A 72089-nucleotide genomic window follows, 5' to 3' on the forward strand; every position below is an offset into this window, starting at 1 on the left:
TCTGCACTCAATGCAACAAATGTGGAATCTGCCTTCTTAACTGTACTAACTGAGATTTTCAATATTGTCAACAAGAAAAACTTGGTTGCAGGAGAAAATCAAGCAAATGGTCATCCTTCGTCGCTTGCAGGAAAGAAGATCGTTATCCCTTGGCCAGCACAAGAAATCCCTGCCAAGGGCAAGATGTGCTGTAGTTCATAATTCGTCTCTATTTTCCTTTTAGGTGGTGTGGTTTCGCTTCAGTTTTGTGGTAAGGATTATTAGAGGATTCCAGTGATCCTTGCGTCTGTTGTAAATCTCTATTTGTTTTACTGTTATGGTCCGTTGAGGCATTTTGTCTGAACCTGAAGGAGAATTTGTTGGTTAAAGAACTCGCTGCCTGACTAGGAAGCCATGTGAAAAGATTTCAAGGTTAATTGGTTTGTTCTGCAAATCGTCTGCGTGGTTATCTATTTGCCATCTCAATTTCGCAGAGATGAGTTAAAGTTTTCCCTCGACGAAAGTGAAAGAACTACTGCAGTTCAAAATGGCCTCATTTCGAACTGTGGAACGGAAAGAAAGAAGGACCAAATAGGTGGTGAAACGTCCATCGTACGGTGAATGAAACGACAGAGGCGGCAACTTATCAGCACATATTTGTGTTAGGAACAACACACAATAAACTCTCCTCTCACACTCTCAAGAGGGGGTTAGAAGCAACAAGGAAGAAGACAACGATTTACGTGGTTCGGAGCAATAATCTCCTACGTCCACGATCGCACAGATCTCTTGTATTCTCTCTCACAGAAGAACACACAGACAGACACTAACAAGCGGCGGCCATCCTCAAAACATAAGGATTAGGGCAAACCCGCATTTGTACAAAATGACATATATGCCCTTACATAAGGAAAAATTTCCAGTATAGATCCGCGGTATTGCAAATGAGTGTCCAGTATGGATCAAGTTCCGTACACCAACAATCTCCCACTTTGAATTTGATCCATCCAAGTGCTTGTACATCATATACTCAACCTGTGCGATGTCTCCTCATCAATCAACCTTGGAGACCAACTGAGGTTAAACATAACCTCAACTTCTCAGCAGTCACTGGCTTTGTCAACATGTCTGCTGGATTCTCTGTTCCACGAATCTTTTCAAGAGATAGTATCTTCTCTTCCAACAAATCTCTAATGAAATGATATTTCAATTCAATATGTTTTGTTCTAGCATGGAACACTGGATTCTTGGCTAAATGAATTGCACTTTGACTGTCACAAGAGAGAACACTCTTATCTTCCTTTACATGCAATTCTTTTAGAATAGTCTTTAGCCAAATCATCTCTTTGCTGGCTTCTGTAACAGCAATATATTCAGCTTCTGTGGTAGACAGCGCAACAACCTTTTGAAGCTATGAAACCCAACCTGTAATTTTAGCAAGTTCAGATACAAACTAAAGAAAGGAATAAATTGATTTCAATCCTAAAGTTCCTCTACAAGGTCACTTGGAGAAATGACGAGGACAAACAACAGTTACTTCTATACATGCAAAAACGAAAAAAAAAATTGATGAAAAGGGAGGAACTTACAAAAGTTTCCAATCCAAGAGATCTTATCTTTAGCTGCTGACCAACACAAAAATTCAACCTGATGACGTCATGAACGGACTTTGATATATAGTATATCCTTTTCACATGGTGGACATCATCATTTCGAGTTACAAGATGTCCATGAAGGGGCAATGATTCATCAATGCCATAAAAGTTTCTTAAATTATTAATTATGTTATCATCCATGAAGAATACAACAGGATCGACTCCTCTCCATTTTTCTTGGATCTGCAACTTTCCTCTCCCAACTCCCTCCCTGTTCAAGTCAGTCATGCCATCCTCACATTCTTCAGCCTTCTCCATCTCATTGCCTTCTGGACAGAGCTCAGAGTGGTCTGCTTCTGAACCAAATTCTAAAGTCTCTTGTTCATCCAAAGAATCTGAGGCCACACTTCCCTCAGCTAAATCACCATTATCATCACTTGGTGCATTAACAATTATGCTTGTATTACCCGTGCATGATGCCTCATTGACCTCCTTTGCTGGCCCTCCAGTCTTGCCACTTTCATCCGTATAACCTACTTGCTTACTTGGCCTGTCTGTAGCAGAAATTAAAGATAAACAGGCATTTAGATTATATCTTCAATTAGTAGCAAGTAAGCACTTAGTGAAGCATTTACTTCTAATGAAGTTGATAAAAAACTAAGGTGTATTACTTGGTAATTTAATGTTGATATTGACATACAGTACAGAAAATCCAACAGGAAAATGCTAAAGTCAGAACAGTATGTTAAAAAAGAAATGAACAAAGATAAATGCTGATGTCAAACAAGAAAGGATCTCATGAAGCAGGATAATTCTTTTTCTAACATATGATGTAGTCTTTTGTTGGGTCCTATTGATCCATGGTCTACAACTTAAGCTAACTCGACAAAACAAGAGGAAGAAGAATGATCAGCAGAAAAGATGAGATTACAATTGAGTTCTCTGGTAATACTGCTGACAGATAACAAGTTCACAGGAATATTGGGAACATGAAGAGCATTATGAAGATGATATTTATTCAACAAGGACAAACTCCCTTTTCCAGCCACAGAAATAAAAGAACCGTCAGCTATAGACACGCGTTGCTGCCCTGAGGACAATTTGTATTCTTGAAACAGCTTAGGATCCCCTGTCATATGATGCGTAGCCCCACTATCAACAATCCAATCACCAAGTGAGAAATTACCTTGATCGCTTGTGGCAACAAGAGCTTGAGCTAACTTAGCTCCCTCGAACGTGGAAGTTCCATCTTGCGTAGTAGATAGCCGGCTGATATAAGCTTGCAATTCCTTGATTTGATCGGAGGAAAGCTTTGATTTTTCAACAGTTGACGAACTACCCTGACTAGAGTCAGGCACAGAAGAACCCTGCCGACTAGAAGGAGGACGACCACGAACAAGTCTCTTCTCAGGATGAATATCCCAACAGAAATCCACAGAATGCCCCAACTTATTACAATGACTACAATGTCGAACAGGACGTTGTCCAGTCCCTGAGGCACGACTAACAAACGCTGAGGGGGAACTCCCATGGCTGGAGTCAATATGCATAACTTGGCGACGTTGTTCCTCAGATTCCACCCGGGCATACACCTCCTCAATCCCAGGGATCTCGTCACAATTGAGAATTTGGCTCCTAATGGATTCAAATTCATCACGTAAGTCTGCAAGGAAAATAAAAGTCCGGTCCATCCATTCTTTTTCCCAGTACAAGGCATGATCAGAACCACAATGTCAGTCATCATTCACTTGGTAGTCTAGTTCCTCCCATTTAGTCTTCAGGGCTGCAAAGAAAGATGCTACAGACAAGTCACCGTGTGTAAGAGAGAAGATGCTACGTTTGATTTGGTACGTACGCAATACTCTCTTCTTACGGCCATACATCCGTGCAAGCACAGTCCACATGTCATATGCAGTCGACTTACGCAAGATCAGAGGCTGAATATCGGCGGACACAGAACTAATGATCCATACTTTAACTTGACTATCTTCCAATGCCCAAGTCGCCCATCGTGGATCTGTTTTAGAAGGCGCAGGTTTCTCCCCAGTAATATAGGACAGGCGACCACGGCTGGTTATCCCGATTTCTAGGGCAGCAGACCAAGAGAGATAGTTGCCTTTGTTCAGCCGGATGGAAATGACTTGAACAGGCAAGTTCTCGCTCTTGGTATTACTGTCTGTGTCAAAGGCAACATCTATCTTGGGAGTCATCTCTTCTGCCATCACAAGCACCAAAGAGACGCAATACCCAGCACAAGGAGACGCGGCACCAGTACCAGAGACGACAGACAAGAGGCGGTGGAGGCAGAAAAATCACTGGCGGCGGCGGGAAAAACTTGACGGCGACGGCGGTGGCAGAGAATCGCTGGCGGCGATGGCGACGGCGACGGTGACGCTGGAACAGACGACGGCGGCGGCGTTGGAACAGGCGACGGCGATGGCGGCGCAAGGAGAAGCAGCGGCGGAAAAACAACGGCGGCTAATAGAAACACCAGCAGCGGCAGAAACACACGATCACAGAGCAAATCCCACACACGCTGGCTCTGATACCATGTAGAAATATGCAACGGAAGAGAAAAACAAAGAAGAAACACACGATGTACGTGGAAAACCTCAAGAAGAGGTGAAAAACCACGAAGAAGCTCTAACCTAGGGGCAAAACCGCAACCCTAGGAGAGAGAAAATTATATCCACTTAATCAACAAATTTACAATAGGTGGAGATTATAAGAGAGAGAGGTAGGGAGCCCGCCTAGGGTACCAAGTCAGCCTCGATATCCATGCCCTTGGGATCGGGTCCATATCCGGACCCGGTTCCCTATTACAAGTTATTCTAACAGGTTTGTTTTGTTCTTTCTTAAAGAAAGTGAAGAGCTTAACCCAAACCATTTGCAAAACTTGCAATCAGTTGAGGACCCGACATTTATGGGAACTTGTCGCCCTTAAACTAACCTTTTTGTGTATAGAAGACACTACTCTTATGGGAGTATTTGTGAAGTTTGTTTTTCTACCCAGTCAACCTATCTTGTTATTCAATTTGCCATCTCTTTAGGGAGTATAGTTCCTTCCTCCTTTTGATATACCATTTGATGTCATGAATTTTTATAAAATAGAAAATTTTAAATTTTGCTTAAAAGCATTTTTAAAATTCTTTTCTCACACAATGGTATATATGTCTTTGGTTATTCTTAGTACCCTCTCAAGTAAAAGGAGAAAATTTTAAGTTTTTGTTGTCAATCAATGGAAGAGTAAAGCTGAAAAATTCTTTTATATGAGCAGTAAGGAAAAATCTTATGAAGTTGAGAAAGTCAAGACTAGAAAATGCTATGGACTTTGATGATCAAGCATCTACTAGGATTCAACAGGAAAATATCTTGAGAGAAAATCCATAATGCTTCGTAAGATCTTGGCAGGTAGCAAAATGATAGTTGAGAGATGGGCTCGGGGCTTGTATCGTCGTTCCTCTAAGTCGTTAATCGAGAGTACCGGGTAGGCATATAGGTGATTTATGTCTGTCCCGCGAAGATGACGACTTATGAACCTTTGGCTCATCGAAGCCCGTAAGCTGAAACGGGTGGGACATGTGACAAAGCTACACATTACCACCAAAGCGGTGGAGCTTCCTAGTAGCCTTTGGGGTGGTGTGGTATACCCTCAAAGGTGAAGGTCATTCTTGAAAAAAAAGAAAAAGAAAAAAAATCAAAAATCCAAAAAGGCAAATGCAAAGGAAAGAAAGAAAGAAAAGAAGAAAAAACATAAAAAAAAAGTGTCTGCCAAGAGATGAAAAGCATGAAGGTTGAACTCGCAGGAATTGAATGTGACAATCTTTCATAGATGTGCGATGCTGGGGTCAATATTTTCTTCTTTTTTTGATTACCTAAGATGCCAAGGATGATTCCTTTATGTTCACATTTTTGAAATTGAATGACATTCCTTCTAGAGATTTGACGACATTGATGCAAAATGAATCTTGATGTTTGTACGGTACTATGGGTAAATGAAGGCCATATTATTTGCACAACACGAGCACTCTTGTTTATGAATTAATTTATCGTTTTTGAACTATTTCAAAGTGAAAACTTGACATCTCTTGTTATATTTGTAGGCTTCCTAGGCATAGGATGAACTAACCAATTCCCGGTGGTCTTGAAAGATATTTGCCATTTTATTACCAAACTGTTTGTGCACTCATGCTGAGTGTGATGAATTTTCCATCATATCCTCTGCGTCAAGAGAGGTAAATCATTAACTGAGTGTATTCAACATAACCCAGATGGTTGAGTCTGTCATGGAAGGCCTCTTATCTCTTTTCAAAAGAATTAGTCGATTTTGAATTTTTACATTTTTGAAAAGTTCCATCCTTCGAAGCAGCATGAGATTTATGTCCCTGGGTCCTTCATGGTTTTAGACCAGGTTTGTACTCAGTTTCTTCGTGTCTTGTTAGTCGAATAGATGCTTTAGTAAGGTACATGTCCACCATAGGTCAAGGTCATTGGTTTGATTTGTTTTCAGGAGGATCACATTCTAGTTTAGATAGAGTATTTTAGTTTTGTTGAGTTGACCCATTGTTGGTTTGATTTTATAGTACTTCAATTTTTTCTTTTTATTGCCTGCTTTATTGGTTTTCCAGCATAGTGCTTGTCATGTTTATTTTTCACTTTCATTGTGAAATGGGTTTGTTTAGGAGCTTTGTTGACTTAGTTATTTGGTACTTTGGTTTTCATTTTTCAATGTATTTACTCGATTCTTTTAATAAATAAAATCTGATCAAGTTCATGAGTATGTTGGTTGTGTCGCATTCTCATATAGTCTTTTGAATTGCATATCATACATTGTTTAAGTTGTAGGTTGCTTGGCTGTATATCTATGATGACAGCTTCATCGCATCTAAGGGGCATGTCAACTGCGAGTTTATGTCATGCTGTTTTGTTTAAAAGTGCATATCTATTTTCAATAGTTTTAGGTTTCTGGAGGTAGGAACTGGAACTACTGATGGTGCACTACATTAAGAGTTGAAGGTGGTGTCTCTCGCTTTCTCAGGTTCTCTCGTACGATACACATTCATGGGTTTAGGATGTGGGGAAACTGTAGAGCCATGTTATATTTTCCCATGCAGGTCAGCTTAACCTACCAAGAAATCTGTTGTTTTCGATTATGGGATCTTTTTTCTTGACATTTTTCACTTTTTCTTACTTTCCAGGTTTTTCTTACAAAGACAAGTCATGAGAAGCCAAAAGTTTGTCTGCTGAATTATGTAATCCAAAATAAAGGGGATCCAGCAAACCAAAGTAGAAAAGGGAGCAGAAGAAGGAGGGAAAAGCCTTTTTATATTGTGTTGTCTAAATAAGGCACTAATAAAGAAAAAAATACACAGGAAACAAACAGAAAATTCACCATTCCAGTCCAGATTATGAAATTTGTGCAACAAAACGTTTGACATTGACCACATTACATTTTCCATAGATGTCATTAACTTTCTTAAGGTCCTTCAAATCAGCTAACCTGCCAAGCAGATTGTTCAAATTCAAATTTGAATTTTATATTCCTAATTAACAAATAATGTATGCATAATGCACATGATTGTATATCGACATCAAAGCCTGAATAATGCCTTAATACATTCAACTGCTATCAGCGCTGTAATATTAGATTCCATTAATGAGTTTGTTGCCGATGATTCACCTACAACGCTTGATTCAATGCTATCTGATCCAATCCCTACCACCTCTCTCTCGCCCTCTCCCTCTTTATGTCTTTTTCTCTCTCAAGAGGAAAGCAAGGAACGAAGGAAAGGGTGAGGTGAAGGAAGTTAAGTCTTACCAACGTTTTTAAAATACTAGTATAAACTTTTACCGATGTTTCAGAAATGCCAGAAAAAGTTTTTACCGACAGTTTTTAGACGTCTTGAAAAGTTTTTTTAGGATGCCAGTGAATTTTTTTCAACATCTTCAGAATGTCTGTAAAAGTATCTTTGTATAGAATTTTGTATAGACTACAGTAAAAACTTACAGTGGTGTCCTTTTTATCAATGTTTTTTCAGCCCACTTGATCGAGCTAGCCTTGACCGATTCCGGTGAGTCATGCGTTCCATTTTATACTTGTTCAACAGATGAAATTGGGAACTTGACCTCTCGAATGTGTACAACAAGACAAATTGGCAATTCGTGTGCAAGGCGCTAAGATAGGTAAGATTTGATCACTGGTGGGTTGAATTGATTTATACTTACATCCCATTGCTTCTCAAGGGGGTCATTGATGGTAGAGAAAGAAAATTCTTCAATTGCCATAGAGGTTTTGGTCATGGTGATGTACTATCACCTTACTTCTTCATAAACAAAGATGTGCTGCATCCCCAATCTATCATAAACAAATCAAAGTAGAAGGTTGGCATCACGATCAACTCAGCAAAGTCCACAATCACAGCATTCAAGCCGTAGGGATGTCCCTCGTGGAGATTCAAACTTGCTTGGGATTGGAACTTGGAAGTGAACACATTCCGTTGGACGCAGGGCTATGCATGCGTCCAGAAGAGAAAGTCAAGTGCAAACTTATCAGTTGGAAGGCTAAATGCCTGTCATATACTGCCGGCCAATAACAACCAAAAATATCGCGTGTATCTTAAAAAATCGGCAAAATAAGCAAGACGCCTCTTGCTATAATCAGCCTATCAGGCCCTGATGAAGAGTACTATTATACAGAAAATAAATTGAAAAAATTATGTTATAGAAGATTGAAGAAAGTGCATGATGCATAGAGCAAATTGAAGGCAGCACAAATGCCATTTGTTTTCCCTCAAAATCGAAACCCTAAACTGTGTTTCTCCTTTCCAAACTAAAAAAAAAAAATGGATGCCTTCTAAATTGTCTCCCTGTCGCCTGCTCGACACAATTATCTTCTCTCTCCGTCCCTCATCTTCTCACTCACTCGCTTCTCGTTCTCTCTCTGTTCTTCATTGGTTTCTTACACACACAAGAAGATAGGAGGTGGCAGTAGGGATGAAAAGCCCTTTTCGACGGGAATAACAAAACCGACCGACCTTAAAATGAATTTTTTTCAAAAACAATGCCTAGTCCACCATTTTTAAAGAGTTTCTCTCTCTTGTCATTAAAATTTTTCTATACACATAGTGCTCCGTTTGAAGGATAGTTTAAATCATCAACGTTTACAAGTCCTATTACTTTAAAGATTTATATCACTGACATTTGTTACGGTTAAAACCCATTAGTTATAATTAATATGAGTATTGGGAAATATTGATATGTTTCTAATAGTTTTATGTTGTTTTGTTATTTATCCTCTATTTTTTTTTTGTTTTAGATAGATATATTGTATACTTTCTATGATTCAATATGTTTTAAATTTTCTAATTTTAACAACTAAGACATATAGTTAAGTTATTAATTTAATAGCAAATAAAAAGTTTTTTTCAATACATAACAATATTTAATACAAATATTGTTTAAAACTTTTTCCTTAAAGTGGTTTACACAAGCCAATATAAGTCGATGCGTATCAGGTGACCGATCCACGCTTCAGGTCCGATATTTATTTTATAAATATTAAAAATATTGATTGGATACTATATGAAAAATAAGGCTGAATATTGTCCTTAATTTACCCCCACCCCCATCAACAGTAAACCAGTCAAAGGTTGCCACCGATATATAACCAAAAGCAAACCGCATGGATCTCACGGTCGTCGCCTCCTGTGCAAATCGATACGGAAATGGGTACCTTGGAAGACGCTTTCTGCTTCGAACGTGACGTCGATCCTTCGGTATCCTTTCCCATCTCTTTGGGGTGAATAAGAGGTATTAATTCTACCACCCGGAAAAGGGTCAAAGGTCCCCCCATTCTCTCTGTATTTGGGATTCTGAGTTGTGTCGGTGTCAGCGATAGCAACGGTGCACCCTTCAACTTGAATGTCACGCCCTACCACTTTATGACACAGAAATATAACGTCCTTCCCACCTCTTACCATGACTTCTTTCCCTTTATCATCCTCCAACTTCCGAGGGATGAAAGCTCCACTACCGGAGATCCGTATAATCTCTTTCGGTTCAGTCATTGCCTCATCACTTTCTGCTCGTTTAAAGATTATCCAAGAATTATCATGCCCCTCGGCCTTAACCTGGGTTACTCTATAAGACCGTGGCACGCGGCCCTCAACACTAACAGTAGTGTAAGTGTTGCCTCGGCGAGGCACATTGGGGAGAGAAAAAGATACCGTCACCGACCATGTCCATACCGACCATGACCATGTCCATACCAACCATGTCCATGTCCATAGTCTGTGTGGAGATTTGGAGTGGAAAGAATCAATCGGATGTCCAGGAATGATGAGATATTCACAATGTTCGAATTTGGCCTCCTGGTACGTGCACATTTAAAATAAGATTAGATGTAGACTATATACATGCACATTTAATATGATATATATATTTGATATGAGCACATATAAACGACAATCAGCCATGGTACATGTACACATTCGAAGCGAACCTACCTACAAAGCAGTTTAAGCGGTTGGGCCTAAAGATGAAAACTTTTGTGCAGGACACTTACTAAACATAGCGGCCGAGCTATTACCTGGCTTAGGGCCACTCAAGCTGATAAGATGGTTGCCAATCTTGGCCCAACTAACAGGTATGTAAAGGCAAAATAGGGTAAGGTTGGACAACGGATAAGATGGTCGCCAATCGTGGCCTAACTGACAGGTATGTAAAGGCAAAATAGGGTAAGGTTAGACAACGGATAAGATGGTCGCCAATCTTGGCCTAATTAACAGGTATGTAAAGGCAAAATAGGGTAAGGTTGGACAACGGATAAGATGGTCGCCAATCTTGGCCTAACTGACAGGTATGTAAAGGCAAAATAGGGTAAGGTTAGACAACGATAAGATGGTCGTCAATCTTGGCCTAACTAACAGGTATGTAAAGGCAAAATAGGGTAAGGTTGGACAACAGGCCCGGGCTACCACTGGGTACCCAGTACCCAGCCTGATTCAAACTCAGCCCAAGCAGAAAAAAGAGCACCAGGCCAGCCCGATGCCCAGGCTTATTGAACACCCTACTCTTGTTAAGAAGCTGGCAGGTCACACCCTTGATTATGGGCCACACGGCCCCAATAATTTCGGGGTTCTGTTTACACGGATTGAGTTAGATTCAACTTATTTAGAAAAAAAAAAGGAACTTTAGTCCAGAAACCAACTCCATGCTCAGCGCTTCTACGCCATCAAAAGAGGCACGCAAGCGATAGCATATGAAAGGTCACCTAAACAACGCACCCGAGTGAACATATTGCTCCTCTTTGTAAGGTATTAATAAGACGACGAAGAGAAAAAGATTTTTGCTTTTTACTCTATTGTATTGTGATCGATAAAACAGAATGCAGGCCAACAAGAAGTTTATGAAAACGATATTGATATATAAATTTGTAAAGAAATTACCTTCATCATGTCATTCATGTTCCTTAGTGCTTTACAGTAGTGGAGTGCCAGGGACTCTAGGCATCTCAGTTTGCTAAGGACAGGAACATCTATAAGATGGCTGCATCCGCTCAGACATAAATGTCGCAGGTCTTGCAAATCTGAAATGTCTGGGATGGTCTTCAAATCCGCGCAATTGCTGATTTCCAGCTCTTGCAGTTTTGTCAACAGGCCAACAGACTCCGGAAGTCTTTGCATATACCCTTGGCTTAATTGGAGCACCTTTAAAGACGTCAACCTGCCAATCTCTTCTGGGAGTTCCCCTAGCGACCAACACGAGCGAAGCACGAGCTTATCCAAACAACTTAGGCAACAGATGCTATCAGGTATGTTCTTTAGAGAACCACAGTCTCCCAAGTTCAAGCACACCAACTTGTCGAGATCGCCAATCGATTCGTGGACTCGACCCAGCTTGGCGCACCCTTCAAATACCAATTTGGTTGCGTTTGGAATCAGCCTAAAGGTCCGCGAGTGCTCTTGAGGTTCTTGCAATTCTTGAGGATAAGGACTTTCAATTGGCTGAAGGTCCGTGAGTAGTTCGCCTCCTGGGGGTGGAAGTAAGAAAAAGGCCACATGCTAGTCACACTTGGACCTAGAAACTCCTCTATGATGCTCTCTGTCAGGTCGAGCACTACAATGTTCACAACATCAAAGTCGATGATCGGCAATGATTTCAATGGACATTGCCACCACCTCAGGAACTGCAACGATTTGGGTAGATCCTGATACAAGCCCTCCATCCTGACCAAGCTTGTATCAAGTATTCTCAGGTTCTCCATGTTTCTAAAAGACGTCGTTTTTAAAGGTGGAATGTGCTGCCGGCCGTGACGGTGGAAAATAATGGCTTCAACCTTCTTTGTTCCCTAGGATAGGAAAGATCACGAGAAAGAAAGAAAAAAAATGAGCTCCTTGATAAAATGAAAACGTCGAAGCACTGCAAGTGATGTCGTATGATTTCTGCTAAAGCTTTCTGCCAAAAGAAGACAGAATTTAGATTTAGAGCTTTATGCAAACTATCAGCAGGAATAGGAGATCAGCTATCGAAGTCTACAATTTGTCAGCTCAAGAAAAAGTAAAATTAGAAGTTGGAGGTTTGAGCCTTCCAGTATCAAGTTTTGACAGGATAATTTTCAGAAAGCTATGACGACATAATTATAAGGTTGAGGAGGATTCTAGAGAAGCACCCCCACACCCCTTTTTTCCTACCCTCCAAGGGTTGCTTCAATGTTTGAATTGTGGAGATGTGGAATAGCAACTACACAAACAATGAACTAATCAGTTAGAAACTCGATCAGCCATACTATACTATAAACCTAAAAGCAGAATAACAAAATTTTGGCCAGATGCCAAATAAAGCAACAATCGATAGTAGGCACTGCTGATCAACTAAGTTCCATTTGTCCACCATACATGCGACTTCCAAGCACGAGTATTCACCATAAATAAAGAGAAAGAAGAGAAAATGAAGAACGTGTAGAAAGCTCATACTTACGTTTCCTGGTTGTAGCATTTGTAATGTTTTGTTATTTTCCCAAAAACTGCTTGCATGCTTCTTCTTTTGGACAATGTTTCTCCTCATGTCTCGTATTTGATCATGCATTTCAAATGTGCCATGCTTATTTATTCTGATTAGAAATTTATGCTGCAACTCTGCAATTGCATTAGTTGGGTAAAGTTCGGAACCTTCCGACATGTTCATTGCGTATTGTTTCTTCTTTTTCCTTTCTTCACATCTCTCGAACTCCCCTGGGTAAGCATCCTCCCAACAATCATAAAACATGTTATGTCCAAGAATATGCGTCGTCTTTTCTTATCAAGGCTTTTATAGCTTATCTCTCTAACCTCTTATGGACGTCTTTATGTTGATCTTGTTTTAATTGCTCCAGATTTGGCTCCCATTCTTTGATGGATTTAAAGTCAGAGAAAAGGCTCCCAAATACTTGGAGGCACAGAGGTATCCCACCAGCAACTCCACCAACAACTGACACAACTTCCTTCGACAATTCACCTCTCCAATCTGATTTTGGCTCGGGTTGCTCAAACGCATGCTGACTGAAAAGTTTAAGCGATTGGGCATGATCCAATTTCGGAGAGGTTAAGATGCATGATGGCTTGTACTACTTTCATCATCCAACCTCTCATGCTATGCTTAACGCCACATGACCACTCGCTTTGGCATAATCGTCTTGGATACCTTTCTAATGAAAAACTTTCTCAATGATCTAAAGACCGTAGTTTCATATTTTATAATACCAATTATGTTTGTGATGCATGTTATCGCGCCAAAATGACTTGTTTGGCCTTTTCGGACAATTATGTTAAGAGTTTATTTCCTTCTGAACTTATTCATTCATCACTCTTTCTTCACATGAGTTATCAAAGTGGTTTGTCACACCACATTTCTTGTAGTATTTCATTGCTATTTCATACTTAATGGAGAGCTGAAGAACCCAATTTTCTCCAAGTTCTAGTTTGATATTTGGAATTGTGGAACCTTAGGAGGATTTCTATTTTAGTCCATGCAAACCCATGTCTAGTGGTTGGCCTAGTGAAGGAATCCACATCAATGAATGCTGCACCGATGGAATCTATAAAGTCAAAGACACGGTTCACCACAGTCAAATACAACATATAATTTCTATATGTTGTATTATTTGACCCATATGCACACACAGTTGGAGCTTCTAATATTTAGTGGCATTCATTGTGTCCAGTGGTTTGCTATCAATAGATGGCTGCCCACAAACCACCTGCCAGGTGACGTGATGAGACAAATGCTTTCCTCAAGTGAAGCCCTGACAATGAACAGCCTCTTGGCCATTGACGTGAACTTGATGTCTGCTAACCTTGTAAGAGTCATCGCAAGAAGGATAACACGAAGCCGTAAACCAGTCTTCCCTTTCCCATTCCTCCAGTCAAAGTAGCAAAAGCAAAGTAATGAAAGAGGCAAGTGATCTTGCAGTAGGAATCTTTTGAAATAAGCAAATGAGGCTTACCATTGATATCTTGCCGCTCCAAGGGTAGTATATCTTCATCCGCCATGATATTTTCCTCCACCATTACCTAAGATCGTCTGACATTTCTTCGCTCAACTATGGCCATTTCCCTCACATCGGTTCTACAGCCGTCCATCACAAACGGGATCGTTTGGTCATGTAAAGCAATCTCCATATTGTGCTTCCCCAACATCATGCTAGGAGGTTCTTCCATTTTCTCCTTACCAGAAGCCACTATAGTTGGTGCTTGGATGAGGCTTAGTCAAGAAACCCTTGGAGAGAGATTTTCTCTCTCCATGATTTTTTTTTTAAAATTTAGGTCCCGTCAAGCAGAAGGCTAGGTTTTCAATTGCTGAGTGCACTATATTTTCTCTGAGCCACATAAATTGATTCCTCAAATAGGGCTGCATAGTGAGTCGATCTAGTTTGGTTTCCACTCAAACTCGCTCGCACAAACTTGGCTGGAGCTCAGCTCATTTCTTGAACGAGTCGAGCTTGAGCTTGATTCTAAGTCTGAGTTTGTAGATGAGTGGAGCTTGAGAGGAATTTGCTCCAACAGCCATAAGGTGTCTACACTCGTTCTTAAATTATTAAAAGTTTAACCATTTTAATTTCTAAAAGATAATTACTAGAAAACTGTATCTGACTTCATTAGCAAATTAATTTTTTCCCTAGAGAATTTTTATGACATTGATAATGATAGAAAAACTTTAAGATTTAGTTGGTATATTGGTAGTGACGTAGTTGACTGTGCTGAGTCATTCATCAATGCCAGGTCAGCCAACCTAATTGGGCTTAAACAAATTAAAGTCATTAACTTGACGTGACTTAGCTGACCATTAACTTCAGCCCACTTGATCGAGCGAGCCTTGACTGATTCATGTGAGTCATGAGTTCAATTTTCTATATATGGAAGGGATGAAATTAAGTGGTGAGTGGCTATAATCAGCTGCCAAAGAGCCAAGATCTTTTTTTCCAGCAAATGATGATTGCAAGTCGGTTGCATTCAGTGATGTGAATTGGGGTGCATGTAGAGATACAAATACGCTCGATCACTGGCTACTGTATTTACTTAGGAGGAGCCTTGGTTTCATTGAAAACAAAGAAATAGAACATTGTGTCAAGATCTTTTGCCGAAGCAGAATATAAGGCCTTGGCAAGCAATTAAACCGATAGTTTTCATATTTGACATTAAATAATACAACAAGTTATATTTTAAATAAAACAAAATGGCAAAAATGACTGCTCATCATAGGAAACTTTTTATAGATTGCGTAATGCATCATAATATATTCAGAAGTCCATTCAAAGTATGGATGGATAGCACCTCTTGTTGCTGACCAATTCCCAGATCCAAAGAAGAGACTCCCTTGTTTTGGTCCATGCTTCTAATCAAGTGCTTAAATTATTTCACAACAGTAGCAATAAATGTGTTTCTCCTTGTCGAACTCAACAGAGGCGTTAAGCCCCTTGCTTCTCTGTTTTCCCCTGCTTCGTGATTATTAACATTGATTTATACTTACATCTCCATTGCTTCTCAAGGGGGTCATTGATGGTAGAGAAAGCAAATTCTTCAATTGCCAAAGAGGTCTTTATCATGGTGATCTACTATCACCTTACTTGTTCATAGTGGTTATTAAGAATGCTAACAAAAAAGTTGAAGCAAGAAAGGGTCAGTGGAGGCTCCATGGAAGAGGTGAGCGAACGGTCGTGGGAGGGGGTCGCGGTTGTAGGAGGAGGCTCCGTGGGGGTCCTTCCCGCTGACCCCCAGCGGTGGAGGCAGCCAGGCAGAGGAGGGGACAAAGGAGGGGACAAGGCGAGCAGCTGCGTGAGGAGGAGGAGGAGCGAGGAGGCAGGGAAGACTCCGTGGGGGTCTTCCAGCTAACCTCCAGCGATGAGCTTCCAGAGATGGAGAAGGAGCAGGAGGTGGCGCCTGCGCTGATAGGCGTTGCACGTATGAAGGAGGAGACTCTGCCGATTGAGGACACCAGATGCATTCGAGGTAAGTCTCCTCTCCCTTCCCCTTTACTGGTTAATGAAATGGATGTTTTTGTGCCTCCGCTTCTGCCCTCCTCTCGTAATGGAGAATCTGAAGGGCAGATGATTGGAGGAGAAACAATCTCTGCTATTGGGGATAAAAAATCTCCTATAGGGAATGGGGAATCTGAGGGGCAGATGATTGGAGGAGGATCAATCTCTGCCACTGGAGATAAAAAATCTCTTGTAGGGAATGCTTGCTGTGAAGAGGCGAAGAGTAGCCAGGGTGTGGCAGTGGGTGTTCAAGTGTCGTTTGGCAGTGTGGGTAGAAGAGGGCTTCCTCAGCCTCCATCTTGGGCAGACCGTGTTGCAGGGCATGGTTATGCTCGTCAAGAGGATCTGCCTCCCTTAAAAGTTATTCTCGGTAAGGGACGGCCAAGAATAGTAGTGACTGAAGAAGACCTCTTAAGCATGACAAAACCCTTCCAATGGTCCGCAGTTTGTTGTTTTATGGGTTCAACCTCTAAAGTCAGCGGGAACATCTCTAAGCTCATCTCTGGCCTGCTCACTCAATGGATGGGGAGAATATCTCCTCAAATCTCCCTTCTCAATAAAGGGGATTTTTTTATTCGAGTGACTAGTGAAGAAGAACTTAACTTAGTATTGAAAAAATGAGTTTGGAAAGTGGGTGGTAGGGTTCTGGTCGCTGCCAGATGGAGCCCTGGTAAGCCACTTGAGATTAATCCTAGTACTACCGCTCCTTTGTGGGTGAGGCTGCCAGGTCTCCCACCATATTTATGGAATGGTCGAATCTTCAATGCAGTGGCAATGGGATTACAAGGTGATTTCCTAGAGGCAGACACTCCTACAGTTCAAATGTCCCGCACTAACTTTCCTCGCATTCTATTGGATCTTCCCATCCAATCTGAACTCCTGCCAGAGGTGGAGATTGACTTGGGAGGTGGCCATATCCTCGCGCAAGCAACCGTTTATGAAGGTCGCCTTCGTTTCTGTCGGATGTGTGGTGTGAACTCTCATCCTCCGGAGAAATGCCCTAAAATTCTTAACTCAAAAGTGAAAGACGACTCTAGAACTTCGGAGGCTGGCCACATGGTCACTGGAATTTCTCTCAACAGAGGAAATGGGCCATCTAGCGGGTCACGATTGGAGCACATTTCTGTAGCCAACAGGTTTGAAGTGTTAGAGAAAGCTGAGGAGGATCATGGCCCTCATGACAAAATCAAGGAGTGGTCAGAAAAGCTGCCTCATAAGTCAGAGCAGGAAGGTTCTGCCCCTCTTCGTGCACCCAGAGGAAAAAAGGGCAAAAAGAAATCGCCTAATTCTATGAAAGTTCAAAACAACAGTCACATACCCATTGAGCGCCTTCTCAATCCTTTCGTCTCAAAGCCGCCTGATGTGCAGGACTTCCCTTATGATGTCCCTCCAGGGTTTTCCTTTTCTTCTCCTAGTCAGCCGGGGCAAGATGGAGTTGTCAGTTCTTCGAGAAAACTTGGCGCAACAGAGGGATCTGTGTCACAGACATTTACATTAAGTCGTGATGCTAAACACATAAGTTGGGGGAGGGGAAGTAGGAGGAGCTAAGGTCAGAACATTGTAAAGTACACATCCATCTTTAATCTTCTCCTGCATGAAGACCTTGAAGGAGCGGGCAACAAACGCAAAAGAACTTGCTATGAAAACTTTTCACCTGATTTTGCCCTAAACCCCCAGGTTCAGCCCCTAGATAGCCCTATGAGGGATACCAAGGAGGGTGAGATGTCCTTATCAGAGTTTCTTCTATGAACTTCATGTCATGGAATGTAAGAGGGTTGGTTAGACAGGAGGCTAACCTAGAACTCTCCTCTCTCCTTCATGATTTCTCCCCTGGTTGGTTTTGCTTAATTGACACAATGCTCTCTACTAACAAGTTCCAACAATGGCAGCTTATTATGAAGAATTACGGTATGGTTTCCAATTCTCATTTGTCCTCTGGGGTTGCTCGTATTCTCTGTGCATGGGATCCAACAAGATTAAAAGCTCAAGTTGTGGTCATAGATCATTGTTGGATTTTCTTAAAATGTTCTAAGAGAGGCTCCCAGGAGATTTTCTATGTGGGAGGTATTTATCTTCCCACAAACCCTTATGCTAGGCAGGTGGAATTTCAGAAACTTCGCTCTCTCCTTCAACATCTTCAAGAACCTACTTTGTTGATGGGAGATTTTAATTGTATGCTGAGCCCACAAGATAAAACTGATAATAGTCCCTCACTCTTTTCCTGTAATAATTTTGCCTCTTTCTTGGCGAGCAATAGCTTTAATCCACTGGTAGATCCTAAAAGGACCTTCACTTGGACTAATAACCGAAAAAACGGAGAAACCATCTTCTGCAGGTTGGATTGGTGTCTATTGAACTCTGCATGGCGTCAGCAATGGTCAGGGAGAAACCAACTTAAAGTGGTGATTCGATCTTCTTCTGATCATTTGCCTCTTGTCTTCTCGTCTTCCTTCTCTGATATCGGCCACACTCGCCCTAGACTTTTCAGGTTTTTCAGTAGCTGGCTCGGCTACCTGAGAGCCAAAGGATAGTGGCTGAAGCTTGGTCACGTCGTGATCTGGGCTGCCCCCTAATTAGGGTTATCTCAAAGCTTGAAAGAGTGAGGAAAGATTTATCTAGATGGTACAAACACCAGGTTGGGGACGTGGCTCTTCGCATCAACGGCCTAAAGCAGTCGCTTGACGACACCCAAATCAGATGTGAAGCAGGGGATAATTCTGCGGCTCCGGTGGAAATGTTGCTTAGGCAAGAGTTGTCGACTGCACTCTCGGAAGAAGAAAGTCAATGGAGACAGAAGGCTAGGATTAAATGGCTCCGAGAGGGGGACGGTAATACGGTTTTTTTCCAAAGAGTGGTGAAGGGGTGTCGTGTCAAAAACCAAATCCTCACTATGGAAGAAGGTGGGTTGGAGTATGAGGACCAAGATAGGATTCAACAAATATGTTTCAACTATTTTTCTAGCCTCCTTGGCACTACGGATGGCTCGGGTGAGATTTTTCTGGGTTTATGGGATGGAGAAGTCATGTCAGAGTCAGAAAACCAAAGTTTGTTTAAACCTGTCACTAGAGAGGAAGTGAAACAGGTGGTTTTCGAGTCTGACCCAGACAGCGCTCCGGGGCCAGATGGTTTCCCTGCCTCTTTCTTTAGATCTTATTGGAATATAGTGTCAAATGATATTTTTGAGGTTATGCGTAGCTTTATGAATTCTGGGAGGCTTGTCAAGAAGATTAACAGGTCTATGATAGCTCTTATTCCAAAGCATGAGAACGCCAGAAGGGTCACCGAGTTTCGCCCGAATGCACTTTGCAATTCATTGTATAAATTCATGTCCAAATTGATGGCCAATAGGATGAAAAACATTCTCACAAGGATTATTGGCAAGGAGCAGTGTGTGTTTATCCCGGATAGATCTATTTATGAAAATGTTATTTTAGCCCATGAAGTTGTTCACTCGTTGCAACCCTCCAAGAGGCCTTCTTGCTACTTAAAACTTGACTTGTCCAAAGCATATGATTTGGTTAATTGGAAATTCCTTGAAAATGCTCTCCTCAAGGTGGGATTTTCAGAAGAGTGGGTTGCGCGCATCATGTCTTGTGTCACCTCTGCCTCTGCTTCAGTCTTGGTTAATGCGGTTCAAGGGGAGAATCTGCCTCTGCTTCGGTCTTGGTTAATGGGGTTCAAGGGGAGTATTTTTATCTTGCTCGTGGGCTTCGCCAGGGAGATCCACAATCTCCTTATCTCTTCATTGTCATTATGGAAATTTTCAGTAGGGCTATCTTTGGGAGAATGGCAGACCGCTTGTTTAGGCCCCCCCTCATACCTCGTGTGGGTCGTGCTCCCCTGTTTCTTGCCTTTGCGGATGATGTTCTCCTCTTTAGCAACATTTCTCATGTTTCGATAGAGCAAGTGCAAGAAACTTTGCGGCTCCTAGCGACTAATGCTGGTCTGAAGGTTAACTCCCATAAATCTAATATTTATTTTTCTGATGCAGTGTCAGATGAGGTGAAAGATAGGATTTGTGCCACTCTTGGGTGGCCTTGTGATGCCCTCCCTACGTCTTACCTTGGGCTGCCTTTGTTCACTGGTAAACTAAAGGATGAATGGTGTCAACCTCTCATCAACAAGGTCGAAAAACAGCTTTCTTTGTGGAAGTCCGCCACCCTCTCCTATGCTAGCCGACTATGCCTCCTCAAACACGTCCTTAGCAGCGTTATTGGCTTCTGGACGTCAGTCTTTGCTCTTCCTAAGAAGGTGTCTGGGCTACTTGCTGCATCTATGGCCAACTTTCTATGGGGAGGAGATGGGAACTCTAGAGCTAGGCACCTTATTGCTTGGGACCAAGTTTGTAAACCTTACTCGGAGGGAGGTGTGGGATTACTTCGTCTCGAAGAATGGTCCAAGGCGTGTCAGGTAAAATGGTAGAGTGAATTCAAGAATGCATTGATCCTATATGATTAGAAGAGAATAAAACATTCCTACCACAACATTCATTTAAAGACATTCATACCACAACATAGATCTAAGATTTTTGTTTTGATAACTATCATATATAAGAAGGAAAAGTTTTTAAAAATGGATTGGGGTTGTAGACCATCAAGCATGAATCCAACATTGGGTCATTACTTGATTTTTGGTCTTAGTGAAGTCGGCAAATGAAAAATTAAAATCTTAAATGATAAGAGAAAATATTGAAAGAATGGAAAAGATGAAAGACTTGATCCCATGAGAGATATAGAGAAAGAGAGAGAGAAAGAGATTTTGAAAATCATAAAATCAAAGATTTAAAAGGAAGAGAGATATGTATTCATATACATATTTATATATACATATGTATATATATACATATAGATACGTATATGAAACCTTGTGAAAATGAGGTTTAAATCAAATAGAGAAGAGAAGATCATTTTAGAAAGAGATAAAGATTTAAAATGGAATACACGTATATATATTTATATATACGTACATGAGAGTTTATAAAAGGATATGTTAAGTCATAAAGAGAGAATGACAAAGAAAGATATTCATGTGCACACATACGTATATAACATATATATACGCATATGTCTTCATGAGTATTAAAATCAAGAAATGAATTAAAAATAGCTGACTTCAATTTTTGATGTAGGCCGGAGGGGAACTTGGGCTCATGCAAGAACCTAAGTTAAGTCTCCAAGACCGCATTAGAGAGAGTATTTGGTTTTCAAAATCTTTTAGAAAATATGATTCTAAATATTTTTATGTGTGAAGAAAACACAACTATTACAAGAAAATTGATTTCTCCCGCCATTGGGTATGGAAGAAAATCAAAAATACATGAAATGAGGAATGACGAAGTACTCATTTGGGTGCCTAATCGGGTGATTAAGAAATAAACTAAGCGTGAAAATGACATGAAGTGGCACTTTAACATGTACAAATTCGTGAAGAGCTTTCCCAGATTGGATAAGTCTCAACCTCAAAAATCAACACAACAATAAAGAAATCTCAACCCCAAACACTCATTTTCACCATGCATTTTCTCATTGATTAAGGAAAGATTAAAATACTATGTATGATCATCATCTCAAGCATATATGAGGAATGATGACAATATAGCAAGCATATTTTTGGAGATAAATGAAGAAATGAGATTTATTCCGCCTTGCTCATACTCCCAGTGCACTCAAGATATAGCTCTTTTTTATGGATAAGAAATCATTTGAGATTTCTTGCATGGTCATGGAGAGGTGGCAAGAGGAAAAGAAGAAATAGATGAAAATGAGAGAAAAAATACATACCTCGAATATGAATGATATTGGAAATGAGCCTTCTCTTTTGAATGATCTCGGAGTTGCCTAAGATGAAGCTCCAAGATGATGAACCACCAAGACATCACTTTGTGCTCCTTTGAAGAAATGGAACTTGATGAAGCTTGCTCCCAAAGTTGGAGAAGAATAGAAAAATGAAAAGAGACAGATAAGGAAAATCAAAAATTTGAAGTGAGGAAGCATGACATGGTTGGCTCCTTCGAAGAGTTGTAGTTTGATGACTTGCTCCTAGTTGGAAATGAATAAGAAGAATGAGATGGAAAGTAGAAGAAGGAAATGGAGGAAGAGAGCTAAAAACTTTAAGTCCTCAAGTGAGAATGCACTAGAGCTTCTCCAAGGGTTAGCTCATTGCCCAAGATGAAGGTAAATGGAGGCTTTTATAGAGAGTTTTGGAGCCAAAACTCAAAATTTGAGTCCTTTGAATTTCAAATAATTTTGAATTATTTTTAAAAAGAAATGGGTTTGAAATGAGTATTGATTGGCCATTAAGCCTACAAATCCATTTTTGAGGTTTAGACATGGCTAATGCCCACTTAAAATGCTCAAAATCGCCCTTAACGGTCGATTTTTGAAGAAAAATGGGGTTCATCTGTCGGCACCGGCACAAAAACGTGTGCACACGGCCACAGCCGCGCATGCGATCGCATGTTGCGCGTCACGCATGCGCGACGCGCACGCCGCTGTCGCATGACATGCTAGCACGGTCGTGTGGCCGTGCGACTGGCGCGCGCGTGGCTCGCAAAACCCCTTCATTCTCTTTTTTTTTTGTTTTTTTAAATTTATTTAAAAATGTATAAAATTGGTTTTTTGTTTCAAAAGGGTGGTCGACTCCGTTTCGAGTGACTCCAGACTCGCTTTAAATTTGGACGGGGTTCAATTGCTCACCGACAAGTTCTAGCGCACGATAATGGTTTAAAAACATATTTTGGCGTGAGAATGAGACCTTAAAAAAATGGAAGGTCCGCGCACGCGCGACGCTCAAAATTTGTCGTTTTGAACTTGATTCGAATTTTGGTTTTGGAATGCTTGATTTGGATCTAAACTTGGGTTTAAAAATTCATTTTAAATCGAATAGTTTGCAAATTTGTTTTGGGTCTAAGATTAAATCCGAATACAGTATTTTTGGAAAAATTTAGGGTGACAACAAGTAACCTCAAGTGGCATCCGGGTACCCCGCTTGAGGCGGGGTTGCCCAACTCCACCCAATAACTTATTTTATTTTTAAATATATATTTTTATTATAATTAATTACATATATTATATTATTATGTATTTTTTATTATAATTGAACTGGACCTGCCAGAGCTCAAGGTCAAATTGTAGGCTTTTAGACAGGCCCAAGCTGTGGGCACAACTTGCGGTCCAGTTTGAATCTGACTTATTATCAAGCTAGGCCAGCCGACCCAATGCTCAACCCTACCTCCAGCTCATTCAAAGTGTTCAGTCTTGGGTCTGACATTTTACCTATGTAACTCTCACTTAACTTGCCAGGTTTGGGATGGAAGTTTTTACTTGTGTTTGATTGTGCAAGGTAAATCTGTATCTTTTACCTTGTTTATAATATTATTTCAGTGCACAATCAAACACACTATTATAAAGAGTGTAGTTCGACAGAAAGTAACCAGTTTGCGCGGCCTAACAAGAGAGCAGAATCCCCACCCTTTAGTTTACCAATTCCCTTACCAGATCTGCTTTAAGTGTCTCGGAGTGTCACCCCTACTATGCTCTAATTTGCGTGTCAACAGGAAGTTGACACCCTATGAGCTCCAAATAATGACTGTTCAATTACCAGCCGTTGCTGTTTTGTGGTGTCAACCCCTTTGGGATGGACAGTAACTTGCTTATTGGTGGTTTCAATTACAACAAGAAAAGGGTAGGAGACAAGTGTCAAAGGTAATCCTGAAATTTTATGCAGAAAATCTTCAACATAAAAGTATGCACAGGGCAAATGTTAGTTTCAATCGATCAAGCCATGACCGTTTCACTCATCCACATACACATATTTTGTTTCACAAATCCAACCATACAGATACCTGTAGAATGTTTACAAAATAATATTTAAATTTTATGAAAATTAGACCTTTTTTACTCAAGGACACTAATACATAGTAAACCTTAGACCCTTCAAAAAATAGTGGACCTTTAACTATATATGTAATAAAATAATATGAAGCACTAATGTATAATAAATCAAATCATGTCAGTCTGTGTGGGAAACTGTCACTTTATTTTGAGCTTTTATCAAGGTTTGATGCGTGAGAGAGAGGAAGAGGCTTGGCGGGACTCCAGTAATGTCACACCACTGAACCTCCCATTAGGCAGCGGTGGAAAGCCAACGGGTCCGATCGACTGGGTCAATTATTATCCGCATAATCCGATGCACCTCATATGGATCCCGAATTATCAGGACCAAGCTTTGGATTTGGAGTTACATTGAATCATTTGGATCCAATATGGATTACTGGACCGGTGGAACTGGATATGGGTCATCAGACGTTGATTGCGACCCGCTCCTACTGACAGATCCAAATGGAGGATAGGTTGGTTTACTTTTATAAAGTTGTGCTAAAGGTGCAGACATGGCCGACCCGGAATCATAGTGCCAGACCCCAGCCCCATTGTCCCACAATCCCGTCATAGAGTTGATCTGGCGATGAAAGCGTTTTAGATTAAGGCTTGGATCCAACATTTAAGATCGGTTAGATTCAGATCAGGACTTTATTTTTTAGACCTAATCTCGACGGACTAGCACATGATTTAATATGTAACTGGGTCAGACCTTTAATGGATCTGAATCAGACATCGGACTCAGAAATGGATTTGATCATGAAACTACATATGAAATCTAAATCAATTTGTAATCTGATCCGAAAAGGCCAGCATGAAGTCCCAACAACCTTACCTTCTTCATCTATTCATATGAAAAAAAGTACTATAAGATTCATGACATAAGCCAACCAAAATTCATCATTACAGTGGTGAACACAAGCGAGCCGGGTCCGAGCTGTGCCAAGTCAAGCTTCGTCGAACTCATAAAAATGCTGGGGCTCGCTCGAACTCAAGACAATCTCAACAGAAAAGCTCGAGCTCGACTGGTCGAGCTAGTTTGCAGCTCGTTGAAATGAGCTACCCCAGTGATCCCTCGGCTGCTCTCCATCTTCTTCTTCTTGACTATTCTTCTTCTTCTTCTTCTTGTTTGTGGAGACATCTTAAACAGAGGACACCATGAGAGAGGGGGAATGAAGAGGGAGGGAATCCTCGACAAATCGAGGGTTTTCGAAACCCTCAATCGAGTGACGAGGGATCAGAACCCTCGATCAAACCAATGATCAATAAAGGGTTTGATTGAGGGTTTTTTAAACCCTCAACAAATCGAGGCTTTCTTAAACAGAAACCCTTCTGAACCCTCTCGTTTCTTTCAAGTTCCCCTCCTCTGTTCATTTTCTCCCCTCCTTTTTTTTTCTTTGCAGCATACAAAGCTCGTAATGATGCGTGGTTATCAGCCACCCATGCATGCACTTGTTCGGGCAACCAATGCAGCAGAAATTCTTATGTTTCATCAGAGATAAATGGCATATTAATGTCAGGCCTGGAGATGGTTCCAACCGATGTTAATTTTTTAATTAGCTTAAATAGTAACTTTTAATGGGCATGACATAAACAAGTAACTGGCCATGAATAAGCAATTTGTGGGGGTCCGTGCAGGCAATTGCCCACACAAGGCCATATATAACCCATCCCGGCCGGCCAAGAATATGATGTTTCGAGGACAAGGTTGTCCGTTATCTTGTGCTTTAGTTTTGTGCGATAATTGAAAGTATTGTAATTCATCCCCACCAGCAAGATGCTCTTGCTCATCACAGCTACTTTAGGAAGAAGTGATGGGATTTTCTTTGGAGTTCTATCATCGTCTAAAAGATCTAGAGCTATGAGCTGTCAAGTGGTTACCATCCAGAATGGAGCTGCTACTTATTGCAAAGGCAACTCGAGGAATCGTCGAGTCTTCACATTTATTGTGGATATTTTACTACCAACATGAATGTCTTTTCGTTTTTTCGTATTTTTCATATAAATAAGAAAATTGAATGGTGACTCACTTTTTTTCACATTTTTCACATTGTCATTTGATTCTAAATCACACCATATGCATCTCCCTTCTCTTCTGCCCTCCCACTTTTCTCCTCTTTCTCGTTGCGTGTAGAGCTAGAATTTTAGGGTGCATTCAGGGGCGGAGTCAAGGGGAACCATTAGGGGCCCTGACCCCCCCTAAAAAAAAATTAAAGATATTACATTTAAAATTTTCAGTTGTCGTATATAAAAATTTTAAAAAATGATATTTTGGCTCCTGTTAAAATTTAGAAACTTTAATTTCGTCTCTCATGAAAAATTTTTTGCTTTTGGCTCTACCCCTACGTGCATTACTGAAATGATGTATAAAAAGCATGGCAATGCATGCATGGGTACATTAATTATGTAAAATAGGTGGAATGAACAAATGACTAAAAATAAAACGTGCGGTTAACCAATGCAGCAGAAATTCATATGTTTCATTAGAGATAAATGTCAGACTAATGCCAGGCCACGAGATGGTTCCAAGCAATATTAACTTTTAACTAGTTTAAATAGCAACTTTTAATGTGCAATAAATAAATAACTGGCCGTGAGGTAAATAAATAAGCAATTTTTATGGGTTCGTGTGTGCAATTGCCCACACACACCCATATGTACCCCACCACGGCTAAGAATATGATGTTTCGAGCGCAAGACTATTTTGTGCTTTAGTTTTGTGCGATATTGTAAGCCAAAGATTGCAATATGTATGAGATTATTATGGTCATTTGTGTGATATAAATAGCCCATAGATTGCAATATTATAGACAAGATGTTGAACTTCAAACAAGGCTAAATGTCAATTTGCCAACGAGTGATCTTGTGTGAAACTCAAAGACTGTATCAGTGTATAGTGCACGAAATACATGAATAGAAGTTAATATAACACAAAGGACCCCGAAGGCAGGGGAATTGGGGGGAAGGGGCACCTTCAGGCTTCTTTTTCAGTTGGTGGGTTGTTAACCTCTTGTTCATCCAAAATAAAACACAATTAACCTTATAATGCAGTGAGAGTAGACATAATGCTATGCTAATTGTCACCACAACCAAAAATGGACAAAGTACTTTGGCTGCATTCGTGTGTCTTATGTCCATTGTTCTCTAACGGTTTTATTTTTGGGGATATCCTGCTTCTAAGTTGAATAATATATTATGTACTAATTGCAATACTTATGGGTCGTTTGGTAAAAGAGACATTTTGTAAGTATCTCATAAATCTACCTCAAAAATTAGGGCAAGTTCATGAAACAATAGTTTTAGTGTTTCATGAATCTACCGAATATTTAGGACAGATTCATGAAACACTCACAAGTGTACTTGCTGCCAAAGAGCCTCCAAGAGGTTGTTTGAAAACAATAGCAAGATGTTACTTTTTCATGCATCAGCCATAAAACATTTTTTAAAGTGTCCTATAAATTTAACCTACTTTTAGGTTGGAAGCATGGGATAGTAACATTTTTACTATTTCCAAACAGCCTTAATAGGAACACTTTGTTATTATTCCATGTATTTTTTCCAAAAATTGGGGTAGATTCATTAAATATTTTCACTAATGTTTTATGAATATGCCTCAATTTTTGAGAGACATACATGAAACACTAACAAAGTGTTCCTCTTGCTAAACAACCTTTAAATGACGTTTGGATTTTGTTTGAGTAACTATTGTTTTATAATCTGGTTTCACATAATATTTGGATTTTTTTTTACCAAAAAAATACTGAGCCTTGTTTTTTATAAAAAAAAAACATTTTGATTTCTTGGTCTTCAAAATTTGAGTTTTGATCTTCAATCTTTGGCCTTGGTTATTTTTATTTGGCCCATTCTTTGTGTCTCTGCTGGTTCTTAATTTAATAATGGAAAACTAATTTTGGTAGATACGGGGTTCGGGTCTTCTGGATCAAACCCTGTCTTAGCTGTATGAAATAGGAGCATTTCGGATTTAAAATCCAATGATGGCATTTGGATCAGAACCCCATCAAACTCCAATCTTGTCATAAAAAGGTTCGATTTGGTAAAGAAATAGATCTGACCCGCTTTCCAAAGAAGCTTCCCACCACCAATGGTAACAAGTACCATGAAAAGGCCGAAGGTCAAAATGGAAAATAATGTTTTCCGAACAGCTACTGGCGACACAAGATGCCATGCTCGTGACAGAATCGGACATCACATGTGATCAACCTCCTAGTCCATGACTTGAAACATTTTCCTATTTTTCTAATAATTTATTTTCACTCTCTCTCTCTCTCTCTTTTCAAATATTTTTTTATATATTTGTACAAACAAATGAGATTGGAAAGATATCTTAAATTACAACTAATTTACGGATGATGGTGCCACAACTCATGGGGAATGAAACATGTACAACATGGTGCAACACACAACGTGAAGTGGTCACAGAGCGATAGAGAGGGAGGAGTCCATTCCCTTATCACGTTGATGTTACGTTAAACCATACCAATTACTGCACAACGCGGCAGCCATGGTAATGAGGACCAGACTCATTGATGCAGACCTAATTGCATTCATGTGACACCACGCTGGCTTGACTGCATTTTGATTCAACAACCTTGGAGGAGGAGGGGGGGGGGGTGGGGGGTTTGATTATTTTATATTTGAAACTCATAGATCTGATATGGTAAAAAAATCAATAGTCATCAAATCAAGGATCTTAAGTAGACGTAAATCCTTGTATTATATTTTGCATCGAGAAAAAGTCAAATTTAAAAACTGCAATTGATTTGACATATTTTTATTGATATAGTAAAAGATTTCATACTTCATCAAATGAAGGAACTTTTTCAGACCTAAATAGTATTTTTAAATCTTCATTTATATATGTACATTGAAGAAGAAAAAAATCGAATTTAAGATATCTTTCCAACCTCTCATGCAATCAAATAGGGCCTTAGGTTGAGCCCAATATCGTTCTAACCTCACGCAAAGCATTCTTCCAGTCGCTCACCTCTTCCTTTAGCTTCTCATTATTCTCATGCCTCTCGAAAGCTGGCAGAAAAGGACCTTTCTGATTCCCAAAATCGGAAGGTTCAACACCGAAGAATACAGGAAGAATGATGAGCCTCCATGGCTCCGCCCTCCTGCACTTCACCATCTTGGTAATCTCTCCCAAACACCACTCGGAATCAGCGTAACCCTCAGAGATGATGGGCACAAACATCCTCCCCTTTCTATGTACCCAGACAAGTTATTCACCCTCTCACCCTTCTCCAAATTCACGTTATCTATGAAGGTAGAGATGCCCCTTGTTACCGAGGTGTCATAAAGATGGGCAACGAATCCCTTGGGGATCATGAAGCCACCGAGTGAAAGGCAAAACTAAGGTCCCCAACAGCAGCCGTGCTTCTACCAGTGCTGCCTCCAATCGGCGGGCTGGAGGTAAGTCAACTAACCCAAATCCTTTTGCTAATTTAATGCATCTTAGCCCGAACTGTAATCTAGAGAAGGATGGGCCTCCTGGATTCTCCTCTAACCTGAACGGGGAGAAAGTAGCTAGCCCCAACAAGTCATCGGCAGAGAGGGAGACCCCGGTGCTCAAATTCTTGAGCGTCTCTAAGGACTCAGAGTCTTCATGCAATACGAAGTATGTCAATAGTAGGCAAGGCCAAAAAAAAGGTTTCCGATACATGGGTAGGGGGAAGAAGGGGAGACCCCCCTCGAAGGCTACCAACCTCATTGAGCTTCTTATGGCTCACTCACCTGGTTCTAAGAAGAGAAAGATGGTGGTCAGGACAGAGGGGAATGTTGCTCAATTGGAAAATATTGAGGAGGCCATTTCTGCTGAAGGGGAGAGCTCCAAACGGGATACTATGGAGGCGTGTGAGCCTCATGATAACAACCCTAATTCTTTCCCATGAAAGTACTGTACTGGAATATCCGAGGTCTCGCTAGGATGGAGGCCCAAAAGGAGTTGAGAGATATTATGGTTCAAGCGAAGCCTGAGATTGGGTTCATTTCTGATTTTATGGTTGATTCTCTTGCATGCTACTATGAAAAGCGTTACCGATTATGATTTTTTGTCTAATGATAATGTGTTCAATGGTAGGGGTAGAATTATGTCTTTTTGGAGGAAGAATGTTGTGCAGGTTCTTAGTTACATTGTAGACACATTGGGTTGGTATGTGTTTGAAGGACCTTCGCGATGACAGAAAAACTATTATATTTGGTATCTACTTGCCTACGAGGCTTGTGGATAGGCTGGAGAGCCTTATTAGGCTTGAGGCAGTGGTCTCCAGGATAAATGGACCATGTATGGTCATAGGGGATTTCAATGCTATGATGGGTAGCTGGAACAAAACGGGAGCTCCTCCTGTAGCTAGATCTTCGCTGGCCTTCAATCGCTTCATTACATCCTGCCTTATGACTGAAGTGGAGGACCCCTCCAAGAAATTTATGTGGTCTAATCATAGAAGGGGGTCACATGCTGTGTTGTGTAAGCTTGACTGGTCTTTTGTGAATGGTAAGTGGGTTTCTGAATTTGGTGCTTGGGGAACTCTCAAGGTCTCTACTTCCTCCACTTCTGATCACAGCCTTTTAGTGTATCAGATGTCCACGAATGGTATTCTAAACAAGGGTCGTCGTCCCTTCAGGTTCTTCAAGCCTTGGATCATGGATTCAGATGGGTTGGATATAGTCAAGAAGGAATGGGGCTCCAATGTCACAGGCTGTCCCATGATCAGACTCCTTAAGAAGCTAGGGTTAGTTAAATCTGCCTTACTGAGATGGAATGCGGAGAAGTTTGGTCGGCTAGAAAGCAGGATCGAGAACCTTCGTCTTCGCCTAGACCAGAGCAGGCTTCTTGTTGAACATGGGGACTGGGGAGCTACTAAACAGGAGTATGAGATTAGAGGTTTGCTCAATGATGCCCTTCTTATGGAAGAAGTTATGTGGAAGCAAAGGTCTCGGATTAGATGGCTTGCTGAAGGGGACAAAAACACATCTATCTTCCACATCATGGCCAACTGTCGTAAGGCTAAGTGGTATATCAGAGTCATTGAAGTTGATGGGGAAACACATACAGAGGAGGCCAAGATTTTGAAGGCGTGTGTACTTCCCATTTCCAACAGCTTTTGGGGTCTGATGTAGCATGTGGAGATATGTTTGCAGATATAGAAGACGGCGACATGGTTACCGATGAAGAGAACCAATGGATGCTTCAACCAATCATGAGAGAGGAGATCGTTATGGCAGTCAAGAGTTTAGACAAGGACAGTGCTGCTGGCCCAGATGGCTTCCCGAACTATTTCTATAAGGACTGTTGGAGCATCATAGGAGATGATGTGGTTGTAGCTGTGCAAGATTTCTTCCTAAAAGCAAAACTTGTTGGCAGTGTTAACCACACCATGATCTGCTTGATAGCAAAACAACAGAGTGCCATCAGGGTTGAGGATTATAGGCTCATATCTCTATGCCACGCCATTTATAAGATTATTGCAAAAATTATCGTTATCAGGATGAGGGATGTCATCATGCGACTGGTTCAAAGGAACCAAGCTGCTTTTTCTAAAGGGAGACAAATTCAAGACAACATATTATGGGCGAATGAGATTGCTAATTCTAAAGATTTTTGGTCGAAAGGGGGCTGTTTTCTTAAGTTGGACCTCTCAAAGGCTTATGATAGAGTTTCTTAGAAATTTTTGCAGAATAGCATGCATGTGATGGGATTCTACCCCAGATGGACAGAATTAGTGATGAAATGTGTTACTTCAGTGTCGTATGAGATGGTGATTAATGGTCGCTTGGGGGACAGGTTCACCGCTTCGAAAAGACTCAGACAGGGGGACCCGATGTCCCCATACCTTTTTATTCTTGTTATGGAAATCTTCAACCGCCGTATTCAAGTGCAGGTTCGCAACAAGACCATCCAAATTCTCAAGATCCGGAATGTTTCTCAAGAGACAGGAGCGGTTATGTATGTCGACGATGTTCTCATGGTTTCTAAGGCTTCTATAAGTTCCTTTTGTGCCATTAAAGATATGCTTGAGCAATTTGAGAAGTTCGCTGGTATGAAAGTGAACAAGGAAAAATCTGTTGTCTTCCTGGAAAAAATTCTAGATTGCACGGTACAGGATCTCAGCAACATCCTTCAATGGCTGATTGGTTCCCTTCCAGCAGATTATCTTGGTGTTCCCTTTTTCTGTGGTAGACTGACTGAGGACATGTGTTGTCCACTGATTTCTAAAATGGAAAGTAAGTTGGCAGGATGGAAAGCTCGCATTCTTTCTTTTGTTGGGCGTATCATCCTTATTAAAAATATGTGTTGTCTACCCTCACCCACTATTGGATGATGGTCTTTTGTCTTCCTCGTAGAATCAATAAAAAACTTGAAAATATTTGCAAGAGATTCCTTTGGAATGATGGTGAGTCTACTCGGCATATCCACCACATCAGTTGGGATAGACTTTGTAACCCTTATGATCTTGGGGGCATTGGCCTCCCTAAAATGGAGGACCTGAACCGCGCACTATTGGCTAGCAGGTGTAGCAAGCTCTTGATGGATGATGGCATATGGGACAAGGTGTACAAAGATAAGTACCTCTAAAAGAATAGCCTTTAGACCCTTAATGGATCAATTATATGTAGCTGGGGCTGGAAGGGGCTCATTTGGGGCTGGAGGTTTATTCAGGATAAGACAGAGTGGAAGCTTGGGGATGGGAACCGTTGTCGTTTCTGGCTTGATCCTTGGCAGGGTAGGCCACTTATCCAACGGATAAGTGGGGAGAGTTATGTTAATATTGTTAGGGAACTCAATACATCAGTTAATAATAAGGTGCTCTTGAACAGGGGGGACACGAATGGTTTTGAGGATGTGTGGATAGGCCTCATTGGCAACATAGACTCCATCCCCCTATCTAATGAAACTGACCAGGTTGTTTGGAGACACAACCATCAACCTTGTACTGGGGTTGGAGACATACTTGACCATACTAGGGGAGCGAGGGAGAGAGAGAGTTGGAGGAAATACATTTGGCAAGGAAAAGCCCCCTCTAGTGCTTGCTGGTTCAGTTTCCTTGCCAGCGAGGGCAGATTACCCACTTTAGACAGAATCAAGAAACTAGGTTTTCATCTTGCCAATTGTTGTCTCTTTTGCAGGAAAGCTGAAGAAACTAATGATCATGCTATCCTTCATTGTGAGGTAGCCAGAGAAATCTGGGAATGGATCTCAGCCAAGTTTGGCGTCATCTATTCACCCACTCGCAAATTCCAGCTTGAAATCCAACGGTGGATGCATAAGAAGGTGTGTGACGGGTGTGTTGGATAATTGCTTTCCTTATTGTCTGCTGGCGAATCTGGTGGCATCGCAATCGGCTAGCGCATGAGGACCAATCTATTACAGCCTTAAAGAAGATATATGGTCGACATGTGTGGCAACTTTCTTGGGTCTCAAATGGACAAAGGAAACGAAAGACACTGTCCGTACTTGAGCCATTTCCAATCTGATGTGGTCTGTCAGACGCCAAGAACCTGCTAATATGCTCTTTTTTGCGGTTACACATGTTGAAGTTGCTGGGAAGTTGAGGGTTGCTGGAAACTCCTATTCTAGTGATGGAGTGAATGTTATGGCTATATTGTTGAGCCCTAGGGGCAGGGTACTCGCTGGTGAGCTGGAGGTGATGGAAAAGCTGTTCAGATATCATAAGGAGTATGGCGGTCGTATTTCTATTTGCACTAGGATCGAAGCCCTTACTCGGTGGGTACGGCAACATTATGACGGTAGCAGAATATGGTCGGAGTTCCACATGTTTGTCAAAGATTTCCACTACAATGTCAAGATTGAAAGGAATCATCTTACGGCGGATTTTGGGTCCTTCATCACCTCCCACGTCAAGGAGTTGAGGGATGTTTTTTTGTGTGCAAGCTAACTTTCACTGATTTTTAGCTTTTTTCCTGTATCTAGTGTCTTGTAAGTTGTTTTTCGGAAGAGCTAAGTCAGCCTTTGGGTATACTGTGTCTGAAGGATAGTAGTCTTTTGCTTTTTTGCTATCTTTTCCCTTTTTGTATAGCTCATTTTGTTTAATAAAGGTAGGGGGCCGCATCCCCCAGCAAGCTGTTATTGTGAATCCCTTGCGGGTGTTGGGTCCTCTTAAAACTTAAGAAAGCATCATTTGTGAACATCATCTCCTTGGGAAGTTTGTGAGGATGCCTCAGTTCCATCGACACCACAACTATGAGAGCAGACGTCATTCTCCTCGGTAGCTCCTTCCATTGCGAACAATTGGCCAATAGATTAGAATGTTCCCAAAGAAACAATGAGACCGCTTCCTAGGGTTTTCCCCCAGCAACGGTTATGGCTGGAAAGATTTGGTTAGTTTTCATATTTAATTTCATAACTGCAAGTGGCCCTTCTTGCAGTTACAAAATGTAAATATGGGGCTCAAGGCCACTATCTAACATCTCCTACTTAGTCATGAAACTGTCAGATTGTTTCCATTGTTTGTGGGTTTCCTTGATCTTTAGTTACGTAGTTTTCCATATCAGTTTATCCATCATAACTTAAATTTTGTTCAAAGGTTGTAGCAAGGTTTTTCTTTCATTTGTTTTTCATCACAACCTTTCAAATATTCAATATATTTTACATTACTTACGAGGCTTTTTTCATGCACAAGTATTTTCAATCGTAACATATTAAACTTAGTCTCATGTGAACCACAAGCTTTACATAAAAATCAACAAGAATGCTCTTCATTATAATGCTAGCAATCATATAAGCATTTGAAGCGTACATGTATATTCTCTTTTTATTCAATAATGAAGTTAGCTTAGATATTTTTCAACCACCTCACAAAGAGAGGATCTTCTTAGCCCGTACGGGCTACATGCTTGGCTAATAAATCATTAGGAATTCTTTTTGTTAAAAATGCTAGCAATTATATGAATATATCTTTTCTTTCATTTTGTCATTGTGGATAATCATATAACAATTGCAGAATTGGCTGCCTCTACTCTGCGCGGGAGAAGGTAGCCGAGCTTTCTCTTCGGCAGAAAAAGGAAAAATTAAAAGAAAAGAAAAGGGGAAACGAGGAGGTCGCTTGTTGATGAAACAGCTTTGGGGTGAAGATATCCTTCTTTTTTTTTTACATATTTTTCAATAAAATTATATAATGGCAAAGAGAAAATATTGTTTCTATAATGTTATTATTTCTAGGAGAATGTGAGATTTTAGAAGATTATTCTATCTATAAAAGATGCCAAATGTTGATATCTAAGGACGTAGTAGTTGCCAATGAGGATGTGTGGATAGGCCTCATTGGCAACATAGACTCCATCCCCCTATCTAATGAAACTGACCAGGTTGTTTGGAGACACAACCATCAACCTTGTACTGGGATTGGAGACATACTTCACCATACTAGGGGAGCGAGAGAGAGAGAGAATTACAGAGAGAGAGAGAGAATTACAGAAATTTTTTGCAAACAATTACAGAAAATGCATTTTTTAAAAAAAATGTGATAAATTAAATGATCATTTAAACCTTTAAAAAACGTGTTTTTTGAACAAAAACGTTAAAAATTGTTTTTTTTTGCTTTTTTATTTTTTTAAGTATTTTTAATGTCAAACAGTTTTTTTACTTTTTATTTTTAATTTGTTGCAAATCTACTTACCATGTGATGTTTGTGTTATTAGTTTTTCACTTATTTTATATTTTTTATTTTTTCGTTTTTTAAAATTTTTAGAAATTTTAATTTTATAGTGGAAAACTAATTTTGGTAGATATGGGGTTCAGGTCTTCTGGATCAAATCTTGTCTTAGCTGTGTGACATAGGAGCATTTCAGATTTAAAATCCAATTATGGCATTTGGATCCGAATCCCGTCCAACTCCAATTTTGTCATAAAAAGGTTGGATTTGGTATAGAATTAGATCCAACCCGTTTTACAAAGAAGCTTCCCACCAATGGTAAAGAATATCGATGAAAAGGGCGAAGGTCAAAATGGGACTTAATGTTTTCCAAACAGCTACTCGAGACACAAGATGCCATGCTCTTGACCATGACAGAATCGGACATCACATGTGATCAACCCACTAGTCCATGACTTGAAACATTTTTCTATTTGCTCCAATAATTTATGTTCAACCGAAAATTCTTTTTCTCTCTCTTCAAATATATATATATATATATATATATATATATATATATATATATATATATATATATATATATATATATATATATATTTGTACAGAACAAATGAGATTTACTTTTCAATATAGCACAAAGAGATTTCTAAATTTTTCTACGATAAATTAATATATATATATATTTTTTGGTGATAAATTAATATATATATATATATATATATATATATATATATATATATATATATATATTGGTGTCGTTGAGAAGAATAGAAGTGATCTCGACTGTCCCATGGCTATGATCGTGTCCTCCCTTTAAGCGTATCTGCCATGGTAGAAGCAGAGCAACAGAAGTAATCGGTCGGCGATCACTTTCAGCAGCAGCTCCTGTTTACAGCGCCTGGAAGTGTGCTGCCGCAGCTTGTGCAGCGGATTGCAAGATTAACCCCAACTGTAGCAGATTTGGGGAAACAGGGGATAATCGGTCGCCAACTGTTGCAGGCAACTTCCTGAAGACGGGCGATATTTAAAAAATCGACTTCTCCTTTTCCGATTCTCAAAAAATCCAAGATTGTGCAGGAATAATCTAAGCTATTGGTCCATTGCTCGACAGCTGAAAATGCCAAATATTACAGCGCAACAAGATTGAAACACCGTAGATTTGTCGGTTTTGTCCCACCGATAACAGTCGCATGAACAGAGGGGAAAAACAGAATTTCACATATGCAAATGGCGACTAATTCTTGAATAAAATCATGCTAATTCACCAAAGAATTATTAAAATGCATCACCAAAGGAGATTGGAATCCAATTTCGATCAGAAATTGGATCACAGTTACCAGACTGAGCAGGAACTCCACTGTCGGTCCTCTGTTTTCCAGTGGGCGTCTGTTCTATCCGTTTCTTGAAAAAACTCCTTACAGATTTTGATTCTCCATCTAAATCCACCTCTTCTTGGTCGATTTTCCTGTACTCCGCAGCAACTCCTACTCCTGGAATTCTCAGAGTCGACAGAATTTCTTTGTTGCAAATGTCAGAAACGAACCAATTGCAGCTCCTAACGAATCATCTCCAAGTCCTCTGATACCATGTTAAGAAGTATATAATAGAAAAACAAAGACTGCGAGTGGGATAAAAAAACAGGGAAGACAACAATATACGTGGTTCAACTTGTAGCCTACATCCACCAGAGAAAAGGGGCATTCTTCTTCTTCATACTTTCACTCACACCTTTACAGCAGGGATACATCCCGTTATATAGGTTACACTCATCACATTTAGTTGGAAACAAATTTTGAGAGATTTATGAGAATCTTCAGTTGCTGCCGTTAGAGTTGCTCTTTGATTCCGATGATCTTGACGACTTCATAACGATAACGCACCAGATCAGCATCCAATCTCCTCCCAAAAATAGCGGATCTTCTAATCTCTTTTTATGGAAGCTGAGAAATTGCCGCCTCATCTCATTGTAACGAACACTATCACTATAAGAAAACCCTTTGACCTTTGATAGGGGGTTTTCTTACCTTCGTCGGAGGAGAGCATGACAATGTCAATGCCTTGCCCATCCGAAAGAGGATACACCTGAAACCCTAACCTTTGACCACCATTTTTCTTGTTCGACACAGTCATAAGGGGCTGTGTCGATTGCCTCTTCATCGTCGGTGCCGAAAGACCAAATTTGACACCCGTTCTTCAATGCCGTCTTGAATGGATGCTGTTGACGGTGGTTTTTTTGCCTACCATCCAAGAATTACTGTTGTCCGACGGTTGATTTTAAGTCACAGTAAGAGATTTAACCTTACAGTCCATACCCAGCGTCCTCGCCAGAGGAAAAAAAAAGTTCGCCCAAAAAAGATTCTGACGACGGGTTTTTGCCCTTTGTTAGAGCTTCAGACGACTTCGACAAGCCACTTAAATGCTGTCGGAGAAATAGTGTGCTTCGACGGTACATTTTACCCACTGAGTAGGGGTGAACACGAGCGGAGTCGAGCTCGAGTTCAGTTAGCTTGAGTTCGGCCCCGCTAATGAAACTTTGAGCTCGACTCGGTTCGGTTAATGAACCCTTGAGCTTGACTCAGCTCGAGCTTGAGAATAGGTCGACAAAAGCAGCAACACAAGCTTGACTAAGCAGTTACGTGTTGAAATTGAGCTCGGCTCGATTAACGCTCGACAAACTCATTTAAATAGAATTTATGTCACCAATATGCGGGGTGTGGGTGCCGGCGAGGTACATCTCAAAAAATTTAGGTGCGGCAAGAATATTTATTATTATCATTAATTTATTATTATAATATATTAATAATATCATATTTATTAAAAAAACCAAAAAAATAAACTCAAATTAACGTGGTGCAGTTTGGGTGCGAATGGGTTGCACCCGCACCCGCGTCGCATAGATGCGGGTGCGTCTTCTTTCCTGCCGCAGCCTGGTAACATAAAATAGAATTGATATTTATCATTTTGTGTTGAGCTCGATCTCGACTCGATTAAGGCTCGACAAACTCATCTGAATAGAATTTATATTCACCGTTACATGTTGATTTCGAGTTCAACTCGATTAATGCTCGACAAAATCGTAAACTTGTTTGAATATATCAATTTGATTAAGGTTCAACAACGCGATTAAGGCTCGAGCTCAACTCGGCAGTTACGTGTTGAGCTCGAACTCAACTCAATTATTTGAACCAGTCGACTCATGAACTCGAGCTCGACTCGTTAGGCAAATGACTCAACCCAAACTCGTTCATGAGCCGAACTTTAACGAGTCGAGTTCGAGTAACTCAACTCGTTGTTCACCCCTACTTGCAAGTCCCTAACGAGTGTCCCCGACATCACTGTCCTTGCTGCTAATGCTACCCTGCAACTATAGCATCACCAAAGCCTTGGGAGGGAATATATTTTAGTCACCCATACTCTCTTTTCAAAAGTTTCTCATCTCTCTCACATCTCACCTGGTCCTCTATCATCTCACCCTTGCTCAAGGAGCACCATCTATGATTTCCAATTATTAGATGCATAGGTCCATAGCGACGATGCGGCTAAAGAAAGTAGAGAGCAAGAGAGAACTGGGAAAAAAAGGAACACGAAATTAACGTGGTTCGGTTCTTGTGAACCTACGTCCACGATCAGAGAATCAAAAGCCTTCCTTCCTGGTTTCTTTTGTTTCTTTACACAATACACTTTCTATGTACAACGACACTATATGTACAGCAACAAGAAGCTACTGAGATCTCCGTGTAACCGGCGAGAGATTGTTGGGCATAATTGTTTCAGCTTGAGAATCGTGAGCCAAATCACCATCTTTATGATCTTTCTTTTTCTCTTTTCTTCTTATCTCGTCATCAATATTACTTTCCTTTTCTCCGTGCGTTTCATTGTGAGAAGCGTGGATCAGATTGGGAACGTTCTGGCTGGCGCAGGATAACTGATGCTTTCCATTTGAGGCCATTACTAAATGACATTGCATAGAAGATTTTCTGCTTCCGTTTTGTTCCTTGCAGTTGTCAATACCAAGGCTGGACATTGCATTAGAGTTGGGCGTTACATTATTTGATTGACGATTTCCTTGCTGGCTTGATTGCTCAGGATTTGCATGAATCAGATTTGAATGTTCGTCTTTAATACGCCCCTCAAACGAAAACGGCTGGTGACGTTGAGTTTGGCCCGTGAATTTAAAAACTGATCTTTCCCCAAGGCTTTGGTAAATACGTCCGCAATTTGATCAGAAGAAGTCACGTATCTAGTGATGAGATGCCCTGAAGTCTCCATTTCACGCACATAATGATAATCAATCTGAATATGTTTTGACCGATTGTGTAAAACTGGATTTTTGGCTAAATAGAGAGCACTGATATTATCACAAAGAAGAACAGGTGCTTTCATAATGGGAATGCCAATATCTCTAAGGATTTGAAGGAGCCAGGTTAATTCTGCAGTTGTTGATGCCATGGAATGATATTCAGCCTCGGTGCTAGATCGAGCGACGGTAGTTTGCTTCTTCGCACTCCAAGAAATACAATTTGCTCTTAGAAAAGTACAGTACCCTGTTGTAGATCTTCTGGTAAGATGACATCCAGCCCAAACTGCATCAGAAAAAGCATATAAATCGACCGTGCTTTGAGAGAGAAGATGAATTCCATAATCGGTGGTCCCTTTGATGTAATGGAGAATACGCTTGGCAATGTTGAAGTGAGCTCGGGTAGGATTCTGCATAAATTGACTGATGAAAATTACTGAAAAAGATATCTCTGGCCGAGTGATTGTCGGGTACTATAATGATCCAACTATCGCACGATAAAATGTGGGATCTGGGTATGATGAAGTGTCCAGAAGATCTAACTTAGTTGCCGTAGGAGTGCTCATTGGTTTGCAATCAAGCATTTGTGCTCGTTCCAAAATGTCTCGAGCATATTTTGCTTGATTGAGGAAGAGACCATCGCCAGTGTGCAAAACTTCAATCCCAAGAAAATAGCTGAGTTGCCCCATATCTTTCACAGGAAATTCAACTTGAAGTTTAGAGAGAAAATTCTGAATTAAGCTGGAAGAGCTACCTGTAAGCACCATATCATCAACATAGATTAAGAGAATAAGACAATTGTTATTCTCATGAAACGTGAACATTGATGGGTCTGAATAGCAGCTCCGAAATCCATTGACGAAGAGGAAATCACTTAGCCGTTGAAACCATGCTCTAGAGGCTTGCTTCAGTCCATATAAAGCCTTTTTAAGACGACAAACGTGATGCGGAAGAAGAGGATCTTCAAACCCTGGTGGTTGAGACATATAGACTTTTTCATCAAGCGATCTATGTAGGAAGGCATTTTTAACATCTAATTATTTGATGCTCCAATTGAAAATGGTTGCAATAGAAAGAACGAGCCTTATAGTAGTCGGTCGAATGACGGGAGAGAAAGTCTCTTGATAATTGATTCCTTCAACTTGAGTGAAACCCTGGGCAACCAAGCGTGCCTTTAGCCGATCAAGGCTTCCATCAGGTTTGAGTTTGGATTTGAAAACCCATTTAGATCCAACGACGTTCATATTGGGTTTTCTTGGAACTAATTCCCATGTATTATTGGATCTCAGCGCTATCATTTCGTCTTCCATCGCCGCTCTCCACCCATCATGTTGAAGAGCATGTTGGATTCTTTTGGGCTCTTTTTGAATGCTAGAATAAGTGATATGAACATTGGCATATTTGGGATTGGGTTTGTGAATGCCCGTCATAGCTCTGGTGGTCATTGTTCTGTTTTGCGAAGATGTTGCTCGTGTCATAGACCTTGTAACTATGGCTCGAGTTTCCATGGAGCTCGATGGAAGAGTCTTAATTTAGGGTGTTTCTGAATGATGGGGGCTAGATGAAGCTGATGGCATCGGATCAGGTGGATCGGCTGAATCATCATTTGTAGGTAAGGAGCTGACATTGGTCGCGTCGTGAACATAGACATTTAGACGCGGGTCTGGTGCAGGGCTGCCATAAGGTGTGAGATCGTCAGATTCTAACAGAGTTCCAGCACTTGAGCTTTCAATGTCGTCAAAAGATGTAAAATCACTTCCCATGACGTTGTCCTTGTAGAGGGAAGATGGATGTTTGAAAGGGAGTGAATTTTCATCAAAAACGACATGCCTTGATATATATAGACGTCTGGAATTTGGTTCAAAGCACTTGTAACCCTTATGAAAGGTGCTATAGCCAATAAAAACACATGGAACAGATTTAGGATCAAATTTGTTCCTTGCATATCCTCGCAAATAAGGGAAACATCTACTCCCAAAAATGCGCATGCTGGAATAATCAGGGATCTTGTTAAACAAGATGGCAAAAGGTGACTGCATGCTCAAAGTAGCGGAAGGCAGCCTGTTCATTAGGAAAACCGCAGCTGAAAAGGCGTCAGTCCATGCTGGAGCATTAGAATGAAAAAGTAATGTTAGACCCAATTCAGTGATAGACCGATGCTTGCGCTCTGCCTTGCCATTTTGTTCAGGTGTCTTGGGGCATGAATATTGTTGTTTAATTCCAAGGGCATCAAGTTAGGCTATGAATTGAGAGCTAGTATATTCGCCGCCTCCATCACTTTAGAAAAATTTTATTTTCCTGTCAAACTGACGCTCAACCATTTTGTGAAAATGAACAAAAGCATCAAAGAAATCAGATTTGCGCCTTAGAGGATAAAGCATCAACAAATATAGCATAGAAGCGATATTGTTCTCGAGATAGAACGGGTGTCGGCCCCCATAGATCACTGTGAATTTTTTCTAATGGTAAGGAACTAATATCATCTCTCTCAATAAATGGCAATTTGCAAGCTTTACCCATTTGGCAACTAGCACAAATCGAAAATGAACCATTAGGCAAAACATCAATATATTTATGATTCTTCAAAAAGGAGAGAACACTAGATTGAGGATGTCCCAATCGAGCGTGCCAAGATTCTTCCGTCGCCCGTCGAAAACATGATGAAAAGAAAGCTTTATGGCTGCCACTGTTGTTAACTTCATAGAGTCCGCCTTGTTCAGTTCCCATTGCCACTATTCTGCCCGTCCTCTTGTCCTTCAAGATGCATCGACCAGAGGTAAATTCAAAATTATATGGAAAATCGTTAGTCAATTTACTAACAGAAATAAGATCTTTAGTGAGACGAGGAACATAGAGAACATCCTTAAGGGAAAGATTTGGAGAAATATCAGCTTGTCCAACGTGTGTTATTGGGATACGCTGCCCGTTCCCAACGATAACAATATCAGAACCATAATAAGGAGAGATGTTTTTAAGTTTACCTGCGTCCCCTGTCATATGGGCTGTAGCTCTAGTATGAACAAGCCATCCAGAATCTTGTGGATCACTTATAGTAAGGGCTGCAAGGGCATGAGTGGCATCGTCCGCTTGGAAAGAGTGATTAAATCGATTGTAGCATCTCATGGCTGAATGGTTCTTCTTGTTACAAATTTGACAAACAATATCTTTGGATGAATTGAAGGAGGTGGCTGATCCATCGATTTTTGTTTGAGGTGGTTTAGTGTTGTAACCTGTTTGTGACGGATTCGGATTGTAACCTCCTCCATGAGAGAGATGATTTTGATGGTAACGTCCTCCACGTCCACCTCTGTTATGTTTCCCTCGTCCTCGAGAGATTTGATAAATGCCCCAGGGTCGATTTGGATTGTCACGTTGCGCATAGAAGGCAACTTGGGGCGAGGTGTCAGAATTAAAAAATTTGTTTCTCACTTCCAAACTTTGTAACAAAGATATCAATTCTTTGTAAGAAGGAACGGGTGGCTTGAGCATGGCCATAACGAAAGGCTCGTAGCCTTTTCCCAGTCCTTGGAGAAGCCAAAAGGCCTTTTCTTTGTCTCCGACAGATTTTCCTATGGCAGCCAAGTCATCACATATAGCTTTGAACTTGGCGACATAGACTTCAAGGGCGTCGTTACCCTTTTTACAAGTCGTAAGCATATGAGTAAGATGAAATCCTCGTTCTTGGGATTCTTGGGCAAAAGCATCAACAAGAGTTGACCAAATTTCTTGAGAAGAATTTAATCCAACAACTAAACCAAGGACGTTTTCAGACAACGTACCAGTGATCCATCCTTTAATAAGACGGTCGGAGCGACGCCATGATTCAAACTTGGGATTGGAGATAAGTTGACAAGGATCAGCAGGATCAACAATGTGACTTGGTGGAGGAGAGATCGAACCGGTCAGAAAACCCTCCTTGTCCTGACTTTCAATGAGTGCAAGGATTTGCGTCTTCCACAATAGGAAGTTATTGTGCGTCAGCTTCAGAGAAACAAAATTGGCCACGTTCAAATTGAGGGGATAAGGATAGAGCAAACTGTTAGATGATGCTGCTGAGGAGGAAGGTGCCATGGTCACAAAAATGGAGGCGACGGGCTTCCTTGGATATCAACGGTGGCACTTAAGGAAGGGCTTATCCCGCCTTCGAAGGCTCTGATACCATAAAGAAAGTAGAGAGCAAGAGAGAACTGGGAAAAAAAGGAACACGAAATTAACGTGGTTCGGTTCTTGTGAACCTACGTCCACGATCAGAGAATCAAAATCCTTCCTTCCTGGTTTCTTTTGTTTCTTTACACAATACACTTTCTATGTACAACGACACTATATGTACAGCAACAAGGAGCTACTGAGATCTCCCTGTAACCGGCGAGAGATTGTTGGGCATAATTGTTTCAGCTTGAGAATCGTGAGCCAAATCACCATCTTTATGATCTTTCTTTTTCTCTTTCTTCTTATCTCGTCATCAATATTACTTTCCTTTTCTCCTTGCGTTTCATTGTGAGAAGTGTGGATCAGATTGGGAACATTCTGGCTGGTGCAGGATAACTGACGCTTTCCATTTGAGGCCATTACTAAATGACATTGCATAGAAGATTTTCTGCTTCCGTTTTGTTCCTTGCAGCTATCAATACCAAGGCTGGATGTTGCATTAGAGTTGGGCGTTACATTATTTGATTGACGATTTCCTTGCTGGCTTGATTGCTCAGGATTTGCACGAATCAGATTTGAATGTTCGTCTTTAATAGCGGCAACCTGCCTACATGATCTAAAGATAATTTGGCTCCTGTTTCCATCCTGCACTTTAGAAACCCTAGGTCTCTATCTCTTGCATGGTGAAGATGTGTTTATATTTGGCATTATAGGAAGTCTTGTATTTTCAACTTCATCATGTGTGTTTGATATGCATATGCAGGTATTGAGTCGGTTTTCTTTGTTTTTTTAATCATGATTTTTCCATTTTTTATTAGTATGATCTATGGCTTTAAACTTGCCTTGGGTTTCTAATAATGTGTTTTCTTCTTCATTTTTTCTTGGTTTTTTTCTTCATTTTCATCATGTTATTTTTGGGTTAATACTTCTGATTTGTATCATTTTGTGGTTATTAATGACTGCAGTTTTAGTGTGCTCTAGAAGTACCAGTGATGATGGCCACCATAAGAATAGGTATTTCTTCCCCAAATATGTGGTATTGAAGCTGCACACGTCCATTGCTCATCCAGTCCATCTCTCAAGTGGACACTCTTCCTCCATAGGGCTCTTGGAGATATTGTGTGTCCAGTATCATCGTCTAAAAAAATATGCATTCATTAAAGTGTGAGCCCTTTGTCTGCTTTCTTGTGTTTGGTGTGATCCAAAATTAAACTTTTAGTGATAAAAGAAAGTCTGTTTCATAGTTAGAACTTAGAACAAATGAATTTGGTGACATAAACAGGACGAACAAAAGTTGCTTGACTTTGTGGAGTCACACTGAACTCTTTAGTTTATGTTTATGCTTGAATTATTTTAAACAAAAAAAAAGAGTAGTAGTCTGTGTCAATAATAATCATCAAACATTATCTTTAGTAATCAAATGCCATTGGTTTCCCCTCAAAATCTAAACCCTAAACTGTGTTTCTCCTTTCCAAACTAGAAAAAAAAAAGGCTGCCTTCTAAATTGTCTCCCTTTGCTTGCTCTTCCACTCGAGGACACAATATCTTCCCTCTCATGATCCCTTGCTCACCCGCTTGTTCTCTCGCTCTCTCTCCATCCCTCATCTTCTACTCTCACTCGCTTCTCGTTCTCTTTCTATTCTTCATTGGTTTCTAGTAGTTTTATGTTGTTTTGTTATTTATCCTTTATTTTTTTGTTTTAGCTAGATATATTGTATACTTTCTATGATTCAACATGTTTTAAGTTTTCTAATTTTAACAACTAACGTATATATTTAAGTTATTAATTCTAATAGCAAATAAAAAGTTTTTTTAATACATAACAATATTTAATACAAATGTTGTTTAAAACTTTTTCCTTAAAGTGGTTTACACAAGCCAATATAAGTCGATGCGTATCAGGTGACAGCTCCACGCTTCAAGTCCGATATTTTATTTTAAACATACGTACATAGAAAATAAGGCTGATATTGAGATGCATATTGTCCTTAATTTACACTCAACATATGTATATGTCCAAATTCAAAACGGCATGGATCTCACGGTCGTGGCATGTTCAAGCCGATACGGAAACAGGTACCTTGGAAGTTCCTTTCTGCCTCAAACGTGACGTCGATCCTTCGGTAAGGGTATCCCTTCCCATCTCTTACGGCGACTCCTTCCCCTTTATCGTCCCCCAACTTCCAAAGGGTGAAAGCTCCACTACCAAAGATCCATATCATCTCTTCCGGTTCAGTTTGTGCCTCGTCACTTTCAGCCCGTTCAAAGATTATCCAAGAATTATCATGCCTCTCGGCCTTAACCTGGGTTACTCTACAAGACCCTGGCACACAGCCCGAAACAGCAACTTCAGTGTAAGTGTTGGCTCGGCGGGGCACATTAGGGAGAGCAAAAGATACTGTCACGGACCATGTCCATACTGACCATATCCATAGTCTGCCTGTGGATTTGGAGCAGGAATAATTAATCCGCTGTCCAGGAAGCCAGAGATATTCGCAATGTTCGAACTTGGCCTCCTGGTACGTGCACATTTAAAATAAGATTAGATACAGACTATATACATGCACATTTCATATAATATATATATATTTGATATGAGCACATATAGACGCTATTCAGCCAAGGTACATGTACAAAATGGAAGCAAACCAACCTACAAAAGCTGTTTAAGCAGTTGGACCTAGAGATGAAAACTCTTGTTTAGGACACTTAATAAATAGCAGCCAAGCTATACGGGCCAGACAGGCTGATAAGGTGGTTTCCAATCTTAAAGGTAAAATAGAGTCCTATAGATAAGGTTGGGCACCAGGCGGGCTACCACCGTGCACCCGACGGGCTACAACCGGGCACCCGGCTTGGCTTGAACCCAGGTCGAAACCTGGAAAAATAGAGCACCAGGTCGGCACGATAACCCAGGTCGGTCTGATAAGCCCAAGTAGACCCAATAATTTTTTAAATATTTTTTTATTAATTTTATATATAATTATTATATTTTTATGATTAACTATATTTATATATTATTTTATATTAAAAATACATTTTTTTAATTTAATTGAGCCAAACCCAAGCTGGGGCCAGCACGATGCCCAGGCTTGGACACCCTACTCTTATTAAGAAGCTTCCGGGGCCACACGACCCCAATAATTTTGGGGTTCTGTTTACATGGATTGAGTTAGATTCAAGTTATTTAGAAAAAAGAACTTCCTTCTAGTTGACATTGGAAAAGAACTAAAATTACTTTTTTGATTTGATCACACTTTGATTATCAATTTAGATCTTATAATTGTAATATAATTTAATAGACTCAGTTATGATATCAGAATTTTCTTAACCTTGCTCATAATCTTGGCCCCCATTGGCAGGCCTACTTAGTAAATAGGCAGTGAGCCAGCTTTAGTCCCGAAACCAACTCCATGCTCAGTGCTTCTAAGCCATCAGACGAGGCGCGCAGGTGATGTTATATGAAAAGTCACCTAACAATGTACCCGAGAAAACACTCATATTCCTATGCTTTGCTTGGTATTAATAAGACGATCCCAGAGAAAAAGATTTTTACTTTTTACTCTACTTTATTGTGATCGATAAAACTGAATGCAGGCCGACAAGAAGAATATGAAAACGATAATGTTATATAAATGTGTAAAGAAATTACCTTCATCATGTCATTCATGTCCCTTAGTGCATAACAGCCGTCGAGTCGCAGGGACTCGAGGCGTCTCAGTTTGCTAAGGCCAGGAACATCCATCAGCTGGAAGCATCCGCTCAGACGTAAACGTCGCAGGGCTTGCAAATTTGAAATGTCTGGGATGGTCTTCAAGTCCACGCAAAGGTTGGCTTCCAGCCCCTGCAGGTTTGGCAACAGGCGAACAGACTCCGGAAGTCTTTGCATTTCCCCTTGTCTTATTTTGAGCACCTTTAAAGACGTCAACCTGCCAATCTCTTCTGGTAGTTCCTGTAGTGACCAACACCAGCTCAGGACGAGCTTCTCCAAAGAACTTAGGAGACATGCTATCAGGTATTTTCTTTAGAGAACGACAGTCTCCCAAGTTCAAGCACACCAAGCTTTGGAGATCGCCGATCGATTCGTGGACTCGACCCAACTTGGTGCACCCTTCAAATACCAATTTGGTTGCGTTTGGAATCAGCCTAAAATCAGGGCTGCTCTTGAGGTTCTTGCAATTCTTGAGAATAAGGACTTTCAATTGGCTGAACGTCCGCGAGTAGTTCGCTTCCTGGGGGTGGAAGTAACTAAAAGGCCACATGCTAGTCACAGTTGGACCCAGAAACTCCTCTATGATGCTCTCCGTCAGGTCGAGCACTACAATGCTCACAACATCAAAGTCAATCGGCAATGATTTCAATGGACACTGCCACCACTTCAGGAACTTCAACGATTTGGGTAGATCCTGATACAAGCCCTCCATCCTGACGAAGCTTGTATCAAGCATTCTCTGTAAGATCATTTGGTGGGCCGGCATATGTTTATGAGGAATTTCAGACATTATGGCTGTCTTAAAATAAATATCCGCTTAAGTGATTGCATTTTGGGATATTACTTCATTTTAGATGGTATGGGGTAATTTTGAAATGTATAGATACCAGTACACAATTACGGACTCTTTGATGGGTGGAATTCTTAATTGTCCTCGTTATAAAATGGTAGTGGTCCCTGGGGTCGTGCAATGGTTGCCTGAAACATTGGTTTCTAGGGATTTCCTCTTCCCCATCTGAGAGGGACCTCAAGCACGCCGCAAAGACCCTGGAAGATCCTATCGCGATCTACCGTCCAGTTCTTCAATGGATTCAGGTATGCTTCCGCTTTAAGTTTAAGGTTATGTTTATTTCAATGATTTAGCATGAGCATGATCCTGTTTTGTTAAAGGCATATACGTTTGGTTTTGTGTATGCATGAAGGGGAGAAATCCCAACAATTTGTATCAGAGGCTATGCTTATTGTTGAATCGTTGATCTTTTGAATGATTTTTTGTGCGTCTTCTCCTTCATTTCGTCCCAGTTCTTGGCTGTGAGTTTTAAAAAAAAAAATTTTGGCGTGGGAAGCAACGGAAGCCGTCGGGCTTCCGCTGCAGCCGCCTGAGGATGTAGAGGGTATGGCGTAAGGGACGGCTGGTTTTAGGCGGGCGACTGTCGCCGGCGGGCGACTGTCGCCGGCGGGCGACTGTCGCAGGAAGGCGACGGACGGCTTCCAGCCGTCCTGGCGAGACCCATCAGCGGCCACCCACGCTGTTGGGTGGCCTGCCAGTGAACCCCTTTTCGTCCGTCTCAGCCATTGAAGAAAAAAAAGAGGAAGGGAAAGGGCGACGGCAGGGAGGGCGACATCGGTCGAAGGGCCACGACCGGCGACTTACCTGTCGCCGGACGGGGCCGTGCGACCCTCCAGCGCCCACCCATGGTCTCCGGCGACCTGCCGGTGGCTTTCTCGTCGCCACTGCAGCCGCCCACACACAAAAACCAGAAAGAGAAAGGGGGCGGAAATCAGTAGAGAAAACCGGCCGATTCGGGCCAGTTTTCGGCGGGCGACGGCCGGCCGTCTTGGTAGCACCCGCCGGTGGCCACCCACGAAGTTGGGTGGCCAGCCAGTGGATGACCACCGCCTGCCTGCCGTTCGGCAGGAGAGCGGTGGAGACGACGCCCGAGCTGGCGGGTCGGACCGGGTCGGGTCTTGACAGACCCGATCCAGATCCATCAGTTTATTTAAAAAAAAAAAAAAAACCTCTTCATTTTTTTGCCGCCCTCCCACCCGCGCCTCTGTGTTAAAGTTTTTCGGACCAGGTCGGGTCCTGTCGGACCGGGTCGGATCCTGTCGGACCCCCCCGTATCCATGTGGTTTAAGTTTTGAGAAACGGTTCATCCTTGTCAAACCGAAAAGAGTCGAACCGGTTTGTTCGGTTTCAGACCGATTCAATTTGTTTTTTGACCGGTTCGGACCTTTCAAATCTGATTCGGACCATTTTGGGCTTTCTAGAATCGGTTCATTCAGTTTTGGAACCGATTCTGGCATTTCAGAACCGATTAAGTTGATTTTCGAACCGATGCGGGCATTTTCAGACTGGTTCACTTGCGATTCAGGGCTTTTTAGACCGGTTCATTTAGTTCTGGAACCGGTTTTAGCTATTTATTAACCGGTTCAATGGGTTTTTTGAACCGATACGGTCTAATTTTGAACGGTTCGTCCAATTTTTGGACCGGTTCAGTCCTGTTTAGGGCTATGTGGGTGCTTTAGTTGTGGTTTAAGACCGATACGGGCCATTTTGAAGCCGATTCAGTGGTTCTTGACCCTCTTAAGCACGATTATGGTACCAGTTCATAAAATTTTGAACTCTTTTGGTCATATTTCATTGAATCATTTTGGTTTTTGGATTTAATGTAGGACAAATTTTGTATGTAAATTTTAATTCATGTATCATGTTTTGCATGTTTTAAATTTGTGGGTGTACTTTAGATGAATATTTGGATTATGAATTTGATCTTTGGCCATGTCTGTTGTTTGAAATGAGTAAGTTTGTATTTTATGTCGCCAAAGTGACCTCTGTTGTACGAATTTGCCTGTTTTGAGCATTAGATGGTAGTATACTTGATCCATGTGGGCAATGATCAACCCAAAGGAGAATTGTTGCTTGGTCAGGTTTAAGTATACAGGGCAATGAATATGTGATAATTTTTCAGGTTTCCATGTGAATAGCGAGTCAATCCAAAGATAGGCTCGTTGTTTGACAGGGTTAATTATCTATATTCATTGTTGACCAAGAATACCACTTGTAGTTAGTATTTCAATCCAAAGATTGGATATTAACGTTGCACCGGTACCTTGTGATGAGTTTTGGGCCATTGTGTTTAAATTCATTTATATTTGTTGTTTCATCTTTGTACATATATTGATTGTGAGCACACTTTGGTTTGTTCTTTGTATAGTGAGTTCTGCTTATATGATATTTGCAAATTTTGAGTACTATTCATGAGTTAAATGATTCGATTTTTATAAGTAAGAAAAGAAAGACTGTTAAGGAAGTTGCAGTTGACCAATCATCCGTTAAGAAACAAAAGAAGCATAAGGAATGCCTATCAGGCTGCTTCTTTTTCAAGGTGAAGGTCATATGAAGGAGGATTGTACTAAATATCATGCATGGCATGAAAGGAATGGTACACTTCTCACTTTGGTTTGTTCTGAGGTTAATTTAACTTCAGTACCCAGAAACACTTGGTGGGTAGATTCAGGTACTACTACTCACATAAGTGTCTCTATGCAAGGCAGCCTAAATTGTCAAACGCCAATTGATGCTGAAAGATTCATCTATATGGGCGATGACAAGAATGCGAAGGTTGAAGCCATAGCAGATTTTCGGTTATTGTTAAAGACTGGTTGCTACTTGAATTTGACAAAAACTTATGTGGTACCGTCTTTTAGACGGAATTTGGTTCCTATTTCCTCATTGAACAAGTTTGGTTATTATTGTTCATTTGGAGGAAGTAAATTTAAGTTGTTTCTGTACTCAAATTTGAATTCCACTGGTTCTTTGTCTTGTAGCGATAACCTTTATTTGCTTGATACGGTTGCTCCATATAATGAAACCTTGCATGTTACGTTTAGTGGTACTAAAAGAAAATTAGCCAAAGAGAATTCAGCTATGTTATGGCATTGGCGCTTATGACATATCTCTGAAAAGAGAATATAAAGGCTTATGTCAAAAGGTATTCTTGAGTCCCTTGATTTTGCAGACTTTAATGTTTGCATTGAATGTATAAAGGGAAAATGAACAAACATTAAGGGGTTATAAGTTTTATAATCCATCCAGTAAGTCTTTCTTTGAAAAGGAAAATGCCCATTTCTTTGAGGATATTGAGTTTGGGAAGGTGATCAGGTTAGAAGCATTGCCTTTGAAGAGGGACCTGAGTCTACTCTATTTAGAAGAAGGCAATGATGTCGATCTCCATACTGAAGAACAAACTCAACAACCTCAAGAAAATCAAGTAGAGGTGCCACTGAGGAGATCCACTAGAGAGAGGAGAAATACAATTTCAAATGATTTTGTCTATCTCCAAGAACATGATGTTGATATGGGCTTAATGGAGGATGATCCTGTCAACCTCCAGCAAGCAATAAAGAGTTCTAAATCTCTTGAGTGGATGGATGCCATGAATGAGGAAATAAAGTCCATGTTGGATAATGATGTATGGGAAGTTGTTCTCTTGCCTGAAGGTGTGAAACCCATTGGTTGTAAATGGATATTTAAAACCAAGAGGGATTCATTAGGAAACATCGAAAGGTATAAGACACGTCTTGTTGCAAAGGGCTTTACTCAAAAAGAAGGCATTGATTATACAGAGACTTTCTCTCTAATTTTGTCGAAAGACTCTTTCAAGACTATAATGGCACTTGTAGCTCATTTTGACTTAGAGTTGTATCAGATGGATGTTAAGACAACGTTTCTAAATGGAGAGATTGATGAAACTATATATATGGTGCAACCAGAAAACTTTGTTTCAGGTGATGCAAATAAAATGGTTTGCAAACTCATGAAATCCATTTATGGGCTAAAGCAAGTTTTCCAGTCATTACAAACTTCATCAAGTTATAGTTTCATTTGGTTTCGAAACTAATATGGTTGATGAATGTGTATACCAAAAGTTCAGTGGGGGTAAATTTATCTTTCTGGTTTTATATGTCATTGATATATTGCTAGCAAGTAATAATGTAGGCATATTGCATGAAACTAAGAATTTCTTGTCAACAAAGTTTGACATGAAGGATCTTGGTTGTGCATCTTTTGTATTAGGGATCCAAATTTTTCGAGATCGTTCTCGGGGTATTCTTGGATTATCACAAAAGCCTACATTAATAAGGTGCTTCAGCGATATGGCATGAAGGATTGTAAACCAGGAGATACTTCAGTTGTTAAAGGAGACAAGTTTAGTCTCAAACAGTGCCCTAAAAGTGAAATCGAATCTAAGGAAATGGAAAAGATTCCCTATTTGTCTATTGTGGGAAGCCTTATGTATGCTCAGGTTTGTACTCGTCCGGATATTGTATTTATCGTTGGAATGTTAGGCAGATACTTAAGTGATCTTAGTATGGATCGTTAGAAAGCAGCCAAAAGGTTATTGAGGTACTTACAAAGAACAAAAGGTTTTATGCTCACATACAGGAAGTCAGACCAGTGGGAGATCATTGGGTATTCAGATTCTGACTTTGCTGGGTGCCAAGATAATGGCATTTAATCAGGTTTTGTGATTGCAGAATTTTGTCACGAGGCTGCGCATTATGTATGGTATAGAAAGACCACTAAGGTTGTTATGTGACAATAATTCAGCAGTCATGTACTCTTATAACAGCCACAGTTTGTCAAAGTCGAAGCACATCGACATTAAGTTTTTGGGTTGTTAAAGAGGGGATGCAGAATGGTCAAGTGTCTTTAGAGCATATTGGGACAAACTCTATGATTGCGGATCCGCTTACCAAGGGTTTAACACATAAGGTCTTTCACGAACATGTTGTTCATATGGGGGTGTTATCCTTGGATGATGTGCTGGTTTAGTGGGAGTTTGTATTTTTGTTTGCTCTAATGTATGGACACGTATTCAGTTTTCTGCAGAATAAAGTTTAAAGTTCTTTGGTTCTATTCTGTGTTTATGTTTTGATCTACATAAGGTTTTAAAGTTGGACCAGTTGAGAATAGACATGTTGTAATCACATTGCATATAATTCTCATGCTATATACATCCATATCAGATCTATGTCATTGGTTATGTTAACATTTGTGATCATTGAAGGTTTAGCTAATTTTGATATAGCGAAAGCCGCTTTGGTTTTATGTTGATATGGTCATGGACGAGATTGGTGAAAATGACGTTTAATAAGATAGCAATTATGAGCTCCTAAGGTTTTATGTAATGTCTGAATGTATAAAGACATATTTGGCCCAAGTGGGAGATTGTAAGATCATTTGGTGGGCTAGCATATGTCTATGAGGAATTTTAGACATTATGGTTGTCTTAAAATAAATATCCGCTTAAGTGATTACATTTTGGGATATTACGTCATTTTAGATGGTATGAGGTAATTTTGAAATCTATAGACACCAGTACGTAATTACGGACTCTTTGATGGGTGGAATTCGTAATTGTTCTCATTATAAAATGGTCGTGGTCCCTGGGGTCGTGCAATGGTTGCCTGAAACATTGGTTTCTAGAGTTTTCTTCTTCCCCATCTGAGAGAGACCTCAAGCGCGCCGCAAAGACCCTGGAAGATCCTATCGCGATCTACCGTCCAGTTCTTCAATGGATTCAGGTACCCTTCCGCTTTAAGTTTAAGGTTATGTTTATTTCAATTATTTAGCATGAGCATGATCCTGTTTTGTTTAAGGCATATACGTTTGGTTTTGTGTATGCATGAAGGGGAGAAATCCCAACATTCTCAGCTCGTCCATGTTTATAAAAGACTTCGTGTCCAAAAGTGGAATATTGTCCCGCCAATCGTCGTGGAAAATAATGGCTTCAACCTTCTCTGTTCCCTGGGATAGGAAAGATCACCAGAAAGAAAGAAGAAAAATGAGCTCCTTGATAAAATGAAAACGTTGAAGCACTGCAAGTGATGTCGTATCAAAAGAAGACACAAATTAGATTTAGAGCTTTATGGAAACTATCACAAGGAATAGGAGATCAGCTATCAAAGTCTACAATTTTTCAGCTCCACATGGTTATGCTCAAGAAAAAGTAAAATTAGAAGTTGGAGGTTTGAGCCTTCCAGTATCAAGTTTTGAGAGAACAATTTTCAGAAAGCTAAGAACATAATTATAAGGTTGAGGAGGATGCTAGAGAAACTGAACTCCCCCACACCCCTTTTTTCCTACCCTCCAAGGGTTGTTTGAATTGTGGAGATGTGGAATAGCAACCACACGAACAATGAACTGAACAGTTATAATGTGCATGCTTTCCAATCTAGCTAGTTCAATCAGCTATACTATACTCCTTAAAACAGAATAACAAAATTTTGGCCGGATGTTAAATAAATCAATGAACTAAGTTAATAGTAGGCTAGTAGCCAGAGTCCGCCAGCATGTCAAGTTGGCACTGCTGATGCGACTTCCAGCCACGAGCATTGGTCATAAAGAAAGACCAAAAGAAGAGAAAATGAAGAACGTGTAGCAAGGTCATACTTACATTTCTTCTTTGTAGCATTTGTAATGTTTCCTTATTATCCCAAAACCTGCTTGGTACTGGCTCCTGCTTTTGGACAATATTTCTTCCCATGTCTCGTATTTGATCATGCATTTCAAATGTGTCGTGCTCATCATTTATGCTGATTAGAAATTTATGCTGTAACTCTGCAATTGCAACAGTTGGGCAAAGTTTGGAACCTTCCCACATGAGCATTGCGTATTCTTTCTTCTCTTTCCTCTGTTCCCAATCCACCCCACCAATAAGAAAACATGCTATGTCCAGGAATATGCGTTGTCTTTTCTTATCAAGGCTGTCATAGCTTATTTTTAACCTCTCATGGACGTCTTTATTTTGATCCTGTTTTAATTGCTCCAGATTCGACTCCCATTCTTCAATGGATTCAAAGTCAGAGAAGAGACTCCCAAATACTTGGAGGCACAGAGGTATCCCACCAGCAATTGACACAACATCCTTTGACAATTTACCTTTCCAATCTGATTTTGGCTCGGGTTGCTTAAACGCATGCTGACTGAAAAGTTTAAGCGATTGGTCAAAATCCAATTCCGAAACCCTATATATGACCTTCTGTCGTCCCTTAAAGATGCTTTCATCTCTAGAAGTGACAATCGTTATGCTTTCACCACTGAACCCACCTGACTGGCTGCCGACCAGTGCATCGAGCTGGTCTTTATGATCAACATCATCGAGAACTACAAGCACTTTCATGTTTTGAAATTCTTTTCTGATCTTGGTGATGCCGTCGTCCTTGTCGTTTATTATCACTTCTCTTCCAAAGACATCACGAAGCAGCTGCTTCTGCAAGACAACAATTCCATTGCGCTCCTTTGATACTTCGCAGACATTTGCTAGGAAGCTGCAGTTCTCGCGGACATTGTGCTGCTTTAATAATCTGTTGTAGACTGCTTTGGCAAGGGTTGTCTTCCCGATGCCGCCCATCCCACATATACCAATCATTCTAACTTTTCCATCCAACCGTTTGATCACCTCATTTACACGAGAATCAAGATCTGTAGGATAGTTGCAGATGAATCGGTATTTAGGGTTCACTTCCTGCATAATCCTTTTCAAAATGATATTTTTAAGATCTGCTTCGTCCCTACAATGAATTAATAAGCCACCAATAATTAGTGAAAGAAACCTTCATCCATACAAGTCCCATTTGAATGAAACTAAATATTGAAATAATTTAGGATGGAAAGAATAACACGATTGAAATAATATCACAAGTAGAGAAAGAGTATTTCCAGCTTTATTACAATCCACAGGGGATAGATCAACCCAAATCAGAATTAATATCACAAGTAGAGACAGAGTAGGTGCAAAAGTTAGATGTGAGATACATTTGAAACAATCTTAGCCATTGATCTTCTCTAGACAAATGGTTGAGCAAAATTCAAGGAGAAAAAGTTAGAAAAAATATGCATTTTTCTCCATCTTTTTCTTAATTCCATGATTGAATTATCCAGCACCAACTTGTCTAGCACATGCTTCTCTCTCTCTTTCTCTCTCCCTCAATGATAAGATGAGACGCATAGGCGTGGATTCTTGCTGTAATTAAAATTAAACCTTCTTCAGATTAGGGGACCCCAAGGAGAGGTGGCGATGTCAAATCGGAGAGAAAGGTGGCTAGGAGCATACCCATTTGCATCATTTAGGTTGAACCCCGATGTCTTTCCAACCTCACGCAAAGCATTCTTCCAGTCGCTCACCTCTTTCTTTAGCTCCTCATTATTTTCGTGCCTCTCAACGCTGGCAGAAAAGAACCTTTCTGTTTCCCAACATAGGAAGGTTCAACACCAAAGAATACAGGAATGATGAGCCTCCTTGGCTCTGTCCTCCTGCATTCCATCATCTTGGTAATCTCTCTCAAACACCACTTGGAATCAGCGTAACCCTCAGAGATGATGGGCACAAATATCCTCGACCTTTCTATGTACCCAGACAAGTTATTCACCCTCTCACCCTTCTCCAAATTCACGTTATCTATGAAAGTTTTGATGCCGCTTGTTACCAAGGCATCATAAAGATGGGAAATGAATCCCTTGCGGGTGTTGGGTCCTCTAAAACTTAAGAAAACCTCAAATTTTTGTCCATCGTCTCCTTGGGAAGCTTGCCAGGATGCCTCTGTTCCATCAACACCACAACCATTAGAGCAAACGCCCTTCTCCTCGGTAGCTCCCTCCATTGTGACCAGTTGGGAAATAGATTAGAATGTTCCCAAAGAAACCATGAGAAAGCATGCCACAATGATCAGAAAGAGAAAATCGGGTGTGGCCGTCATCGGAAGAGAAGAGCAAGGAGAAGGTTTCTTGCTTCCATCGTCGGAAGTGTTCACACTTAAGAGCTGAGGGCTGTTTTCTCAATGAGACGAACGTAGAGTCAATCACTTTTATAGAAGTGGGTGTAGGAAAGTATGCCCACGATTGCGGTGCCGTGAAAGAAAAGCAAGAACGAGGGATTCAAATTTTTGGTTGATTGTTTTATAGCTGCCTGTGGTACGAAATGTGGACCAAGAATATAATATATGTTCCATATACGTGGAAGTGCATTTATTATGCCTTAGCGAAGAAATATGCACCTCACTTACCATTCTGTCCATGGTCTACTCAAGGAAAAAAAGGTCAATCTCCTGTTTGGTCCACCAGCGTTGACAGTAGGGCTGCACAAAAATTCGAGCCAATTCGGGATGGGCTCGAACTCGTTGGAGTAAACTTGACTCGAGCTCGATTCATTCTTTATACGAGTCGAACTTAAGTTTAAAGATAAACTCGAGTATGTTAACAAGCCAAGTTCGAGTTGGTCAAACTTGACTCAACTTGGCTCAACTTTAATCGACTTTTTGTTTTGTGTTTTTAGTTTTCTTTCTTTTTTCCCTCTGTTGGCCTTCACAAGCCGACTTTAATTTTGTTTTGAGTTTTTAGTTCTCCCTTTTTTTCCCTCTCTTCATCCTTTTTCCATGCTCCCTTTTACCCTTATTATTACACCCACTTTCATCATTTCACTTTCCCATCAATCAATCAATCTATCTCTTCATTTTTCCTCTTGTTTTTCTCTCTCCTCGCCCATGATCGTCTTTCGTTTTTTCCTTCTATTTTCTCTCTCCTCACCCATGATCGCCTTTCATTTTTCCTTCCATTTTTCTCTCTCCTCACCCATGCCTTTCTTCTTCAACCATGCCTAAACGAGTTTGAAAGAGCCGACGAGTCCAGCTCAAGCTTGAATACAGTCTCTCGAGTCGAGTTCAAGTTGAAGTTGTGAAGCTCGTGTTGAGCTCGAGTTGACTAAACATGAGTCGAGCCGAGCTCGAGCTAACTAAACATGAGTCGATCCGAGCTCGAGCTTGACTCGGCTTGTGTGCAGCCTTAATTGACAGGTTCCTATATGCTTTCTACCTTTCTTTTCAATGCTATGGTTAAAAAAAAGGGAAAAAAAAAGGAAGGACAAGTTGAAGAGAGATGTGGTGAAGAAAAAGATGAATGTTAACTCGAAATCTTCTTCGAGTGGCTCCAATTTGGATTTAGATGTGTCTTAGTTTCTTTTTGATAGCTTTGTGTTTGTGTGCATACATACATGGAAATTAGGTAAAAACCAAACCATTTGTATAAGAGACAAATACTATACCTATTATTAAGATATTTTTCATTGAAATATAACATTGTAGATATAATATAGTAAGAGTGATTTGATGGCAAACATATATTAAATTAGTTGTTTTCTTACTTAAATAATGTTTTTGTATATATGGCTGGCGGTGTGCCGACAATGGCGTGCAGTTGGCCGCATGTGACTCAACGAGACTCTTCCAAACATGACAAGCTGGGCAGAGAAGCGGGCGGATAGAGCTTTCAGCCTTTCACACTACATCTGATGACTTTGTAAGTTATTGGGTCCAGCATATGACTTGAAACATATCACCCCTGGACCCAGCGGAGCCCACCAAGAGTCATACTAAGTCTAGGGCCAATGAATCTGTTTGTTTCTCGTAAAATCCCTTGAAAGCATGTTAAGATCACACCGGCGTGATCCGGTTCGATGATATGATCGGATGCTGATTTTTGGAATCCTAATGTGTGTCTGAATATTATATGATTAATCAACATGTGGATCCAGCCATCTATATGACACCATCAATAATTGAGAACAACGATGATTGGAAACAATTATACAATAAGACGCGTATGCAAAGTCAGCTGGTTTTATACTTACAGTGAAATCCACTGGATCATGAAGGAACCTCCTTCCTTGGTCCATCCTTGCCTTGGTGGGGCCAAAGACTTGACTCAGTTCCTTCCCCCAACAAACTGTGGGCTACACATCCAATGGCGGTTCCACAGCCAGCGTCGTGGTCGATATGGCAACCAATGGGAGGAGAAAATGAGACCATTCTCAGCGGCAGTCATGACATGTAGCAGGTCGGGTCGCTAATTGCTTTCGGCACAGTAATTTCTCCGAGCCACAGAGCTTGATTCTCAATTTTGTTAATTTTTAAACAGTGGCAAAGCCATAAATTTCCAGTCATGGGCCACCATTATTTTAAGTTTCAAACTTTATGTCTGGCGCACTCATATGTAAAAACAGTATGGCGAGAGCAATTGCTCCAACAGCCATAATGTGGCCCTGCCCATGTTCTTAAATCAGTATAAGCTAACCATTTTTTTTAAAAGATAATTACGTGGAAACTATATTTGAATCTACCAGCAAATTAATTTTTTCTCTAGAGAACTTCCTTTACATTGATAATGACATAAATACCTAGGATTTGGTTGGTGAATTGGTACTGATGTAGTTGACTGTGCTCAGTCATCCGTCAACTCCTGATCAATCAACCTAATTCGGCCTACAAATTCACATCTTTAACTTGACTTGACTTAGCTGGCCAGCAGCTTCTGTCCACTTGACCGATCTAGCCTTGACTGATTCATGAGAGCCGTACATTCAATTAAGTGGTAAGTGGTTATAATCTGCCACCAAGAGCCTAGGTCTTTTCTTTCCAGCAAATGACAAATTCAAGTTGATCCGATTTCAGTGATGTGGATGGGGTGTACGTAGAGATACAGCCTGCTCGATTATAGACTACTGCATCTACTTAGCAAGAACCTTGGTTTCATGGAGAATCAAGAAACAGAACCTTGTGTCAAGATCTTTTGCTGAAGCTGAGTATAGGGAATTGGCAAACACATCATATGAATTGGTGTAGTTAAAAGCTCTATCGATAGATTTGGAAGTAAATCTGAGCGGGCTTTGTCTCTTGTAATGTGATGACAGGTTTGCTCTTTAGATAACCGAAAATCAAGTAATGCATGAAAGAGCAAAACATGTCGATTTTGATTGTAAGACATCTAATTGAGGCAAAGGTAATACAACCGGTATATGTGCCAACTCATCTTCAATATGTGAGGTCAAGGACTTTCAATTGGCTGCACACGTGTGAGTAGTTGGGCATTAGATTGTTGGAAATGAAGCAGTGGAAGACTCTTCTGAGTCTGATAGTCGTCTCCACAACAGATCTTCAAATAAAAATATTTCACTAATATGACTTTCATCATGTTTAAGAGTGTTAGCCTACAACTGTTGGCAAAAAGGCAAACATGATAATGTATTGGATTCAATGTAAGTATAGATATTTGGAGCCAATGATCCAAACAAGTTAATATGGATCTAAATCTATCATGAACCAAGCATAATGTTTTATGGATCCCACCATGTCTAAGAGTGTTGATTTACACTTTTTAGAACACCAACATCCAATAATATAATAATTTCTTTTAACTAGGGTCAACATATAATAATATAATCTTTGTCCCGAGAATATTTTTTCATAAGGAGCAAAAAAAAAATTCATCTTTTTGCGCTCTAGTGCTGCTTACATTGAAAATGTACAACTCGTAAAATCATTAGATCTAAAAATCAATGCATATTATAATATGCTTAGATCCAATATAAACAAGATATAGATCTTGAACAAAAAAAGGTGTAAACAAGTCAAATCAATTCATGCTCCAAAAGAGTGCAACATTTACTGTGAGATCCAAATTCAATAGTTAAATGGATATATAAAACAAAAAATTTGGTCATATCTAATGTCAGCATGGATCCAAAATGACGATGAATATCCGTAGAGCAAGCATAATAATATATATTTAAACCAACATAAACAAGATATGTATTTTTAACCAATATCCAAACAAATTCACATCTGAATATGTCATGATCCCATCTTAATACAAATATAGATCTTAAGTAATGATTAGATCCAAAGCAACAATCCGTGCCACCTTTGGTGGGAATACTCATGTTCAACCGAATGTGGGTTTTGCATCCCACTAAAAGTGGGATGCAAATGCCACTTTTGGAATGGACGTGCGATAGAAATCCTACCAAAAGTGGGATGAGTTGGTTGGAATCACAATCCCATGAAAAGTGGGATTGTTCTCACCGAGCGCCACCTTAATGGCGAAGCCAACAGGAGGAAGAGCAGTACCTTTGGGTCACCCAACTAGAGCTGCTTGGCCCACTTCTGATGGGGGCTTCATTACTCTGCTTTTGATTCCTTGGGTTCTGGGCCAAGGTTGCAAATTCCTCAATCTTCTATTGGGGCTTCATATTTGGAAGGAGATTATTTAGTTCCTCTTCCACTTCCTTTGAACTAGTGTTCACTATTAAAATCTCAAATTTGTTTGTAGTTACATTTGTTTGAGTTTTTAATAGGTTTATGCTTTCACTTGGTATTTTTTACAATGCTCCACGCATTGGCTACCAGTCCTCTCAGTTGTATTTAGAGTCATCACTTTTTCTTCACATGAGCTATCAAAATGGTTTGTCACACCACATTTCTTGCAGTATTTCATTGCTATTTTGTACTAAATGGAGAGTTGAAGAACCCGATTGTCTCCAAGTTCTAGTTTCATATTTGGAATCGATTTGAACCTTAGGGGGATTTCTATTTTAGTCCATGCAAACCTATATCTGGTGATTGCCCTATTGAAAGAATCCACATCAATGAATGTTGCATCAATGAACTTGATGTCTGCTAGCCCTTGTAAGAGTCGTCGCAAGAAGGACAACACGAAGCCGCAATCCAGTCTTCCCTTTCCCATTCCTCCAGTCAAAGCAGCAATAGCAAAGTAATGAAAGAGGTGAGTACTTTAATCATCTTCTTGTAGAATTGGTAAGCAGTCTGGTGGTGTTCCTATCATCATCCAGGCCACAATGAGCATGACCTCCCTAAGTTAACCCAGCCAATTGGACTGCCTCCTTGAGGTTGGAGGGAACGTCACCAAACACTTTTATGGAATGGAACCCTTGGATTGATCCATGTGAGCATATGACCTACAGAGTTTGATCCATTGTAAGTGATAATGATGCTACTGTCCTCTTCCAAACTTAAGCTTTGAAATCAGTCAGTAAGCTGAAGTCCCATGCAATAGATGCTATCTCAAGGATAGAAACACTGAAACAACTCATGAGCAGCCAAAAGGTTGTCTGCTGAATTATGTAATCCAAAATAAAGGGGATCCAGCAAACCAAAAAAAAAAAAGGTGCAGAAGAAAGGGAGGAAAGCCCTTTTATATTGTGTTGTCTAGTGAATACCATTACCTATATATTCAGCATTATGGCCTAAATAAGGCACTAATAAAGAAAACAAATACACAAGAAACAAACACAAAATTTACCATTCCAGCATAGATTATGAAATTTGTGCGACAAGACGTTTGACATTGACCACATCACATTGTCCATAGATGTCATTAACTTTCTTAAGGTCCTTCAAATCAGCTATCTACATTAGAACTATTCTAGTGTTTCATGAACGAACCAAACATATAGAAATTGATTGCCATTTCATAAGGGAGAAGATCCAAGACAACACCATTCAAACACTTCATGTCGAAAGCGACAAGCAATTGGCTGACATATTTACCAAAAGTTTGGCAAAGGAGAAACATCAATTTATAATTCACAAGATAGGACAAATAGAAATCTGTGCACCAACTTGAGGGGGAGATTGTTCACTTATTATGGAAGGAGGTGTAGCAGCACGCATGATTTTTTCACTTAGTAAAATCTATTAGGCAACAGATCCTGTTACTGAAATCAGTGGGATATGTTGCCATCTTGAGTTATCCTCGAGTGGCTTGGTAATTGTTATCCTTATCTCTCAGCCTTCCCCCTTGTCTTTAAAATGTGAATGTAAAAGAGAAAGGGAATGTAACACAGAGCAGCATCTATCATATAATGAAGCTTGTCTCCTTTCCTCGTGGATGTAGGCAGTAATGCCGAACCACGTAATCATGTATGCCTTTTTGTCTCTTTAAACCCCTTTCTTCTCTGTTTTCCCCTGTCCATGATTATTAACATTGATTTACACTTACATCTCCAGTGCTTCTCAAGGGGGTCATTGATGGCAGAGAAAGCAAATTCTTTAATTGCTAGAGAGGTTTTCGTCAATCTATCACGTAATCGTCGATTAACAAAAAAGAAAGATGTGTTGCATCCCCAATCTATCATAAACAAATCCGAGTAGAAGGTTGGCATCACGATCAACTTAGCAAAGTCCACAATCATTCCATTCAAGGGGTAGGAAATGTCCCTCGTGGAGATTCAAAATTGCTTGGGGATTGGAAGTGAAACACATTCCTTTGACTTACCCTGGGATTACCCTCTTTAATGGCAAGTTGGAGGAGGGCCTATGCATGACTCCAGAAGAGAAAGTCAAGTGCAAACTTGGCAGTTGGAAGGCTAAATGCCTGTCATATGCTGCCTGCCAAATGCCTTCCAAAGCATGTTATTGGAAAGCTCCTGACTGTTGGTTTAGAATGTACAAGTTACCACAGTGCATTATCCAGAGGTTAAATTCAGTTATGGCAAATTTTCTGTGGTGGCAATTGGACAACGAGCATATTGCTCACTTGATTGGCTGGGAAGCATTGAGTAGAACTTTCTCAGAAGGTGGAGGTGAAATCATTCAAACCTTGAAATGCTCAACAGGGAAGACATGATACTATTGGCAAACAAGGCTAGACTTCATGGTGGGCTGTGAGCATTCAGTTATTGGAGTTATACATCTGACCATGGGCTCACAAACACCCAGCACTTGTTCTTGGAATTGGCTTTCCATTTGCTGGTGGTGGAAGAAGATTGGTCATAAGATAGTCACACATATCGAGTTTTCTTGAAAAAGACATGATAAAAATGTGAAAAAAGAGTTGGCCAATAACAACAAAAAAAAATATCGTGTGTATCTTAAAAAATTGGCAAAATAAGCAAGACAAAAAAAACATTTTTTTTTGCATCTTTCTATAATTTGGCCATGATGAAAAGAGCACTATGAAAGCAGCTAATATATAGAAAATAAATTGAAAAAAATAAGGTATAGAAGATTGATTGAAGAAAACGCATGGTGCATAGATCAAATTGGAGGCAATACAATTGGTTTCCCCTCAAAATACGCTAAACTGTGTTTCTCCTTTCCAAACTAGAAAAAAAATGGATGACTTCTAAATTGTCTCCCTGTTGCTTTTCCACTCCACGACACAATATCTTGCCTCTCGTGCTCCCTAGCTCACCCGCTTGTTGTCTTGCTCTCTCTCCACCCCTCGCCATAGCAGCTTGCTAGGGGATGTGGCCCCCTACCTTTATTAAACAAAATGAGCTATACAACAAAGAGGGAAAGGATAGCAACAGAAAAAACTGCTATCCTTCAGACACAGTATAACCAAAGGCTGACTCAGCTCTTCCAAAAAACAACTGTCTTAACACTAGATACAGGAAAACACTAAAAATCAGTGTAGGTTAGCCTGCACACAAAAAAACGTCCCTCCACTCCTTGACGTAGGAAGTAATGAAGGATCCGAAATCAGCCGTAGGATGATCCCTTTCAATCTTGACATTGTAGTGGAAATCTTTGACAAGCATGTGGAACTCCGACCATATCCTACTGTCGTCATAATGTTGTTGTATCCTCTGGACAAGGGCTTCGATCCTAGTGTAGATAGTAACACAACCGCCATACTCCTTATGATACCTGAACAACTTTTCCATCACCTCCAGCTCACCAGCGAGTACACTGGCCCTTGGATTCAACAATATAGCCATGCCATTCACTCCATCACTGCATAAGAGTTTCCAGCAACCCTCAACTTCTCAGCGATTTCGGCTTGTGTGACCTCAAAGAAAAGCATATTAGAAGGTTCTCTACACCTGGCAGAATAGATAAGATTGGAAATGGCCCAAGTACAGACAGTGCCTTCTGATTCCTTGGTCCATTTGATACCCTAGAAAGTGACCACACATGTCGACCATATTTCTTCTTTAATATTAATGGCTGCACTAGGTTTGTCTTCATTCGTCAACTTATTGCGATGCCACCAGATTCGCCAGCAAAAATAGGGAATGTGATTCTCCAACACGCCCTCAGGCACCCGTCATGCACCTTCTTATGCATCCACTGTTTGATTTCAAACTGGAAGTTGCGAGTGGGTGAATAGATGACGCCGAACTTGGCCGAGATTCATTCCCAAATTTCTGGCTACCTTGCAATGGAGGATAACATATTGATTAGTTTCTTCAGTTTTCCTGCAAAAAAGACAACAGTTAGCAAGTTGGAAACCTAGCACTTTGATTCTGTCTAAAGTGGTTAATCTGCCCTAGCTAGCAAGGAAGCTGAACCAGCATGCACTAGATGAAGCTTTTCCTTGCCAAATGTATTTCCTCCAGCTCTCTCTCTCCCTGGCTGCCCTAGTATGATCGAGAATGTCTCCAACTCCAATACAAGTTTGATGGTTGTCTTCCAAACAACCTGGTCAGCTTCATTAGATAGAGGGATAGAGTCTATGTTGCCAATGAGGCCTATGCACACTTCCTCAATACCATTCGTGTCTCTCCTGCTCAAGAGCACCTTAATTTTAACCGAGATATTGAGTTCCCTCGCAATATTAACAGAACTATCCCCACTAATCCACTGGATAAGTGGGCTACCCGGACAAGGATCGAGCCAGAAACGACAGCGGCTGCCATCCCCAAGCTTCCACTCTGTCTTATCTTGTATATGTCTCCAGCCCCAGCTACCTCTAATTGACCTATTATGGGTCTAAAGACTATTCTTTTGGAGGTACTTATCCTTGTTTACCTTGGCCCAAACGCCATCATCCATCAAGATTCTGCTACACCTGTTAGCCAACAGCGCGTGGTTCAAGCCCTCCACTTTGTATAGGCCAATGCCCCCAAGATCATAAGGGTTGCACAGTCTAGCCCAACTGATGTGGTGGATATGCCGAGCAGACTCACCATCATTCCAAAGGAATCGTTTGCATATGTTTTCAAGTTTTATTAATTCTACGAGAAGACAGAAGACCATCATCCAAGAGTGGGGGAGGGTAGACAACACATATTTAATAAGGATGATACACCAAGCAAAAGAGAGAATGCAAGCTTTCCATCCCGCGAGCTTACTTTCCATTTTGGTAAGCAGTGGACAACACATGTCCTCAGTCAGTCTACCATAGAAAAAAGGTACTCCAAGATATTCAGCTGGAAGGGAGCCCATCGGCCATTGAAGGATGTTGTTGAGATCCTCTACCCTACAATCTAGAGTTTTGTCTAGGAAGACAACAGATTTTTCTTTGTTCACTTTCATACTAGCGAACTTCTCAAATTGCTCTAGCATCTCTTTAATGGCACAAGAGGAGCTTATAGAAGCCTTAGAAACCATGAGAACATCGTCTGCATACATAACAACTCATGTCTCCTGAGAAGCATTTCAGATCTTGAAAATTTGGATGTTCTTGTTACAGACCTCCACTTGAATATGGCGATTGAAGATTTCCATGACTAGAATAAAAAGGTATGGGGACGTTGGGTCCCCCTGTCTGAGTCCTTTAGAAGCAGTGAACTTGTCCCCCAAGCGACCATTAATCATCATCTCGTACAACACTGAAGAAACACATTTCATCACTAACTCTATCCATCTGGGGTGAAATCCCAGCACATGCATGTTATTCTGTAAAAATTTTCAAGAAATCCTATCATATACCTTCGAAAGATCCAACTTAAGAAAGCAACCCCCTTTCGACCAGAAATCTTTAGAATTAGCAATCTCATTCGCCCATAAAATGTTGTCTTAAATTTCCTCCCTTTAGAGAAAGCAGCTTGGTTCCTTTGAACCAGTCTCATGATGACATCCCTCATCCTGATAACTAGTATTTTGGCAATAATCTTATAAATGGTGTTGTATAAGGATATGGGCCTGTAATCCTCAACCCTGATGGCATTCAGGTTTTTTGCTATCAAGCAAATCATTGTATGGTTAACACTTCCAACAAGTTTAGTTTTCAGGAAGAAATCTTGCACAGGTGCAACCACATCATTTCCTATGATGCTTCAACAATCCTTGTAGAAATAGTTCGAGAAACCATCTGGGCCAGCAGTACTATCCTTGTCAAGACTCTTGACCTCCATAGCTATCTCCTCTCTCATGATTGGTCGTAACATCCATTGGTTCTCTTCATTGGTAACCATGTTGCCATCTATTATACCTGCAAACAGATCTCTAGAAGCTACATCAAACCTCAAAAGCTGCTGGAAATGAGAGGTACAAGTCTGCAAGATATTGGTCTCCTCTGTATGTATTTCCCCATCTACTTTGATTACCTTGATATACTGCTTAGCCTTACGACAGTTGGTCATGATATAAAAGAAATATGTGTTTTTGTCCCCCTCTGTGAGCCATCTAACCTGAGACCTTTGCTTCCACAATACTTCTTCCATACAGAGGGCATCATTGAGCAAACCTCTAACCTCATACTCCTTTTTAGTAGCTCCCCAATCCCCATTTTCAACGAGAAGCCTGCTCTGGTCTAGGCAAAGACAAAGGTTCTCAATCCGGCTCTCTAGCCGACCAAACTTCTCCACATTCCATCTCAACAAGGCAACTTTAACTAACCCTAGCTTCTTAAGGAGTCTGATCATGGGGAAGCTAGTGACATTGAAGCCACATTCCTTCTTGACTATATCCCACCCATTTGAATCCATGATCCAAGGCTTGAATAGCCTGAAAGGACAATGACCCTTGTTCAGTCTGCTATTCGTGAACGTCTGATATACTAAGAAGCTGTAATCAGAAGTGAAGGAAGTAGAGACCTTGATCGTTCCATTACCACTAAACTCGAAGACCCACTTATCGTTCACAAAACACCAGTCAAGTTTACACAACACAGTATGTTGCCCCGTTATGATTAGACCACGTAAATTTCTTGGAGGGATCTTCCACTTCAAACAACGACAACTGGTAGGAGACAATGAAACTATTAAAGGCCAGTGAAGATCTAGCTAGAGGAAGAGCTACCGTTTTGTTCTAGCTACCCGTCATCGCATTGAAGTCCCTTATAACCATACATGGGCCATTGATCTTAGAGACCACTACCTCAAGCCTAATAAGGCTCTCCAGCCTATCTACAAGCCTCGTAGGCAAGTAGATACCAAAAATAATAGTTTTCCTGCCATCACGAAGGTCCTTCAAACACATACCAACCCAATAGGTGTCCACAATATAACTAAGAACCTGCATAACATTCTAATTCTACCCCTACCATTAAGTACATTATCGTTAGACAAAAAGTCATACTCAGTAAGTTGTTCATAGTAGCATGCAACTTATGAGAATCAACCATAAAATCAATATACCAGCTAAATTTTAATCACCCACAATTTTCATGAATTTATTGACCAACTTATGGAACTTTTTGTTTTTGAATGATTGTTCAACCTTATTAACTCAAAGAAATGTAAATCAATCCTAACATTCGACTAAATTTAAAAACAGAACCACTAATCAAGAAGATCAACAACAAGTTTCAAGGATCCCTTAACAAGAACACCACACCAAATGCATACCGATGGTCATCATCATGAACCTTGCCATGAACATCATACAGCCATCCATGAGTGCATCATAAGCCTTACCATGAAACACCATACCAAATGCATTCCATGTTCATTATCATGAACTTCAACATAAAATACCATGCAGCCACAAATTTTAATGGCTCCATCACTACAAGTCCACATCATAAACCACCAAACCGAATACATTCCATGGCCATCATCATGAGCCTTAACAGAAAATGTCACACAAACGTGAAAACCAAATGCTATTGAGTGAGCACGTTGCATCGGGAGCTTGACAATGCATATCATGGCCATCACAACAGGGCTTAACATGAGTAAAATCATACAGGTATGCTGTTCATGGACCATAGCTGCATACGACTCTCCATCACGAGCCTTACGACAAACACCATACCAAATGTATATAGTAAAATCATACAGGTATGTTGTTCATGGACCGTAGTTGCATAAGACTCCATCACCAGCCTTACGACAAACACCATACCAAATGTATACCATGGTTATTGTCACGAACCTTACCATGAATCATATACCATCATGACACCGTCCGCGTTGGTTCTCTTTTTGATAACAGCGGTGATGAAAAGAAGAAAAAAGAAGAAGAAGAAGATGAGAGAGAGAGAGATGCACCTTTTTTCATATGTGAGCCCTGTTCCTTGCTTGTTGAAGACGAAAGAGGAAAGCGTCCCTTCACTCCTAGAGAAGAAGCAACAGATGTGAGAAAGAATCTTCTTGCGCAGGGGAGGAGGCCTCCCTCTTCCTTGCTTGTTGAAGACGTGGAAAGGAATGGGAGGGGTAGTGTGGGAATAAAAAGACTCTTCCTCTTCCCTTCCTTTCCTTTCCTTCTGAATCCATCTGATTTGGGAGGGATTGGATTTACACTACACAATCCCTCCCTTTCCTTTCCTTTCATTTCCCTCCCCTCACAACCAGACACACTTTCTTCATTTCCCTCACTTTCCCTCTTTTCTAATTAACCAACCAAACGAATGAGGGATTGCTCAATCCCTCCCTTTCCCTCCTACCAAACAGGCTGTAAAATTATCACAGCCTACCTACTGTCACTGTTTGTTAGAAGTAGTACTCCGTATACTTGTTAAGCTAGAGGCTGAAACTAATGTGCAGTACTCCGTATACTTGTTGAGCTAGAGGCTGAAACTAATGTGCATTTTATATATACTGACACGCACCAATTTGATATATGAAACTGTTTGCATCAAGTTAATTTGCTACCTAAAGAAGGTGTTGGCTTCTCCATTCTAAGATGCCTCTATGTGCTGAATTTTCCTCTTAGAGATGAAGGAATCTACCATAGTTCATCAGCAAGTTGAGACTGTTAGTTTTCATTATCTAAATTTAATTTGTTGCTTATTGTTTAAATTTTTTGGTATTTGGAGTGCTCCAGAAAAATGAGGTTTTGTTTTGAAATAGGAAAGAAAGGGATTCGCCCGTCGGTACGAGGATTGACCGTTTCCAATGCCTTTACCATGGATAATCAACCCAAGGGCTATGTTTATCATTGATGCATTTCGTTTTAACTTAAACATTTTTTTGATTCTATATGCAGTGTTGAAAAATATTGAAAGTTTGAATTCAAACTTTTAAAAAGATTCTTAAAAAATTGCTTGAGAATGTGAAATATTTTGGAAAAAACTAGAATTGATAAATCTTTGTAAATATCATTTGAAAAACTTGAAAATCATTTTAGTGTTCTCTTAAGACTTTAAGTAGGTTTGAGATTTTGCTCTAATTAGGTTACCACCTAGTTAGAGTTTCATCTCATCTTGCTTAAGTTGTTTTGGAGATGTAATTGTGCTCACAAGTGACATTAAGTGAATGTGGATGCATGAATGCATTCACCCTATATGATTAGAAGGATATAAAATATTTCTACCACAACATTCATCTAAAGTCATTCCTACCACAACATACATCTAAGATTTTTGTAATAAATATTTTTGATAAAAAGAGAAAAGTTTTTGAAAATGGAATGGAGTTGTAGACCCTCAAGCATGATTCCAATATTGGGTCATTACTTGATTTTGGTCTTAGTTAAGTCGGCAAATAAAAAATTAAAATCTTAAATGATAAGAGAAAATATTGAAAGAATTGAAAAGATGAAAGACTTGATCCCAAGAGAGATATAGAGAAAGAGAGAGAAAAAGAGATCTTGAAAATCATAAAATCAAATATTTAAAATGAAGAGAGATATGTGTGTGTGTGTATATATATATATATTTATTTATTTATTTATTTATTTATTTATATTTATATATACATATGTATATATGTATAGGTACGTATATGAAACCTTGTGAAAATGAAACTTAAATCAAATAGAGAAGAGAATATCATTTTAGAAAGAGATAGAGATTTAAAATGGAATACACGTATATATATTTATATATACATATATGAGAGTTTGTAAAAGGATATGTTAAATCATAAAGAGAGAAGGACAAAGAAAGATATTTATGTGCACACATACGTATATAACATGTATATACGCATATGTCTTCATGAATATTAAAACCAAAAAGTGAATTGAAAATAGCCGACTTCAATTTTTGATGTAGGCCGGAGAAGAATTTAGGCTCATGCAAGAACCTAAGTTAAGTCTCCAAGGCGGTATTAGAGGAGTTTCTTTTGAAAATATTTTAAAAAATAGAATGTTATGATTTTGGTTACAAGGAAATATGTTTCTTCTACCGTTGGGTATGGAAGAAAATCAAGCAATATAACGAGGCCCTCGTTAGGGTTCCTAATTGGATGATTGAGAAGGAAACTACACGTAATGACATGAAGATGCATTTTTAATATGTACATATTCGTGAGGGTTTTCCCGGGTTGGACAAGCCCCAACCTCAAAAATCAACATGAAGAGTTCCCAAACCATACTCTCATTCCCACCATATATTCACATATAAATGGAAAACCAAGCAA

General features: G+C 40.3%; 6 protein-coding genes across 6 annotated transcripts in view; 4 read left to right on the forward strand and 2 right to left on the reverse strand.

The window, feature by feature from the left end:
- LOC116266713 (ras-related protein Rab11A-like) overlaps positions 1 to 201 on the forward strand; it is a 384-nt gene extending 183 nt beyond the window's left edge. Inside the window, exon 1 of the mRNA XM_031648024.1 lies at positions 1 to 201. This exon is cut by the window's left edge and continues 183 nt beyond it. Coding sequence (XP_031503884.1) covers positions 1 to 201 — 201 coding nt within the window.
- A 29939-nt stretch (positions 202 to 30140) lies between these two features.
- LOC126410668 (uncharacterized) lies at positions 30141 to 31106 on the forward strand. Its single transcript, XM_050081130.1, has one exon. It carries the CDS (start codon positions 30141 to 30143, stop codon positions 31104 to 31106), a length of 966 nt encoding a protein of 321 aa, XP_049937087.1.
- Positions 31107 to 31117: 11 nt separating this feature from the next.
- On the forward strand, positions 31118 to 31651 carry LOC126410669 (uncharacterized). Its single transcript, XM_050081131.1, has one exon. It carries the CDS (start codon positions 31118 to 31120, stop codon positions 31649 to 31651), a length of 534 nt encoding a protein of 177 aa, XP_049937088.1.
- A 90-nt stretch (positions 31652 to 31741) lies between these two features.
- Positions 31742 to 33883, forward strand: LOC126410670 (uncharacterized). Its single transcript, XM_050081132.1, has 3 exons — positions 31742 to 32210; positions 33114 to 33156; positions 33475 to 33883. Exons 1-3 carry the CDS (start codon positions 31742 to 31744, stop codon positions 33881 to 33883), a joined length of 921 nt encoding a protein of 306 aa, XP_049937089.1.
- Positions 33884 to 55094: 21211 nt separating this feature from the next.
- On the reverse strand, positions 55095 to 57426 carry LOC126410671 (disease resistance protein L6-like). The gene is made up of 3 exons (XM_050081133.1): positions 57135 to 57426; positions 56880 to 57009; positions 55095 to 56337 (listed from the first exon to the last, which is right to left on the reverse strand). Exons 1-3 carry the CDS (start codon positions 57424 to 57426, stop codon positions 55095 to 55097), a joined length of 1665 nt encoding a protein of 554 aa, XP_049937090.1.
- Positions 57427 to 67619: 10193 nt separating this feature from the next.
- Positions 67620 to 72089, reverse strand: part of LOC126410672 (uncharacterized) — a 22720-nt gene continuing 18250 nt past the window's right edge. The window contains exons 2-3 of the mRNA XM_050081134.1: positions 68662 to 68751; positions 67620 to 68414 (exon numbers count right to left, since the gene is read on the reverse strand). Of these exons, the coding sequence (XP_049937091.1) occupies positions 67620 to 68414; positions 68662 to 68751 (885 nt within the window). The remainder of the gene's footprint in view (positions 68415 to 68661; positions 68752 to 72089) is intronic.

Source organism: Nymphaea colorata, chromosome 13, assembly GCF_008831285.2.
Source record: "Nymphaea colorata isolate Beijing-Zhang1983 chromosome 13, ASM883128v2, whole genome shotgun sequence".
In the NCBI taxonomy this organism is placed as follows: Eukaryota; Viridiplantae; Streptophyta; class Magnoliopsida; order Nymphaeales; family Nymphaeaceae; genus Nymphaea; species Nymphaea colorata.

What these genes read in the sequence shown, in the direction of transcription:
- LOC126410671 (XM_050081133.1), bottom strand. Translation starts at nt 57,426, where the DNA reads ATGGAGGGAGCTACCGAGGAGAAGGGCGTTTGCTCTAATGGTTGTGGT. An exon ending in TGTGCCCATCATCTCTGAGG is followed by an intron (nt 57,010 to 57,134) that starts GTTACGCTGATT and finishes GTTGGGAAACAG; the next exon opens with AAAGGTTCTTTTCTGCCAGC. An exon ending in AACCTAAATGATGCAAATGG is followed by an intron (nt 56,338 to 56,879) that starts GTATGCTCCTAG and finishes AATTCATTGTAG; the next exon opens with GGACGAAGCAGATCTTAAAA.
- LOC126410669 (XM_050081131.1), top strand. Translation starts at nt 31,118, where the DNA reads ATGTTTGCAGATATAGAAGACGGCGACATGGTTACCGATGAAGAGAAC.
- LOC126410670 (XM_050081132.1), top strand. Translation starts at nt 31,742, where the DNA reads ATGGTGATTAATGGTCGCTTGGGGGACAGGTTCACCGCTTCGAAAAGA. An exon ending in ACTGATTTCTAAAATGGAAA is followed by an intron (nt 32,211 to 33,113) that starts GTAAGTTGGCAG and finishes TCTCTTTTGCAG; the next exon opens with GAAAGCTGAAGAAACTAATG. An exon ending in ATGCTATCCTTCATTGTGAG is followed by an intron (nt 33,157 to 33,474) that starts GTAGCCAGAGAA and finishes GTGGTCTGTCAG; the next exon opens with ACGCCAAGAACCTGCTAATA.
- LOC126410668 (XM_050081130.1), top strand. Translation starts at nt 30,141, where the DNA reads ATGTGTTTGAAGGACCTTCGCGATGACAGAAAAACTATTATATTTGGT.